Below are 72,089 nucleotides of genomic sequence, written 5' to 3'. Positions count from 1 at the left end.
GTTCAGACGGCGTTGGGCAGACGGGCAGTTCAGGCCGGCTGGCGACGCACATCGTGGACCTGGTGCGTGGAGTAGGAACAGGCCGGACCGTACGGGAACACTCCACCACTGGCCTTAACTGGGGATCAAGAACGGACCGGACCAGACTGGGAACACACTTCAGTCTCTCATGCCGTGCCACAACAACTTCCCTCCCTCTACTCGCCAATGGCTCCCGTAATCCGATAGCCTTCTCTCCTTTTCTCCCTGTGGCAGCCTCCTGCTGCCCAGGCGCCCAAGCCATGTGCCCCCCCCCAAAAAAATTTTGGGGAGTAACCACGGGCTTCCAGCCTCGACTCCGCGCTTCCTCTTCATACCACCTCCTCTCGGCTGCAGCTGCCTCCAGCTCTTCACGAGGGCGGTGATATTCCTCCTCATACCACCTCCTCTCGGCTGCAGCTGCCTCCAGCTCTTCACGAGGGCGGTGATGTTCCTCCGGTTGTGCCCAAGGACCCTTTCCAGCCCGAATCTCCTCCCATGTCCAAAAATCCTTAGGAGGCGTCCATAAATCCTGCGTAGGTAGGTCTTGTTGCCGCTTGTTACGCCGCTTGGTCCTCTTGGGGTGGGTTATTCTGTCACGATCGTCTGAAGGAGGAGACCAATGCGCAGCGTTGCGAGTGAACATGATGACTTTATTAACTAAAGCAACCACGAAGAAAACAACAAATGACGATCCGTGAAGTTCTAAACTGAATACTACTAACAGCAACAAAGAAACAATAACCCACAACACAAAGGAGAAAACACACAGAATATATATGGCTCCCAATCAGAGATAACGAGCCGACAGCTGACACTCGTTACCTCCGATTGGGAGTCATCGACCAATCACCACCTGACACAAACAAAATGAAACTCACCCATCCCCAACACCACCAAATGAAATACACCCAAACACATGAAAATGAACAACCCTGGCTCAATATAAACGTCCATAGAGCCAGAGTGTCAGCAGTTATGAGTGATTGTTCATTCATTTTGCGGAATGTTACAGAGAAAGATCAGGGAGAATATATGTGTACTTATCTAGTGCAAGCATTAAAATTTGTTCCGGTTAAGAATTATTGGTTAAAAGGCTATGTAGTTCGTAAAGTGACGCTTATAATGGAAGATTTGAAGTCTGTTGAAGCTTCCACAGTCACCGAAGGAGTTCAGGAGGAGTAGATTACAGTAGTCACTCCAACAGTAGATAATACACAGAGGATATCGGTAACTTTCCCACTAGAAATAATTAAGGTTAATACATCAACTAAGTCAACTACTTTAATGGTAACTTTGGAAAGGGATTAGTATGACACAGACACAAACAACAACTTTTCTGAAATGGTACGGATAGAGAGTGCTGTCAATGGTAGTAAGGATAGGGTTAAAATAGGAGAGCAGATAGTAATAGAGAACAATATAGATTCATCTGAAATAGTGAAGGATACTATCATGGAGGTACAGGATGAGGTCTTTGATTTTAATGACAGACAAGGAGAGGTATCTGATCAGTACCGCTCGTTAGGGAAGAGAGAAACTAAATGGATGGGTTTGATTCTTCTGTTGTGAAAATTAGAGATAGATGGGCAGGTAGGAATCTTTGGTTCCAGCAGCTCATTCTGTAAGATCAGTGAGGAATCTCGAGGGTCCATGTCTGTTGAGAATTCCAGCCAAACATTTTAGAGACGGTCGCTCGACCTCTATCAAGTATGTGTCAATCTTATGCTTTGTCATGACTGTTGTACCAGCAACAATCAGTAACAGATAAAATAATGTTGTTGTCAAAACATTTGTTTAAGCCTAGGTTTAAGTGTTCTTGGGTTAAATGAATTACCCTATGGGAATTTGTTAAATGGGAAGAAAAATCAGGTAACAGCAAACCCTAAAGCATTGGAGGTGAAACCATTGAGGGCTAAAAGTTGTTTTTGTTCTAATAAAACATATGATGTAAGGGGTATGTTTATGGGAATATCAGATTGTGATGAGTATATGATAACTTTGGGTAAGCATGACCTTAAGGGTAGTAATGAGAAATATAATGTTACTTTTTATGTTCCAGTTAGTAAGAAGAGCAGGACTTTGAGGGTTAAAAGATTAGCTTTTGCCTGACAATGTGACTATTGGGAATTTTAGAGATATTTGGAGGGTTTGTGGTGATGAAGCATATATATTCTTACCCTATGGATGGACAGGATGTTGTTACATGTCAACGTTGAAGCTTCCATATGAGGTTTCTACCATTAAAAGAGGGGTAGCACCGGACACAGATAAATCTGAATCTAGGTTTGGAAATAGGGTGAAAAGAGACATGTCATAGTCTTCAAGCCTATATTGAAGGATAAATCTAAGGGAGAAGGGGGGACTTTTTCCATGGTATGGTGTAACATTTGGGAAGATCATATTGATGGTATTAGTTATACTTTGAGTCCAGATAGTTCAGATATTATCACTAGGGTTATATATGCATTGAAGAATATAAAGGATGCATTTGGTAGATCTGAAGGAGCTGGATGGTCAGCGAAGACTTAGTTGCAAGATCAGGTAGGCCAGTAGGAGCAGTGATGGTTCAGATTTTAGTTGCAGCTCTGATAGCGTTGTGTGTGATGTTTTGCTTTTGTACTTTGTTACTGACCTTTGCGAAAGCTATGATATTAAGATGGGTTGGTGTTGTGATGCCTGGAGACAACACTCAGACGCCGTTGTTGACTGTTCCTGATCTGGATGAAGATGGACAAGGGGGTCTGGATGGAGTACTAATGGATAAATATCCTTTTTGATTATTTGATCATTTTTCAATTTTTTTCAATATTAGTGTGATTTTTAGTATGATTTTATGAATCAAAGGGGGGGAATAGGATAATGTGATTCATACATCATTTATATATCATTTTTATATTCTTAGTTGATATCATTTATATATCATTTTTATATTCTTAGTTGATATTGATGTTTAATTTGAAAGTGTTGTTTTGCAAAATATACTGTTTGGTCTTTTCTTTTCTTCCAGAAGCATTTGGGGGAATATGTGGAGATTGAAATACTCAAACAAGGACAATATGAAAGGACAATGACTGGAGGAGATGAAACAAGGAAGGGGGGGAAAGGTTCCCATTCCATCATCAACAATCCATTGGAAGTCGAGACTACGGGGAGATGAAGTGTAGTGGACTACATTCCAGTGTCTGCAATGAAATATAGACATATTTGCATGTGTAATACTTAATGTGTGTCATAGTCTTAGGTATTAATTTTTGTAGAGGGATATTTGATGTTATTGAATACATGTGAGGATCTTAGATGTTTTTGTTTATTTCGTTGATGCTTAGGGACAGGGAGTCTAGGCAGGGAGAGGTCCACTGTAGGGTCCAATGGGTTGACCAGCCTTAGAGTGGACATTTTTGGATAGTATTTTGTTTGCAGGGGCTTACATGTGTATTTAATTGCATCATAGTTTCAAATGCATTTACATGGTTTATGAGTTTATCTGGAGTATCTAGGTGGTTGCCTGGGGCAGAGGGACCGTGAGAGAATTTTACTGTATTGATGGATGGATATCTGGAAAGATGGCTGCCGGACAGGTTTTTCGCTCTCACACTCCATAAAGATTTGTTCATATTTCATAGTAATGTATTCACACTTCATAAACATTTGTTCATATTTCATAGAATGGTATTTACACTCTAGAGATTTTTTTTTTTTTGGTTTAATGTTAAAGATACTCAATAAGATAAATTGTTACTAGTCATAATCCTATTCTGTTTGTTTTCGAGACTTTTAGTTAGTCTCGAAGGGGGGATATGTCGTGTATGAAGATTATGACTAGTCTTGAGGGACAAAGAAAAACTGTTTATCTTAGTTCAAATGTAGCCGTTTGGAGGGTGACGCCCCAGGGGAGACTGGTGATTGGACGAAAGAGGGAGCAACCCATTTTTGCCATTGTTTATAAGTAGGAGCTAGACAAAGGGGGAGTCAGAAGCATTCAGATTAATTTGGGACGGTGCTTCTCCAGACACCGCGGGTCTGTAACTTATGCTGTAAACGTGTGATATTAATAAAAGCCTCTAATCACGGTGCAGCCTAAGCGGACTCTTTGTTGGCGGACTCTTTGTTGACAGCAATAACCACCAACAGCAGACGCGACACGACACTAGTACCATGGCCTTTTATCAATTGTACTTGCCCACCTCCTGTCAGTGCTGAATGTGGATGTGGTGCAGGAATCAGGCGCAGGACACTGAGGCTTCGTCCAACAGACTTTAGTATTGTCACGAAAACAAACGGGCCTCAAAAAGAGCCCGGAGGCAAGTGAAATTACGCACACACTGCATAAAACACAAAGTACCAAAAATAGCGCGCACACAAGTGCGGAAACTCTCTCCAAAACAATGGAGGAAACTAACACAGCACCTGCTGACCGGTGAACAATTACACACAACACATGACTAAAACAACGAGAACTTATAGGACACATAATAAACACTAAACAGAAACAGGTGTACCAATAAGACAAAACCAAGCAAACATCGAAAACATACAACGGTGGCAGCTAGTACTCCGGACGACGACCGCCGAAGCCTGCCCGAACAAGGAGGAGGAGCAGCCTCGGCCGAAACCGTGACAGTACCCCCCCCTTGACGCGCGGCTCCAGCCGTGCGCCGACCCCGGCCTCGGGGACGACCAGGAGGACGCGGAGCAGGGCGCGTGGGGTGACCACGGTGGAACTCAGTCAGAAGAGACAGGTCTAAGATGTCCCTCCTCGGCACCCAGCACCGTTCCTCCGGACCGTACCCCTCCCACTCCACGAGATATTGGAGACCCCCCATCCGACGTCTCGAATCCAAGATGGACCGAACTGTGTACGCCGGAGCCCCCTCGATGTCCAGTGGGGGCGGAGGAGTCTCTCCTCTCTCACAGTCCTGGAGTGGACCAGCTACCACCGGCCTGAGAAGAGACACATGGAACGAGGGGTTAACATGATAATCAATAGGCAGTTGTAACCTGTAACACACCTCATTCAACCTCCTCAGGACTTTAAAAGGCCCCACAAACCGCCGACCCAGCTTCCGGCAGGGCAGGCGGAGGGGTAGGTTTCTGGTCGAGAGCCAGACTCGATCTCCAGGTGCGTACACCGGCCCCTCACTGCGGTGGAGATCGGCGCTCGCCTTGTGTCGATGGATGGCCCGCTGAAGATGGACGTGTGCAGCGTTCCACGTCTCCTCCGAGCGCCGCACCCACTCATCCATCGCAGGGGCCTCGATCTGGCTCTGATGCCATGGTGCCAGAGCCGGCTGGTACCCTAACACACATTGGAAAGGGGTTAGGTTGGTGGAGGAGTGGCGGAGAGAGTTCTGTGCCATCTCTGCCCAGGGGACATACCTCGCCCACTCCTCCGGCCGGCCCTGGCAATACGACCTCAGAAACCTACCCACATCCTGGTTCACTCGTTCGACCTGCCCATTGCTCTCCGGGTGGTACCCCGAGGTAAGGCTCACCGAGACCCCCAAGCGCTCCATGAACGCTCTCCAGACTCGGTAGGTAAACTGGGGACCTCGATCAGACACTATATCCTCGGGTACCCGTGAATGCCGGAAGACGTGGGTGAATAGTGCCTCAGCGGTCTGTAGGGCAGTAGGGAGACCCGGCATGGGAAGGAGACGACAGGCCTTCGAGAACCGATCCACAACGACCAGGATGGTGGTATTGCCCTGTGAGGGGGGAAGGTCTGTAACAAAATCCACCGAGAGGTGAGACCAGGGTCGTTGTGGAACGGGCAGGGGTTGTAACTTCCCCCTGGGCAGGTGTCTGGGCGCCTTACTCTGGGCACACACCGAGCAGGAGGAGACATAAACCCTCACATCCCTGGCTAACGTTGGCCACCAGTACTTAGTGCTAAGGCAGTGCACTGTCCGGCCAATACCTGGATGTCCAGAGGAGGGTGAAGTGTGAGCCCAATAAATAAGTCGATCCCGAACCTCGAGCGGAACGTACGTCCGACCCACAGGACACTGTGGAGGGCTAGGATCGGTACGCAACGCCCGCTCGATTTCAGCATCGACCTCCCATACCACCGGTGCCACCAGACAAGACTTTGGTAGTATGGGAGTGGGCTCAACGGACCTCTCCTCTGTGTCATACCGCCGGGACAGGGCGTCTGCCTTACCGTTCTGGGACCCAGGGATGTACGTGATCTTAAATACGAACCGGGCTAGAAACATGTTCCACCGAGCCTGGCGAGGGTTCAGTCTCCTAACTGCCCGGATGTACTCCAGGTTACGGTGGTCAGTCAAAATGAGGAAAGGGTGTTGAGCCCCCTCAAGCCAATGCCTCCACACCTTTAGGGCCTGTACCACGGCTAACAGCTCCCTGTCCCCTACGTCATAATTTCGCTCCGCCGGGCTGAGCTTCTTAGAGTAAAAAGCACAGGGGCGGAGTTTAGGTGGCGTGCCGGACCGTTGCGATAGAACGGCCCCTATACCGGCCTCTGACGCGTCCACCTCTACCTGGAATGGTAAAGCGGGATCCGGATGCGCCAGCACCGGAGCCGAAGTAAACAGGTCCTTCAGTTTCCCAAAAGCCCTGTCCGCCTCAGCTGACCACTGCAAGCGCACCGGACCCCCCTTCAGAAGGGACGTTATGGGAGCTGCCACCTGTCCAAAACCCTGGATAAACCTCCGGTAGTAATTCGCAAAGCCCAAGAACTGCTGCACCTCTTTAACCGTGGTTGGGGTTTGCCAATTACGCACGGCTGACACACGGTCAACCTCCATCTTCACCCCTGACGCGGACAACTGATAACCCAAAAAGGAGATAGACTCCTGGAAGAACAGACATTTCTCTGCCTTGACATACAGGTCGTGCTCCAACAGCCTCCTCAACACTCGGCGCACCAGGGCTACATGCTCGGCTCGGGTAGAAGAGTACACCAGAATGTCGTCTATGTACACGACCACTCCTTGCCCCTGCATGTCCCGGAAGATCTCATCCACAAAGGATTGGAAGACTGAAGGAGCATTCATTAACCCGTATGGCATGACGAGATACTCGTAATGACCCGAGGTGGTACTAAAAGCTGTCTTCCATTCATCGCCCTCCCTAATGCGCACCAAGTTGTAGGCGCTCCTGAGGTCCAATTTTGTGAAGAACCGCGCTCCGTGTAATGACTCCGTCATAGTCGCAATCAGAGGGAGTGGATAACTGTATTTCACAGTAATCTGATTGAGACTACGGTAATCAATACACGGGCGCAAACCTCCATCCTTTTTCTTCACAAAAAAGAAGCTCGAGGACGCAGGGGAAGTGGAGGGCCGTATGTATCCCTGTCTCAGAGACTCGGCTATGTATGTCTCCATAGCCCCCTTCTCCTCTTGAGACAAAGGATACACATGGCTCCGCGGAAGCGCAGCTCCTGCCTGGAGGTCTATCGCACAATCCCCCTGTCTATGAGGTGGCAATCGCGTCGCCCTCGCCTTGCTAAACACGAGTGCTAAATCCTCATACTCGGGGGGAACGTGCATTGCGGGCCCTTGGTTTGGACTCTCCACCGAGGTCGCCCCCACGGAAACACCCAGACATCGCCCCACACACTGGGCAGACCACTCCTTAAGAGCCCTCTGTTGCCACGAAATAGAGGGATTATGGGTAATCAACCAGGGAAGCCCCAGCACCACCGGATACGCAGGAGAGTCGATCAGATATAGCTGAATAGTCTCCTCATGACCCCCCTGCGTCCTCATCCTAAGTGGCGCTGTGACCTCCCTAATCAACCCCGATCCCAACGGGCGGCTATCTAGAGCATGTACAGGGAAGGGAGCATTGACAGGAAGGAGAGGAATCCCTAACTCTACACAAAACCTCCGATCAACAAAATTCCCAGCTGCGCCTGAATCTACTAGCGCCTTATGCTGGGAACGAGGTGCAACCTGTGGAAACTGACAGGTATCGTTAGGTGCACAACAGAGAGCTCTGGGTAAGTGGGGCGCCTACTCACCTGGAAGGACTCCCCAGTGCGTGGCCTGTTGTCTCTTCCCCCTGGAGACCCTCCCCAGCACCTAGCCGCAGTGTGTCCTCCACGGCCACAGTTGGTGCAGGGGACGGCCCCCCTCGGACTCCTTCTCCTCCTTTCTCTAGCGCTAGCACCCCCGAGCTCCATAGGACTCGGCTCGGAGGTGCTGGAGGGTGGAATGGACGGCCCCCACTCGGGACGTCCGCGGGTGGCCAGCAGGGTGTCGAGACGGATGGCCATGTCCACCAACTGGTCGAACGAGAGGTTGGTGTCCCTGCAAGCCAGCTCTCGGCGGACGTCCTCCCATAGGCTGCACCGAAAGTGGTCGATGAGGGCCCGCTCATTCCACCCTGCATCTGCCGCTAGAGTCCGGAACTCCAAGGCAAACTTCTGGGCGCTCCTCTTCCCCTGCCGGAGGTAGAATAGACGCTCCCCCGCCGCTTTCCCCTCAGGTGGTTGGTCGAACACAGCCCTGAAGCGGCGGGAGAACTCCGCGTAGGTGATAGTAGCGGCGTCTATCCTCCTCCATTCGGCGTTGGCCCACTCCAACGCCTTGCCGGTGAGACAGGAGATGAGGGCGGAAACGCTCTCGTGTCCCGAGGGCGCCGGGTGTACGGTGGCTAGGTAGAGTTCTACCTGCAGGAGGAAACCCTGACACCCGGCAGCGGTGCCATCATACGCCCTCGGGAGCGAGAGCCGAATCCCACTGGGTTCCGGAGCTTGGACGGGCGGACTGACCGATGGTGGTGGTGAAGTAGGGGGAGGTGTGGGTACCCCACTGGTCTCCCATCGGTGCAGAGTATTTATCACTCCCTGCAGGGCGGTCCCGAGTTGGTTGATCCTGTCGTCCTGTCCGCGGACGCGCTCCTCGAACGACTCGGGTGCTGCTGCTGCTCCTGCTGATTCCATCGTAAAGGTGTGTAATTCTGTCAGTGCTGAATGTGGATGTGGTGCAGGAATCAGGCGCAGGACACAGAGGCTTCGTCCAACAGACTTTAGTATTGTCACGAAAACAAACGGGCCTCAAAAAGAGCCCGGAGGCAAGTGAAATTACGCACACACTGCGTAAAACACAAAGTACCAAAAATAGCGCGCACACAAGTGCGGAAACTCTCTCCAAAACAATGGAGGGCCAGTGGGTGGGCGAATCAGCTAATTGGGAAGATTTGTTGCCACTCAAGACAGTTTTGCGAGGCTGATTGGGCTGCACTGTGAGTCGATAGTAAGCCTGCGACCAGTGCTCCGGTGTTGTGCCTGCCGACTTAAAGTGCTTCCTACTGGGTATCATAGTCGTGTCGCCAGCGGTAGCTACATTGCCAATTTTTCTCACATGATTTTATTTCAAGTAGGATCGCAGCCTACACTAGAAATAACTAATATTGATAACCATCTAGATGTCACCTTGATACACACAGTACAGTCGGAAAGTATTCAGACCTCTTGACTTTTTCCACATTTTGTCACGTTACAGACTTATTTTAAAATGGATTCAAATGTTTTTTTTTACTCAATCTACACAAAATACCTAAGACAGAGCAAAAACTTTTTATTTTTTTCACATTTATTAAACATAAAAACCGGAAATATAACATTCACATAAGTATTCAGACCTTACTCAGTACTTTGTTGAATCACCTTTGGCAGCGATTACATCCTCAAGTCTTCTTGGGTATGATGCTACAAGCTTGGCACACCTGTAATTCTCCCATTCTTCTCTGCAGATCCTCTCAAGCTCTGTCAGGTTGGTTGGGGAGCGTCGCTGCACAGCTATTTTCAGGTCTCTCCAGAGATGTTCGATCGGGTTCAAGTCCGGGCTCTTGCTGGGCCACTCAAGGACATTCAGAGACTTGTCCTGAAGCCACTCCTGCGTTGTCTTGGCTGTGTGCTTAGGGTCGTTGTCCTGATCCCAGTCTGAGGTCCTGAGCGATCTGGAGCAGGTTTTCATCAAGGGTCTCTGTACTTTGCTCCGTTCAGCTTTCCCTCGATCCTGACTAGTCTCCCAGTCCCTGCCACTGAAAAACATCCCCACAGCATGATGTTGCCACCACCATGCTTCACTGTAGGGATGGTGCCAGGTTTCCTCCAGGCGTGACGCTTGGCATTCAGGCCAAATAGTTCCATTTTGGTTTCATCAGACCAGAGAATCTTGTTTCTAATGGTCTGAGGGTCCTTTAGGTGCCTTTTGGCAAACTCCAAGCAGGCTGTCATGTCCCTTTTACTGAGGACTAGCTTCCGTCTGGCCACTCTATCATAAAGGCCTGATTGGTGGAGTGCTGCAGAGATGGATGTCCTTCTGGAAGGTTCTCCCATCTCCAAAGATGAACTCTGCAGCTCTGTCAGAGTGACCATTGGGTTCTTGGTCATCTCCCTGACCAAGGCCCTTCTCCCCCGATTGCTCAATTAGGCCGGGCGGCCAGCTCTAGGAAGAGTCTTGGTGGTTCCAAACTTCCATTTAAGAATGATGGAGGCCACTGTGTTCTTGGGGACCTTCAATGCTGCAGACATTTTATGTTACTCTTCCCCAGACCTGTGACTCTAAACAATCATGTCTCGGCACTTCACGGACAATTCCTTCGACCTCATGGCTCAGTTTTTGCTCTGACATGCACAGTCAACTGTGAGACCTTATATAGACAAGTATGTGCCTTTCCAAATCATGTCCAATTAATTACATTTACCACAGGTGGGCTCTCATGAAGTTGTAGAAACATCTCAAGGATGATCAATGAAAACAGGATGCACCTTAGCTCAATTTCGAGTCTCATAGCAAAGGGTCTGATTATATAAGGTATTTCTGAAAACCTATTTTCGCTTTGTCATTGTGGGGTATTGTGTGTAGTTTCAGAATAAGGCTGTAACATAACAACATTTGGAAAAATTCATGGTAGATACACTCTACTACACAACACCCTTCGCCCTCACTTGACAAGCATACTTGAGTAGAAGTAAAGATATCTTAATAAAAAATGACTCAAGTAAAAGTGAAAGTCACCCAGTAAAATACTACTTGAGTAAAAATAAAAAAGTATTTGGTTTTAAATATACTTAAGTATCAAAAGTAAATGCAATTGCTAAAATATACATATCAAAAATATAAGTAAAAGTATGAATAATTTAAAATGTCTTATATTAAGCAAACCAGACAGCACAATTTTCTTGTTTTAAAAATGTACCGATAGCCAGGGGCACACTCTAACACTCAGACATCATTTACAAATGAAGCATTTGTGTTTAGTGAGTCCGGCAGATAAGAGGCAGTAGGGATGACCAGGGTTGTTCTCTTGATATGTATGTGAATTGGACCATTTCTGTCCTGCTAAGCATTCAAAATGTAACAAGTACTTTTGGTTCTCAGGGAAAATGTATGGAGTAAAAAGTTTTTTTCTTTAGGAATGTAGTGAAGTAAAAGTTGTCAAAAATGTAAATGGTAAAGTATAGTACAGATATGCCAAAAAACTACTTAAGTAGTACTTTAAAGTATTTTTACTTAAGTACTTTTCACCACTGCTCCTTTCCACACCACCCCATACAGACCCAATCAGTCGACATAATCGAGAACTATCATCAGAAATCACGCGATATGAATCAGATAGAAGGGCACCACCTGACCCACTAGTTGGTCAGATGGTTCAAATCAACGAAACATATCGTAATTTCAGAGTAGGCAAAAATAATCAACCAAGGCTGTTATTACATCCGGTATAAATTGGTGGCGGTAATGACCATTTGTATTGTGCTGTAACTAATGCCGCGTTCAAAACAACTAGGAGCTCGGAACTCTCCGACTTCCGACTTCAGTACATTCAAAACCACTGGGAACTCTGAAAAAATGAGCTCCGACTGGGAAAATCAATTTGAACGGTCATCCAACTCGGAATTCCAACTCGGGAATTCGTACCTCTTTCAAGAGCTCTGACTTTCCGACCTGAAGATCACTGACGTCATGATTTGACCCCATATTTTTCAGTTCCCAGTTGTTTTGAATGTGGCATATAACTTGAAGAAGATCTTCTGACGTCGTTTCCCTTTGCCAAAGGTAAGTAATCACATAATTTTTTTAACTGTGATTTACAAAGCTAATGTAATAGATTTTTAAAAGTTTTTGTACCCCGGGATAGCCCGCTAATATGACCCATAGTAGGGGAGAACATTTCTTGAGTGCAATTCGATCTGAATATATATAGTGTGGGGGTCTAGATGTGATGACTAGCTTAGAAGGAATGCATTAATGATTAAACATAATGGGTTTGTACTGTACTGATATAAATTGTTTCACATAACAAGCTGTGATTCATGTGAGGAACGTTAGGGGGTAGGATGAGATAAAACTTGTATTTCTCACAGACACGAACACTGCCTCTTTGTGATCTGTGAACCGCTCAAGGACGTGTACTGCAAAAAGGTGCTGACTCTACAGGTTGTGATGATAACATTTACATTTACATTTACGTCATTTAGCAGACGCTCTTATCCAGAGCGACTTACATTATTATTATTATCTTTTTCATACCCCCTGTGGGAATCGAACCCACAACCCTGGCGTTGCAAACGCCATGCTCTATCAACTGAGCTACATCCCTGCCGGCCATTCCCTCCTCTACCCTGGACGACGCTGGGCCAATTGCGCGCCGCCCCATGGGTCTCCCGGTCACGGCCGGCTACGACAGAGCCTGGATTCGAACCAGGATCTCTAGTGGCACAGCTAGCACTGCGATGCAGTGCCTTAGACCAACAACTTATGCCTGGCAACAGTGTGCAACAGTGGAGCGCCAAGGGCCTGGGACCAGCCTGTGCGCCAACGGATAGGCTGAGTAAGTCTAAACCACGCTCAGTCTCTACTCTGATTGGCCAGCAGGGAGCGGGAACTATCTCTTTCAGAGTATTTGAAGAAGAGCCTGTAACAATGGATCAGTTCTCTGTCTGCCCTGCGTGGTATTTCAGTGAGCCCGTATACGAACCATCATACTTATCATACATACATTTTGCATATAATGAATTTAGCTTGGATTGAATATCTCTTGATTATGTTTTCTCTTATTCCAATACCAGATTTGAATTACGCTATTTCTAACAATAGTCAATTTCAAAGGATTTGCAATTTTGCATTAGCAGTCTTTCGGCTTAAATTTCCCGGGAACCATGGCATGGTGTCATTTCCTGTTTTTGGTGCTAGCTTGCGCATCCTTTCTTTGGTTGCATCTCCTTTCTCTGGCTACGTCGTAATTCTCCACGTTTCTCCCGAAGTACACTTTCTCATATGGATTTAAACTCCCTCTAACCAATGCTTACACCATTCCTATCATTTTAAATCCATGACAGGGAGTATGCAAGTGCACACTTCTGAAAAAGGTTGGAGAATCAGGGTGCAGCCTATGTCCTTAAGCGTGAAGACGCTCTTGACCACTTGCTTTAATAAATTAAATGACTGGTATAAGCATTATGGTGGAAAATCCCCCTATCCTTTGTTTACACCAATCAAATGACATGACAATTGGGATGAAAGGAACAGATAGACAAAGCCATGAACTAATGTGGCTTATGTAGATAGACTTGGACAGTGGTTCCCAAACAGGAACCAATATCTAAAGTGGGTACTTAGAAAGACTCATTTCATATGATAATATGACACATTTAAAATACATATGAGGGGGTACTTTAGGGGCATTATTGTCAGAGCAAGACGTGATTGGGGCTACAATGACCAAAAAAGGTTGAGAACCACTGGACTAGGTAAGTATTAGATGGTACATTATAACAAATCCAACAAAAATCATCCATTAGCCAAGATGCCCAATATATTCCTGTCCCATGCTTGTTAAAGCCCAAAGATGTGTCATCACTTATCTCTGGAGCCATTTCAGACTACTTATGTCCATGCAAAGCACAACTTCCTACCCATAACCGTCTTTAGATTCTCTATACGAAAATAATTGAGTGTAAGCAAAGTAATTCCACTAGTCAGGCATTATGATAGATAATTATGTGTCCTGTGTATCAGATCATTTAAATGTAATAATATTATTTCTTCATTTAGAACAAATCAAACTTAGTTGTCATTGTCTTGTTTTTCTTTACAGATGCCATCTTCTAGAAGAAAAAGAGCCATGCTGGTTTACAGAGACCTGACTAGAGGCGTGATAGCACCTACACCCCTGCCAGCAACTTGGATCGGTAAGAAAGTTGCTCTGTTCAGTTCTGTTCAACTTCCTTTTACCAGGATAGTCCACTCAGTAACAATTGTCACTACTCTCTAGGGATTACTGGGAGAACAGAGCTGGTTCCCTCTGCAGCAGAAGTTGTGCCCAGCTGCAGTGATGCAACTCCTCCACCAGCATAAAAAAAAGGAAGGCAGCTGATGTTGAGGCCTGGAAGGGGTTGAGGGAGCTACTCCACATGCCTGCAGTGGAGCTGGAATGTCCTCCACCCAACGCCACCTGCAGTGTGTGTGGAGTTTTGGAGGAGGCTGAGCTATGGCGCTGTGGGGATTGTGGCAGATAAATATTTCTGTGCCACCTATGCTGTGAGAACACACAGCACTCCCAACATTCTCCACCAGTTGGAGTTATGGAAGGTAATGTATGTTATGCTATGTCAACAAACCTTTCAACTTCTGGCTTTAAAAAATTGCTTCCCAGTCAAAAATGTTGATCATGTACATACAGTACAGTTTCTAAAAAAGTTAGTTCCTTGCAGCGGTAAGGTAAATGTGACAAAATTTGTCATGCCAAGCACCGAGTTGATTTGGAATTTTCTAACAACTTGTGTAACTAAATATTCCCCTGATCGTGTAGAGGAGACAAGATGGCCATGACCGTCACAGCCAGTACAACCGTCTTCTGGCTCCTTTACCGTCTTGAAAACTGTATCAGAGCATCAAGTGTAGCAACACCAAACTCAGAGACAGTTTCTCCCTCCAAGACATGACTATTGATGATAACTGGACTGACTCTTTGCTGCTATGGCACCTACTGTACTTAATATACTGTAGTTATCTACAGATTTCATTGTATTGTGCACACTATGCTGTATTTGTCACGATCGTTAGAAACAGCGGACCAAGGCGCAGCGTGATAAGCGTACATTCTTTTAATGAGTACACACACGAACAAAACAATAAACGATACGTGAAGTCCTAGGGTTAAACACAAACCTTACGGATCAAGATCCCACAATACAAAAGTGCCAACAGGCTGCCTAAGTATGGTTCCCAATCAGAGACAACGAGAATCAGCTGCCTCTGATTGGGAACCACCCTGGCCAACATAGAAATACAACGATCTAGAACAGAAACCTAGAAAACTAAACAATGGAACTAACACCCTGGCTCAACATTAAAGAGTCCCCAGAGCCAGGGCGTGACAGTATTCCTGCTCAAATGACAACTTTGATTTAGATTTCATTTGATCTAGTTTACCATAACTGTGTTCACTCTGTTGTTATGATGAAAATATGGAGTCATTTTTAAAGTGCTTAAGAGACATGCATCTCACCAACATCGGATGTAAAGTTTAGCAATGCAATCTAAGAAACGTAATGTCCTCATTTCAGGAAGAGGTCATGACGTCTGGCTGCAGTTTTGCAGCTGTGAGCTGGAACCTGTCACCCTGATCCGCCACAGTCTCTGGCCTGCCACACCCAATTAGCTGCAAACAGCAATTTCAGTGGACCTCCTGTGTTTACACACATTTACCCAATTTCTAATTCTGAACATACATTGTATGGCTCTTTCTACGCCAGCAAAGTTTCTGGTCATTGACTACAATTACTCTTTTATCTTATACTCTTTTATCATGCAGAACACATTTGCTGTGCAAAGTCAGGTGCAGTGCACTGTTGTTTATCTGGAATTGAGTATTGAACTAAGCCAAGCATCATTCATAACATACAAATACACTGAGTGTAAAAAAACATTAGGAACACCTTACTAATATTGAGTTGCACCCCCTTTTGCCCTCAGAACAGCCACGATTTGTCGGGGCATGGACTCTACAAGGTCATGATGCTGGCCCATGTTGACTCAAATGCTTCCCACAGTTTTCTGAAGTTGGCTGGATGTCCTTTGGGTAGTGGACCATTCTTGATACACACAGGAAACTGTTGTGCGTGAAAAACACAGTAGCGTTGCAGTTCTTGACACAAACCGGTGTGCCTGGCACTTACTACCATACCCTGTTCAAAGGCACTTCAATAATTTGTCTTTCCCATTCACCCTCTGAATGGCACATACACAATCCATGTCTCAATTGTCTCAAGGCTTAAAAATCATTCTTTAACCTGTCTCCTCCCCCTCATCTACACTGATTGAAGTGGATTTAACAAGTGACATCAATAAGGGATCATAGCTTTCACCTGGGTTCATCTTCACAGTCAATGTCATGAGAAGAGCAGGTGTCCTTAATGTTTTGTACACTCAGTGTACATGCATATATTATTACCAACATCTGGGGAATTAGACACAGGTCCTGGTGCAGCCCAACCTCCAGCTTCAGCCTCAGCCCAATCTCCAGCTCCAGACTCAGCCCAACCGCCAGCTCCATCCCCAGCTCCAGCCTTAGCCCAACCTCCAGCTCTAGCCTAAGCCCAACTTCCAGCTCCAGCCTCAGGCCAACCTCCAGCTCTAGCCTCAGGCCAACCTCCAGCTTCAGCCTCAGCCCAATCTCCAGCTCCAGCCTCAGCCCAACCGCCAGCTCCATCCCCAGCTCCAGCCTTAGCCCAACCTCCAGCTCTAGCCTAAGCCCAACCTCCAGCTCCAGCCTCAGGCCAACCTCCAGCTCTAGCCTCAGGTCAACCTCCAGCTCCAGACTCAGCCCAACCTCCAGCTGCATCCCCAGCTCCAGCCTCAGCCCAACCTCCAGCTCCAGCCTCAGCCCAACCTCCAGCTCCATCCCCAGCTCCAGCCTCAGGCCAACCTCCAGCTCCAGCCTCAGCCCAACCTCTAGTCTCAACCCAACCTCCAGCTCCAAACTCAGTTCTAGCTCCAACCCTAGCTCCTCCCCTAATCATAGCCCCTCCCCTAACCCTAACCCTAGCTCCTCTCCTAACCCACCCTCCAGCTCCAGCCCCAGGCCCAACTCTAAGCCCAGCACCAGCTCAACCTCCAGTTAATGGCCCAGGCCCAGCACCAACTACAGGCCCCACTCCAGCTCCAGTTACAGGCCCAGATCCATACCCAGCTCCATGCCCTGCTCCAGCGCCATTCCCAGCTCACGCTCCATACCCAGCTCCACTTCCATGCCCAGCCCCCGCTCCAAGCCCATCCCGAGCTCCAGCTCTAGGCCCAGCACCACCCACAGCTGCAAAGATATATTCTAAAATAAAATAAATGCTCTATTTTCTCATAATCAGCAGACACATTGACCCAGAAAAAAACAATAACAAGTGGTGGATGGCCATATAAAACAAAGCCCACCATTGACCTTCAGTGAGAGCAGTGGCCACAATGGGTATCTGTTCAAAGGGAATGTACTGATTGTCTAAAGTAATGGGTCTATCACTGCCTTTACTGTACATGTCAATGTTGTTCATCTCAATGACCAAGACATTACAATTCTGCATTGAAACATTGTAGAGAGCATTGCATCTTACTTATTGTGAACTTGATGCCACGGCCTGCCTTTAAAATGGTAGATAGTTGGTTCATGCCATAGTGAGAGTTTTTTTTTTACTCCATCCCACCTGGCATGCCCTCTACTTCAATAACCACCTTCTTGGCAGCCACAGCCATATATGGAACTTTACCCTGTCCACATGCTTCATCTAAACAGAAACAGAAAGAAGGCTTTAGTGAAGGACGATCAAGTGTACACATTATTCCTAGCTTCTAACAGTGATCCAGAAATCAAGAAATCTGCTTACTTGAATATCAACAATGTAAACCAACAAGGCACAACTGCCACATATGTTTTTATAAATCAAATGTCAGCCCTTGCATCCAGAACTCTGCCTGTGAATTTGAGTGGTTACATGTTTTAAGCGTGCTTAAAAGCAGTGCAGGACTGTTGTTTGTTGAATCACAGTTATACTGTACAGTACATTTTAATAGTTATTTCAAATAAAATGATACATACTATACTTCTGGTTGAATAAGGCTTGTACTCCTTGCACCCTAGCCTTGTCAAACCCCTTGAACTTTGACTGTGAAGCTGCAGGTTGGCCTAGATGTCACAATAAAAAACAGCACTGTATGAGTGTGTTTAAAGGCATTATCGATGTACAGATGTTGGATCTTAATTTGAGTCAGTTTGGTACAGCAGGAAAATAATCCTAAACATTTTTCGTAAGGGAAAATCAAGTCTGAAATTTCAGAGGAAATTAAAAACTTCAGAAGCCTTTTCAAACCTCAAATACACTACAAGTAAAAAATGTCCTGCATTGAACAAAAGTTGTCCTGCAACAGGGTGATCAAATTAAGATCCTACATCTGTATTATTGAGGTCAAGTGTTACCAAAGTTACCAAAGTTATTTTATATGTGTACCAGAAAAGTGTACAGAAAACGTGGCGATCAGATCCTGGCCCTCAACAAATTCCCTTCCCCTCCCAGATGAGGCTGTGCTGACTGGTAGGGGGTCCTCGGGGTTGTGGACAAGGAATGCTGTGTTGACCCCCATACCTTCCAACTCGATAACCTAAATAGAAATATGTTGAAATAGAAAACATAAATAATAAATGAAATTAGATGTAAATAAAAGGCAATACATAAAAATGCTTATAGGAAAAAGAGTTTGTGTAAAGACTGAAATCCTTCCGTAAAAAAAATACCTGTTCTATGTATCTCAAATCTAACTCCAACTATCAATCCAAATACATTACTTTTTTTAAGTGAAAGTTTCTGAATTTCATTATTTACTATTGTGACCCTATATATTCCCACCATTGATTTCAGCCGTCTTACATAATCTTTGACTTTTAATGGCTTCAGGTTCCCTCCTGACCTCCTGCCTGTAGCTTGTCTGCCTCCTCACTGTAATGGGCTTTTGTGGTAGGTGGTAATCCCTGCCATTTGCCCTGTGTACCTGCCATAACTCCTGCCATACAACAGAAAACATGACAATGTCATTGACATTGTTTTATCTATTCTTCTATCAAGGCATTACAACAACAAAACATTTACTTGTTGAAACAAAGTAGGCCTGTCCCGACCCCAAAAAATATTGTCCAACCAAGAGTCGTCTGTTATTTTGACCAATCAACTGGTCAAAATGTTAAAACATATTTTTCCATATATAGACATATCCTATGTGTTTTAATAAAATCAAGTAGTCCTATATGTAGGCTACTGAGCTTGTCTGATGCTTTAAGCACACTGTGATTAAATAATTAAGACACACAAATGACTCAAGAGGAAGCCAGAGATCAAGATAGCCTAACCAGAAGAAAAAACCTGTTCCAGTACCACCTCCTCCCTCGCAGATTCTGCCATTATGCTCCTGAAGTTGCCGGTAATAGGCTACACCAGAGGTCGGCAACCTTTTCCTTTTGGAGTGCAAATTTATCTTACCATTTCTACCGATCGGCGTGCCAGTTATGATTTTCATATGCACATTTTCGTGGAACAGTTTAATTTATTTTATAATAAAGTATTCTTATCTAAAAAATCATTGTCATGTGAGAAATACAAATTCCATCTAAATCTAAATGAAAATTATGCTAATCTAAAAGTAACTTCTATTGACACTGCCAACTATGTAAAAATAGCCTACATAAAGCCAATAAATAAAAACATTGCAGCCTGCAGGTAGAAAACATCCTAATAAAAATTAATCACATTGGCTATGCATGGCCTGTCTGCAAGGAACTTGAAACATTATATCAACTATCAACTTGGTCCATCCTGAAGCTTGTGCTAACAAATTTGCAACATTGTATAAAATATTCTGGACCCTCAGAGTTTCTCGCCAGTGAGCTCCAGACAGACACAGGTGTATTTGCGCAAGGGATAAGAAGAAATCAGGTAGGCCTATTTTATGACATTTCCACCGGATCAGAGCATGACATTTTTTTCTCCCTTTCATGCTAAGTGGTTATCGAAAGGGAGAGAGATGGAAAGATTTTTCAAATAGGCTACATTGAGGAACTATTGTCATTCTCAATGGATGTAAAAACAGACTTTGTTTACTTGTTGTTTGAGGTGAAGAAAAAATTAATTTGAGAAGCTCCACAGCTCATTAGTGGTGGTGAGTTAAGAAAATCAGAAATACTATCAGATCCCCAAATGGGCACATTTATAAGCCTACATTTGCTCGCAGGCCAGGTTGCCTAGGCCTACTAAATAAAGCAAAACGAGTTTCTCACTAGGTTGTGCACTCTGCAAACAACGTGTCCACTACGACAATGAGAACTGTAAAATACTATAATAAAAATATATTTAATGCATTAACAGAAATTACGGTAACCAAACAAACATTGTAGATTAGAAATTATGGGAATTAACTGTAAATCTACTAATGGTGATACTGGTGGACCATCCCCGCGGCCTCTGCAATGGATTAGTCCACTGAGACATGCGTCAATCAAGACATGTGCCATAAACATTTTTTTTTTGCAACTACTCAACAAAAAAAATGTGGGTCGACCAACAGCCTATCGACCAGTCAATCAACCAGTCGACTAAATGGGGTCAGCCCTAAAACAAAGTACACATATGTGTCAGTTGGAGTCAGTATACTTTAATTTGTTGTTAGACCTATAAAGTTCTGAAGAGAAACCCCTCTGATAATTAATCTAAAAATAAGAATAATTAACCTACATCAAAGACACATACAGTCCACAATACTTGAATGCCTGCATTGCTCTTGTAATTGCAAACAGGTAATTAAGGCCAAACCTGAATAAACAGCTTGTAAGCCGACACATTACATTTGTAGAGCTTCGTTTTTCTTGTAAGGAACAGCTTGACTCTGGGCCAGCTTTCATTCCCTAACCAATACTAGGGGAAACAATAGGAAGACAACACAATAATAAAGAATACTGCATCACAGTTTCAAATCAGAGTAATTGCACATAATACTTTTAAAAGAGTAGACACAATATTTTTTGTTGTTGCTTTTTTTCTTGCAGATGATTGAAAAATTAGCCCTTAAGTACTATGAATGATCTGAATTATGTCACAACCAGAGAGGCAGTGAGTGGTTATTTGAATCTGGGTTTTACCAGGCGATATGAAACTAGAGGCAAAACATAAATAGCTACTGGAAGTCTTCCTGTAGTTAGGAACCTGATGCTGGTTGATATGAATGACTTGTGTGCCCTGTTTGTTGTACAGAGTGGGGTTTTGAACATTCGACCTGACAGCAGCAGTTGGTACTGGTCGTATAATGGGTGTGTCTTAGTAAAATTATCTGGATTTATGGATGGTTCTTGATTTGTAGAGTGATGGGATGCTTTGAGACTTGACGCTGCTGAACCATACCACCCAAGGAAGCAGAAGGTTAGGATGCTTTTAATTAATGTCATATATAAAAGGTGAATCATCACTTGGATATCAAATCAGTACATGGTTGGAGGCATTTTCCTTTTCAGAAATAATTGTCTGTTGAGAAGAGGTTCCAGCACATTATTATCAGTAAGGCCATAGGAAGTTTCCTAAGTATTCCTAAGCCAAATGTTTTGCCCAGAACCCAGGAAGATATTACAAAAAGACAAAACCCTTTCTTATGTTCACAGAGTACAAAACAGAACATTAATGACCCTCACTTCCACCACACTCTCCGACAGTCCAGTTCTGGTGGCTGTCTCAGACAGCAGAGGCGACCCTCTCCTGGTCATATCCTGGTTAAATAGGGCTTTCAAAACCTCTTTGATCAGGACAAATTGACAATCTTCTTTGTCCTAAAACAGAATGACACTTGTTAAGACACATCCTGATCCAGTGATATATATGGATCATTATACATATCACAAACTTCATATAAGAAGTGGGCCATAATCATTTTAGAAATCACTAAGGCATAATACAAGATTACACGCAATGCAAGCCCCATGGCAGAAGATACTGATTTCACATTATTCCCATCCAGTCATACATACAGTGGGGGAAAAAAGTATTTAGTCAGCCACCCACTTAAAAAGATGAGAGAGGCCTGTAATTTTCATCATTGGTACAGGTCAACTATGACAGACAAATTGAGGAAAAAAAATCCAGAAAATCACATTGTAGGATTTTTAATGAATTTATTTGCAAATTATGGTGGAAAATAAGTATTTGGTCACCTACAAACAAGCAAGATTTCTGACTCTCACAGACCTGTAACTTCTTCTTTAAGAGGCTCCTCTGTCCTCCACTCATTACCTGTATTAATGGCACCTGTTTGAACTTGTTATCAGTATAAAAGACACCTGTCCACAACCTCAAACAGTCACACTCCAAACTCCACTATGCCCAAGACCAAAGAGCTGTCAAAGGACACCAGAAACAAAATTGTAGACCTGCACCAGGCTGGGAAGACTGAATCTGCAATAGGTAAGCAGCTTGGTTTGAAGAAATAAACTGTGGGAGCAATTATTAGGAAATGGAAGACATACAAGACCACTGATAATCTCCCTCGATCTGGGGCTCCACGCAAGATCTCACCCCGTGGGGTCAAAATGATCACAAGAACGGTGAACAAAAATCCCAGAACCACACGGAGGGACCTAGTGAATGACCTGCAGAGAGCTGGGACCAAAGTAACAAAGCCTACCATCAGTAACACACCAAGCCGCCAGGGACTCAAATCCTGCAGTGCAAGACGTGTCCCCCTGCTTAAGCCAGTACATGTCCAGGCCCGTCTGAAGTTTGCTAGAGTGCATTTGGATGATCCAGAAGAGGATTGGGAGAATGTCATATGGTCAGATGAAACCAAAATATAACTTTTTGGTAAAAACTCAACTCGTCGTGTTTGGAGGACAAAGAATGCTGAGTTACATCCAAAGAACACCATACCTACTGTGAAGCATGGGGGTGGAAACATCGTGCTTTGGGGATGTTTTTCTGCAAAGGGACCAGGACGACTGATCCGTGTAAAGGAAAGAATGAATGGGGCCATGTATCGTGAGATTTTGAGTGAAAACCTCCTTCCATCAGCAAGGACATTGAAGATGAAACGTGGCTGGGTCTTTCAGCATGACAATGATCCCAAACACACCGCCCGGGCAACGAAGGAGTGGCTTCGTAAGAAGCATTTCAAGGTCCTGGAGTGGCCTAGCCAGTCTCCAGATCTCAACCCCATAGAAAATCTTTGGAGGGAGTTGAAAGTCCGTGTTGCCCAGCGACAGCCCCAAAACATCACTGCTCTAGAGGAGATCTGCATGGAGGAATGGGCCAAAATACCAGCAACAGTGTGTGAAAACCTTGTGAAGACTTACAGAAAACGTTTGACCTGTGTCATTGCCAACAAAGGGTATATAACAAAGTATTGAGAAACTTTTGTTATTGACCAAATACTTATTTTCCACCATAATTTGCAAATAAATTCATTAAAAATCCTACAATGTGATTTTCTGGATTTTTTCTCCTCAATTTGTCTGTCATAGTTGACGTGTACCTATGATGAAAATTACAGGCCTCTCTCATCTTTTTAAGTGGGAGAACTTGCACAATTGGTGGCTGACTAAATACTTTTTTTCCCCACTGTACCGTATGATGCAGTAAGGCATGTTTCAGTATAAGCTTTGTGCCCTTAGCCCTTAAAACACTAAACCATCTACTCCACTGATTATTGCTAGGACTTACTAGTGAGGTTGTTTCCATGATATGTTGGCTGATGCAGTACACTATTGATATGTTACTGTGTTGTATTGCTATTGACATGGTGAGTTTGCCTCTGTTTGTAACTAACTTCGTAACAATTGGCTGTAAAATCAGAACAAACTTTATTCACCAAGAACATTTACATCTACCAGGAATTTGAACTGGTAACATGGTGCTATATACAGTATATGGATTATAAGAATATTATAACAATATTACAAGGGCTCATGTATTAAAGTATGTTGTGCTGGAGTATGGTGATGTTCAGCTTGTTAGTTGCACCAACGGGCTAGAAAAGGAGCTTGAGCGAGTACAGTGCAGATGGCTATATTTTGACACCATGCTCCCCAGCTCTACCCTCACGTTTTTAGCGATGAATGGTGACTTTAACGGAATGTACAGTGGCTTGCGAAAGTATTCACCCCCCTTGGCATTTTTCCTATTTTGATGCCTTACAACCTGGAATTAAAATAGATTTTTTGGGGGGTTTGTATCATTTGATTTACGCAACATGCCTACCACTTTGAAGATGCAAAATATTTGTTATTGTGAAGCAGACAAGAAATAAGACAAAAAAACTGAAAACTTGAGCGTGCATAACTATTCACCCCCCCCAAAGTCTATACTTTGTAGAGACACCTTTTGCAGCAATTACAGCTGCAAGTCTCTTGGGTTATGTCTCTATAAGCTTGGCACATCTAGCCACTGGGATTTTTGCCCATTCTTCAAGGCAAAACTGCTCCAGGTCCTTCAAGTTGGATGGGTTCCGCTGGTGTACAGCAATCTTTAAGTCATACCACAGATTCTCAATTGGATTGAGGTCTGGGCTTTGACTAGACTATTCCAAGACATTTAAATGTTTCCCCTTAAACCACTCAAGTGTTGCTTTAACAGTATGCTTAGGGTCATTGTCCTGCTGGAAGGTGAACCTCCGTCCCAGTCTCAAATCTCTGGAAGACTGAAACAGGTTTCCCTCAAGAATTTCCCTATATTTAGCACCATCCATCATTCCTTCAATTCTGACTCAATTTTAATCTCATAGCAGGGGTCTCCCGAACCCAGGCGTTGCTGGGCCAATTGTGCGCCGCCCCATGGGACTCCCGGTCACGACACAGCCTGGGTTCGAACCCAGATCTGTAGTGACGCCTCAAGCACTGCGATGCAGTGCCTTATACTGCTGCGCCACTCGGGAGTCCCCTGCTATCAGACTCTATACTGGTAGAGACACATTTAACATTTACATGATTCTGTGATATATTACAGTTGAATAATGTCTGTTCTTTCATGTATTTTTGCTGTTCTGTATTGTTTTGTCTCTTGCAAATTCTCTCAATGCAATTCACACTTTGCCTTCAAATTGTCTACTAATAAATTCAAACTAAAACCTTGTGAGAGTTTTTGCCTATCATGCTATACCAAAAGCAATTACCACCAACTCTGATTGTGTGGCAATAAAGAGTCTTGCTGCGACCAGTGTAACAGACCAATCTAAAGACACTACACACAGATGAGATGGGAGACCACAACTAGTCCTTCACATCATTCCTTTTGATCTTTCCAGTGAGCGGTAGCAGTCTTTCTGCATTCATAAAGTAGAATCTGGGTCGGCCATCGGTCAACGGCCAATGCGCAAGATTGCTCTCTACACATGAAAACAAAACTGAAACTATAGAAGTTCAAATGAGCCGTCGTGGGGCAGTGTACCCACAAAAGCCTGGGACTTGGTTGGAGGCAGTACAGGGTCGTGTTCACTAGGCACCAAACAGAATGAAAACGGACTGAAACTGCAAGGGACTACCTGAATTTTTCCTATAAGAAACAGTAGTTTCAATAGTTTTCCATTGCAAAAGGGAATTTTGCTACGGTCCACACCAATTAATATGACCTATTACTTACAGGTTACAACAACGTTACTTAAACCTCTTTCTACCCTCCTGTGGGTATTCAGTCCAACCCGAACCTAACATACCTGATTCAGAGGGTCATGTTCCAGGCCCTGACCAAATTGCAGACAATGCATTGCATCAACCAATAGTTGCATAGCACGTCATTTGCATGCCACGTCATCGACCGCTAAATCATATGGGTGGCATTCCTGCCTGACTACGTTGCAGACTACATTGCCATCGCCATCTGCGACCATTCAACATAGCCTAGATTTACGTTTTTATTACTTCTAAACAAAGCAACTTTTTGGGGTTCTCATTCGCTTACAATGATGTTTTGATTCAACAGTCGCTAAGATTATATTTGGTTGTGATCTTTGCAAAATAACAATTTTGGACGCAACAGTTGTTAGCTAGAATGCTAATGCTCATTGATATAGGCTGTAGCAAAAGCTAGCCAAAGTGACATTTTACTGGTTGAAGTTTAAGTGTTTTTTAAGTATAATGCAGTTGATTTGCAATGATGACACACACATTATATTAAGCAGGACATCTATACAAGCCTTAAAATCCAATTATAATCCAAAAGTACTGTGAAATGCACTCATAAGCAACGTAAATAGAGGCTTATTTTGCTGGCGTTCTATAAGAACCCCCTTATTCTGCCACCAACTTCGACAGGAGAACTCTACCCTGAAGAGATACATCTCTTGCCAACCATGAATTACATTTATTTTTTATAGATTCAATTAAGGGATTTACAATAATTTATTTCATTTTGTTAGTATTTCGGGTAATTTTGACACCTAAGTAGGTTACAACATATTTGACAGAAATGTCACATATTCTAGGACTCACTGCATCTTTAAGTGCTAAAATTTCACATTTTGCAATATTCAATACCAAACCTGGCACTTGAGAGTATTGATCTACTGTATGTAGGGCTACTGGAACCTGATTTTCATTTCTCAAAAACAGGGTTGTATCGTCGGCTAAATAGGAAATCTAAACCTCTTTATCACATACAACAATTCCTTCAAATTTACTCTTGGTGATCATTGAACAAAGAATTTGTGATACTAACAGGAATACAAATGGTGATGCTGGACAGCCCTGACGAATCCCTCTATGAATATCAAATCTAGGTGAGGATCCATGGGAAAGTTTAACACAACTATTACCACCATAATAAAGAGTTTTAATTGCGTTGATACATTTTTTGAGCAAATTTGAAATTGTGCACTGTATCAAAAATAAACTCATGACGAACAGTATCAAACGCTTTATTGAAATCCCAAAATAGAATAACTGGATTGTCATCTAATAAATCACTATGTTCCATTAAGTCCAGTACCAGCCTGATATTGTTAAAAATATGACACCCTTTCAAAAATCCAGATTGCACTCATTAATCAAACTACAAAGACCATTTTTTAAGCGTTTTGCTAGAATGGAAGATAGTATCTGATAGTCGTTGTTTCAGAGTGTAATTGGGTGCCAATTATCAATAAATAATGTATCCTTATGTGGTTTAGGGATAAGAGTTATAACACCTTGTTTCAATGAGGCTGTTAGCTCTCCCTTTTCTATAGCCTCCTTATATGTGGCAAGCAAGAATTTTGCTATGAGATCCCCAAAAGTTTGATATAATTCAGAGGTTACCCCATCACTACCAGGGGATTTGTTCTTTTTTAACTGTGTGATACCATATTTGATCTTCTCTATGGTGAACTCTTCACAGCAAACTTGATTGAATTTCTCATCAACAGAATTGCCACCAGGAATGGAGCTGAATACTTGATTTGAGTTAATCAGGCCTGAGTCAAATGAGTACAAATTCTTATAAAAGTTTGCATTGAAGTCTGATATTGATATATTATCCTTAGTGACTGCCATCAATGTTGAGTCTCCTAACCATATTCAGTTCACCTCTTCTCTTTTCCAAACTAAAGAAATACCAGTTGTTCTTTTCACCCTTTTCTAACCACTGTTTTCTAGATCTTATAAAGGCACCTCTAGCTTTATCCTCATACATTTTATCCAATTGATTTTGCAAAGAATTAAGTTGAGCCTTATCATCAATATCATAATTATATTTTTCTGTGTTATCAGTTTATTTAGTTAATTTCACTATCTGTGCTCTTCTTGTTTTAGCATGCTCTTTCCCATAAGTAATGATAGCCGAATGTATTCGGAACTGCAACAGTTCCCAAGATTTACCAAATTCCAATTGGGTAAGAGCTAAATTCCAATGGGTATAAATTAACCCCTGAATGACATCTTTTAGAGCTTCATTAAATAATAATGAATTATTCAATTTCCAATAGCCTCTTGTAAAACACTCACCACGGTCACTAATTATCCTCAATTTTAAAATTACAACCTTGTGATCTGGCAAAACTGCTGGCAAAATATGAACTTCAGTACTATATGGCTCAAGACTGGGGGATATCATCCATATGTCAATTCTAGACTGTAAGGAAAACTCTTTGTTACTCCAAGTAAAAAGTACTTCTGATGGATTTTTCACCTTCCAGATATCAACCAAATCTAAATTCTGACCAAAACTCAGAAGTTTGTTTACACCAACATTAGCCTATCAATTTCGTTATACATTACCATGTTTAAATCCCCACCAACAACAAGTTTTGCTGTAGGATATCTTTCCAACAAACATTTTAACCCTTTCTCAATTTCTTCCAGAAGTATATCATTTGGGGCATTTGAGCAATATCCATATATATTACACAGTATAAATTGTCTATCAGCAATATCAAAAACCATCAGTAACCAATGTCCTTTAGTGTCTGCTTTATTAACAAAAACGTTGCCTTTAAAGTTGTGTGATAGAATGGCAACCCCATCTGAATGATTAGAGCCATGCGCTAACCATATGTCACCACCCCATTGACTTTTCCAAAAAGTATTGTCTTCCGAGCATGAATGTGTGTATTGTACAAAAATAAGATCCGCATCACAGTCTTTACAAAATAGTAAAAAGCTTTCCTCTTGACCAAATTGCGTATGCCTCTGCCGTTAACTGAAATCAGCTTCAAGTCCATTAAAAGTCTAATAAAATAATAGAGATAAAGTATGAACCCTCTGCAAGACCAACCTTTCCCTCTCTGGGATTAAGGAATTCAATGGTTTACAAAAACCAGAACCTCAAAACATAAGGTCTACTGCAAACTAGCTAGTTGATCAACATAGTTTTAAAAAAGTATTATCAATGAATCCTGTTTACCGCCCATATAGGCTATACATTACCTGTGAGATACCAGCTGGAAGCTGGATGATGGATGGTAGTTCAACAGGGAATGCTACCCCCTTCTTTACTAAAGAGAAGAAGAGAGAGGCCCAGCTCGGCAAAAAATGTGTCTCCCTCCAGCAGGTGGCATATTTTAGTTGTTTTGCCTACCAAGCAAGACGTTTTTGTATGGAGGTCAATGAGCGTGTCGAATTTGGTCCCCCCAAAAATGTATGGCTTATTTGCTATGTGAGGTTTATTTGATCGAATTGAAGTTTCATAATGCTTAAGTTGTTCCGATTGTACTGATATACATAGTACATGTGACATCCCGGCAACTTTGATAAAAGTTACCTTGTCCTAGAGAGATTTACACGGTTATTAAAACATCAAGCCAGGGTAAGCCTACACGAAATACAGCCATTATTTTATGTGTTTCTAAAATCCCCTATGGGAAAAATGAATGGTGGCAAAACGATTGGAACCATTTCCCTGTTTGACCGCTAGGTTTTATGGGTATTGTGACTCATACTGTGGTACTCTGTTGTTAGGGCTGAGGTACATGTATCTTGTCAGTATATCCATAATCTTTGCTACTAACGAATTGACACGCTCCTCGACCACTTATCGGTTTCCGGGTCATAGAGGAGCGAGGACGCGTTTTTGCCCAAACGAGAATCTCCCCATGATTCTCCCCTCAGAGCGATAGCAGGTGGCCATAGCAAGGTCTAAGCTCCTGTGAGTGCTGTCTCCATCGCGCTCTGAAGACGTAGAAATACAGAGCATGCGCACAGTAGCATTTGCGGTGGAGTTTCATTCATACACATAGCCTCAAAATATCAGGTTGTTGTTGTCTAATAAGGCCATCCATATTAGTTTTTTCCTATATTGATTGCCACTTATTGCGGTTTATGAGGGTCCAAGGAATATAAGCCATATAATGAAGAAACATTATGTCGACGCTAGCAGGCTACGGAAAATGAAAAAGATCAGAATTATGGAGAATATATCTGAAAGGTATGGTGAGGTGACGGTTCGACCGGATGCCGTTGCCTTTGTTGTTGCTATAGTGTAATGCGCGTCTTCGTCATTCTCACCTGCCTGGTGTCTATTTTTATCACAATAATAATAATACTCTTGGACGCTGTTAGGATATGAAAAATTGCATTGTGGTTGCTAAGTAGGCCTATAAACATTATAGTGGAGTCAATTTTAAACAGAAGGCTACTTGATGTGGATAGTTATTTGAAATATTACAGTAGCCTAGGCTAGCACAAGCGAGCTAATCGATTGTGGACTATTTTATCACCTAGGCCTACCATTGGATCCATTTTTGCAGCTTGTGCCTACATGATTTAAGCTATTTTCTCAGAATTGTAACCATTAAAATTAGGCTACAATAATGAAAATCGTGTAGGCAATTATTTTTATTTTTATATGCTCTCACTTTAATAGATAAGCCTAACGTCATTAGTGCAACCTAGCCTATTCGTGCAATATTGGATTTGCCTTCATAGACTAGTTAGGAAGCTAGCTATAGCCATTTGAAGCACTTATAGACAGCATGTCTCTAAACCAATAGATAATTCGATGTCCTCATTGTGTGACGAGACAAAGCGCTCAGGAATGTTAGAGAATTTGGCATTATTGATAACAAATACGGGTTAATAATAATAATTAGAGAATTTGGCATTATTGATAACAAATACGGGTTAATAATAATAATAATAATAATAATAATAATAATAATAATATGCCATTTAGCAGACGCTTTTATCCAAAGCGACTTACAGTCATGCGTGCAACACAAAGAGAGCACGAAGAGAATGCGACAGAATGAACAATAAATAACCACTTCTAAATAAATCATTATTATGCCTATTGATTTATTAGTGTAACAATTAATGGACGTTTAGCTTTTGGTACTCAGTATCGCGGATGAAACGTTGTCATGGTTACCAAACAAAAAGGGGTCGATCTAATATTAGCCTATGGATGTGGCGAGCGCACGAACAAAGGAGTTGTTGAAAACAAGACATACCGTAATTGTAGAGAGAATGGAGCAGGCATTATCTTATGCATTTTGAAATGTCTCTTTTCTCCAAGACGATAGCACTAGGCTATGTTCCTAAATGTAAAATAATGTCACGATTTAGTGATTAAAATATTTGCCTGATTCAGAGGAATCACTATATGAGACTTCATTGTTGCGCACATCTTTCACATAAAAGTAACTTCTTTGTCTCACAGTTGTGTGGTTTTCTGTTAGCAAGAGACACTTTAACAGTTTGACAATATTCCTGCCAAATGCATTTTAATAACGGGCTTAGGCCTAGAGTATCATGAGAAATAAGTTATATTTAGTGCTTCCTAGTATATATCGAGATTTTTTTTCACTTTCCTTCAATCACAGATCACCAGCATGACATTTTGACCATTATTTCAATACAATTATAACACACACATTTGACATATCCTCCTCTTATGCCTGTTTTGCAGCGCTTATACCTTTCTGAAGTTTATAATCGGGTGGACTCTGGTGCTCCTAGCAGATTTTATACTGGAGTTTCGATTGGAGTACCTGTGGCCCTGTTGGCTATTCTTCAGGAGCGTCTACACCACTTTCCACTGCCATGGGCTGGTGAGGACTTTATCAGTTCGACTGTGTCCAAATGTCACCCTATTCCCAATATAGTGCACTACTTTTGGTCAGAACCCTACTGTTGACCATAGGGCTCTGGTCATATGTAGTGCACTATACTATAGGGAATAAGGTGCCATTTGGGACACAAACCTACTATTTAATGGTCTTCTAGACTAGAGACAATAGCAATAAGGGATTGAGATCAAGATATTGTTGAAAATAGTTATAGGCCTTGCAACCTGTTATAAATGCTATAAACCTGTTATATACCAAAACTAATTGACTTCTTGTTCGAAACTCAAGCAATGAATCCAGACAGAATTAAATTAGCTTTCCAACATAACACCAACGTAATGCACTGTCTCTCTGTTGCAGATTATTTGTGTGCTGTTTGTGTGTGCGGCGTTCACCCTGGACATCTTTTGTTTAGTTTTTGTTCCCCTCCACTGGTTGTTCTTCGCAGCCAGCACCTATGTCTTATTCAATTACATTTGTCACACAGGTAGGTGTGTCAAACCTGTTTTACAGTAAAAAAAAAAGTAGCTATTGTATTGCCTAGCTGTGGAATTCCTTAGATAAGGATAATGTGGAATGTTATTTAATTGTTGTCTAACAACTCACATTTTCTGTAACGGGTTGAAACAAACCATTCCGTTAATGGGGTGAAACCTTCCATTACGTACATTTTCGAAATTTCGAAATCTGCCATATATAATTTACGAGAATTGACCTAATGGAAGGTTTTAACCAGTTACAGAGAAATGTAAGCATATTATCAGCTGATAGGCCTACAGGTTTTGTTTGTAAAAGCACAGTTTTGGTGGTAGCTACAGTATAATCACATGCTTTGTATTTTCTCTTGGTAATACAATGTTTTTTTGTAATAATAAATTATTTCTTCCTCTTAGAGAAAGGCATCTGTATGTCGACGGTGTCCCTGTGGGTGCTGCTGGTGTACACAGAGGTTTCGCTCAGGCTCAAAGACCTGAAGAACTCCCACGCCAACCTGTCTCATCTCTTCGCCGCTCACTGGTGGGTCGATTGAACACTAAGCACTTCTCACCGAATAGTCTCTCTCGAGCAGAATCTTCCAAACACACCTGGTTTATACACTGTAGATCCCTTCTAAATGCCTGCTCACGATGCAAGGATTTTCACACCACTTGAATTTAGTGGATTTAAGAGTGTCTTGCGTCGAATTGAATCACAAATCGTAGATCTCGTTGTATACTTTGGTTGTGCACGTGTTTGTCATGACACACTACTCACAAAGCATTTTGAAATACATGTAGGCCATTATTTATAACAATAATTGTTTATATGGGAAACTGCCAAAGAGATGCTGTATTACACATGTGTTTGATTGATTGGAGCCTAGGTGATCATGCACTTGCATTGTGAATATTTAGCCCACATTTCTCACACCTGATTATCTCTCCGCTCCCCCTCTCTCTCTCTCTCTCTCTCTCTCTCCCCCTTCCTATATCTCTCTCCTCCTCTGCCCCTCCCCTCTCTCTCTCTCTTTCTCTCTCTCTCTCCCCCTCAGTATTGGCTATCCTGTTGTCTATCTGGGGTTCGACGCCACCTGCTACTTCACCAGCATCTTCAAGCTGCGCACGCAGAAAGCTGTGCAGAGCGAGAATGACTTCCACATGCACCTCCTGCAACAGTCCCTACCTCCGGGCCTGCAGCTTTACCCCAAGAGCATCACTGACGGCAACGGCAGTAAGTACAGGGGAGGATGTGCCTGCTACTTATTCACTTCTGCACTGTTTTACACAAACTGTTATGACATGATTCCTGATCGATAGTAGTACTTTGTTGGGTTGATTGAATGGGTAAGGCAGTTGGTTTTAGGTTAGACCCTTTAGATATAGGTAAATGGCGAGCCCAGGGCCCAAATTCACAATGGTCAAAAGTAGTGCACTACATATGGAATATGGTTCCATTTGGGACGCAGATAGTGCCAAGGGAGGATATAATTAGTTAATGTGCCACTTTAATGTCCCTATGCGTGCAGGAAGCAGAGAAATGTTACATCTCACTTTGAGTCCAATAGACGGGTTGGTTGTTTAGCAACAAAACTATGGGGCAAAACAGACGGGGTTGGCTTATATTGTTGACAACATGTAAACTATATTTAGTCCGCAAATGTTTATTGAAAACATAAATGCATTTCCACAATGAGCACTTGTTGTCTCTCAAATACATCGCTACTGTTGTTGGTTAGCTAGCTAGAGAATTTGAGCCATATTAGCATAGACATGAAATCAGTCAAAACACCACAAAACAAGACATGGTATCAAGAACAAGATAAAACTAGCTTAAACGAGCCTCCTATTATTCCCCACATGGCAGCTCTCGTCATTGTTGTTAGCTATCTGACTGTTCAGAATCACAAACTAGCACGGCTTCCGGCCACATCGATGCGTGCACATCATTTTCGTGATGTTGTCAGCCAACCCGTCTGAACTCTATAGCAAGATATTGTCTTTGAAATATAGCCCTTTTTTCCCCTGCAGACTCAAAGTGGAGGCCCAAACCTGAGTCTAGCCAGTACCAGTGTCAGAACGGTGCTCTGGCGTCTGATGAGAGACTCACCTTGGACTGCCTCCAGATCCACAGCGAGGAGGAGCAGGGAGGGGCTGAGAGGGGTGTGGAGGAGACAAAGCTGGGACACTCAAACCCCCAGCCGCCTCTGTCTTCCAAACCCAGAGACCCCCCCACCGACAGGGGGGCAGGAGGAGGGTCGATGGAGTCCTCATCCTCCCCTAAAAATCAGCCTCAGGAGGAGCAAGGCGGCAAAGTCCCCCGGGCCGCCAAAGGCTCTTCCTGCTCCCCCAAAGCATGCAGGACATCCCCCGGCGCCGCCTCCAACATCCTTTCGCCTCCTCCTCCCACTGGCAGGGCTGACAGGAAGCAGAAGAACGGCTCCAAAACGGTCAGCCCCAATCGGGACGCCGCAGACAAGGGCCCCGCCGCTCCCAATCCGAATCCTCACGCTGACCAGATCACTAAGTAGAGACACTCTGCCACCGTTCACTTTGGTTTCATTAGCTTTGGAGACATACAGAGAGTATGAGTGTATTACTTAATCACCTCTCTCCCCCTCTCTCTTCTACCTCTCTAAACTACCCCTTTCTCCCTCCCCCTCTCCCTGTCCCCCAGGCTGGAGCAGGAGATGAAAAGTCTGAAGGGCGAGCTGCAGGCCAGCAGACAGAGTGAGCAGGAGTTGCACAGCCACATCTGCAACCTGACCAACAGTGAGCGCAGCCTGAGGCCTGAGGTGTCCCTGCTCAGGCAGAACAACGAGCTGCTCCACAGCAAGTGAGTGATAAGTTAGCATTTTATTGTCTGTTTTATCAGAAATGTACCTTGCATTGTAAAGTGGGCCTAGTGCCACTGCTTTTGGCTCCCCCTGCTGGTTACACATATGCACTGACACTCTTTGTTTCGATCGTTATGTCATGTGGTCATCCCCCTCCACATATTTCACAATTTTATTATGTATTTCACGCAACACAGTTTAGCACAGCACAACAAGAATATGTGGAGTAGTATGCTGATACAATAATATGATTATACAAAATTAAATAACTAAATTACTATCCATGTTAAGTGCTACAGAAACCCTTTTCACGTTTTGAAGCTTCTAACCAATTTACTGGGAATGGAAAGTATTGATTCACATACACCAAGGCTGCGCCTGAAATGCCACTTTATTGGGCCCATATGGCTCTGGTCAAAAGTAGTGCACTATGTAGGGAAAAGGGTGCCATTTGGCATGCATTCCAAGTACTCTCGATACTGGGGTCTCCATTTAGTTTAGAACATTGTGGTTGGATTCTGTGTTTCAGGATCTTGTGTCTGACCAAGACCAGGCAGAAAGACAAGCAGACCAGCGCTGTGCTGGAGAAGAAGACCAAAGCAGAGACAGAGGCCAGGCTCTTTATAGAGAAAAAGCTGGCCGAACTCCAGGCTCACAAACTAGAGGAGGTGGCCATCTTAGCGCATAGTAGTCTACCAAACAGGTATGGCACTCACTTTCTCACCTTCGGCCATTTTGTATTCAAATGTATGTATGACTTGTATGTTACGTAACAACCATTACCCTCAGAGGCTATTGAGGCTGCATCTCAAATGGCACCCTATTCCCTATGTAGTTCACTACTTTTGAGCAAGGCTCATAGGACTCTGGTCAAAAGTAGTGCACAATATATACGTGTAAATATGAGTCTATACTCCAGATCATGCCTAATTTCACCATCACTTGCTTTCTTTATTTGCTGTACTATTAACTTGCTTTTCATTGCAGCCTGTAGCAACAGTCATTTAAGTAAAAAAAAACTAAAACAATTAGTGAACTATAATATTTGGTTAAAACCCACAAAAATAGAGATGGATTTCAAGATGCCCCCTTGCTGTTGATGATGTGTCATGTTTCTTACTCTGCGAACTACCCCTCCCAACCCCCCAAATAAGTGGCACCTCTCTGACGACCTGCTCAAAACAAGCCTGTACTATTCTCTGTATCTCCCACCACACTAGGCAAGAATACTCTGAGACCCTAATGTTAAGGAAAAAAGCAAAAGATCTAGAGACAGAGTACAAACAACTGCAGCTGGAGAGTCAAGGGAAAGAAGGGCGTGTGATAGCTCTAGAGAATCAAGTGGAGGTAAAAAAAATTAAAAAATACTACTCTTTCACATGAGTGGGTTCCATACGAATGTACGTGTCGAGTTTGTATGTTTTGACTTCTTGCACTTGTGTACGGTGCTCGTTGTTGAAGTGATACTCCGTTGTCTTGTTTTGGATATGCCGTTTTGTAGACGTGTGGTTTGTTGCGTGTGACTATTATGTGTGTAATTATTTGTGTTTGTGGATTTGAATAGCAGGAAATTGTTTGGTCCAGTGATTTGAGGACTTTTGGATCATCTGTTTTTTGTGTGTTTTGGCCTGAACTCAACGTACTGTAACGTGGGCACTTTGTAATTGCATTCATCGATACTGTATGCTAATTGTATTTGTTTCACATATATTTGATATTTTGTCATCTGTGATATTGTTTTCTTGTGGTGACATACTCCATGAAGCATGCAGACATTGCAGAGGCAGAAGCCAAGTCTTTCATAAAACATTGTTGTTATGTGGTGCATTGGTTCCCTAACTGGGGAAATTGTGTTTCTAATGAGGGCATTACAATTCTTCAGCACACAAAAAGCAGTATAACTATAAAACAAAAAAAATGTGTGTTTGGGGAGTACCTTAGAATGACTGCACCACCAGGGTCATGTTCAGTAGGGCACACGTTTTAAAACAGAAAAACAACAATTTCTTATTGGAAAACTCCAGGTAGAACCACCCCGTTTCACTCAGTTCCAAACCGTTTTTCTCCTGTTTAGTGCCTACTGAACTCCACACAACTAGTCCATGCTCCTCTGTTAGCCTGGAATCCACACTGAATTCACTACGTTTCACCATCGTTTCACTTCAGAACAATGTAGCAAAATGTAGCAAAATCCATGTAGGTGCCTGGCATGCTACTACTGTGTGCCCCTGGGGCTATTTCGAGTGTCTCTCTCCCTGCTCTCATCCCAGGCCCTGGGGAAGTATCGTTGTATGGAGCAGGAGGATCAGGACATGCTGTTCTCCGCCCTGTCGACCCTGCAGCAGAAGGCTCAGCGTCTGGAGTACAACCTGAGTGCTGAGACGCGGATCAAACTGGACCTGTTCTCAGCCCTGGGAGATGCCCGCAGGCAGCTGGAGATAGCACAAGGTCCCCCTTCCCCTCCCCACACTCACTGTTTATTGGGACAATTGACACATTTGTTGTTTTTGGCTCTGTACACCTGCACTTTGGATTTGAAATGATACAATGACTATGAGGGTAAAGTGCAGACTGTCAGCTTTAATTTGAGGGTATTTCCATCCATATCGGGTCAACCGTTTAGAAATTACAGCACTTCTTGTACATAGTCCCCCAATTTTAGGGGACCAAATATTATTGGGACAAATTCACTTGTATGTGTATTAAAGTAGTCAAAAGATTAGTATTTGGGCTCATATTCCTAGTACGCAATGATTACATCAAGCTTGTGACATCAAGCTTGTTTTGGTTGTGTTTCAGATTATTTTGTGCTGTAATTTCTAAACGGTTCACCCGATATGGATGAAAATAACCTCAAAACAAAGCTGACAGTCTGCACTTTAACCTCATAGTCAATGTATAATTTCAAATCCAAAGTACTGGAGTACAGTGCCAAAACAAACAACAAAATGTCTCTATCCCAATACTTTTGGAGCTCACTGTAGCTCTATAGAAATGTGTTATAGCTCTAACATTGTGTTAAAGATCTATAAAGCATTGATTTAGCCGATTGCCAACTTGAGATCTGTGCATGTAGCTTGAACATTTGCGTAAATCGTCTATTAATATCAATGGGAGATTTGCGTGAATGTTCCAGTTATGCGCCCGGTTCTTATGTGAGGATTCGGCACTGTGTGCAGTAAGGAGAGTTTTTCTTTCATTTTACTATTTTTTACATTGTAAAATAGTGAAAACATCAAAACTATGAAATAACACATATGGAGTAACCAAAAAAAGTGTTAAACAAATCAAATAGCCACCCTTTGCCTTGATGACAGTAAAAATAAAGAAAAACCCTTGAATGAGTAGGCGTTCTAAAACTTTTGACCGGTAGTGTAAATCATTTGGGTTATTTTTTGTATCTAAGTCTCATCTGTTGCATATCGTATCTCTGCATCTACTTCTGTCCCGCAGGAAAAGTAATGAAGCAGGAGAAGGAGATCAGCGACATGAAACAGAAGATCGCAGAGTTCATGGCTGTCAGTCCTGGCATGTCCTTCATGACGCCGCGGCCCAACGCGCCGCAGTACCTCACCAAGTTCCTCAACTCGGAGCGCTACGTGCTCAACCGACGGGCGCTGATGTACCAGTGTCTTAAGAAATGAGAGCCTTTATCACGGCCTGTCGAAAAACATACAGTAGACCATCTTTGGCCTTCTCTTGAGCAGTGCTCTGTCTGTGCGCACAAGAGGCTTCCTGGATGTGGCGATGATGTCACAGTGCTCAAAGACATTCTCAGTCTCAAGGCTTTGTATACAGTAGTTCTCAATAAAACATGAACTGTCTTTGACAATTACCTTCTCAGTTAGCCTCCATAAATCATAGGCGAGATGAGAAAGAAAATGCCCTTGGATGCTTCCCAGGTGCTAAATATTCCTCAGTCTTTCCTCTCTGAAGTATTTGAGTTCAGAGGACTTGTGAGGTTACCGATGCCGCCGGTGATTTGTTGATGTAACATTGCGTTCCCTTTGCTACAGTAAATATGACAACATTTCATAGGTGCTTGTCCGTTAGGACACTATTGACCGTGTAATGTTTGGGTCGAGCATGATAATGTTGGAAGAGATTGGGCTGTCTGAGCACACTTTTCCTTATGTCGTTGTTTTCGGTTTCTCTCCTATTAATTTGCCTTATGTTGACAGGCAACGATTATTCAATGCATGTATTGCCAGTGGACAAACCCCTGGCTCCTTTGGGCAGTGTCCCTTCTTCTAAACAAAAGATCAGTCCACACCAGACCTGGATTCAAATACTATTTGAAATCATTTCAAATACTTTATCTGGGCTTGATTGAGCTTGCCTGGTACAATGGAACCAACAGACTAGTCACAAGAGTTAAAACCCGGATCATCTAGCATTCCAGACAGACTAAAGCAAACGCTAAAGTATTTCAAAGATTTCAAATATTGGTTGAAACCACTGTACCATTTACCAGTCATGTTGAGTAATCTATAAGTGTTTTTCATAGTGAAAATGTATATTGTCTATAAATGACTGTAGCTGGTAAGTTGGGCAGCGTTGTGAATAACATGGGCATAACATGGAATTTTGTGGACCAAAAATTGTGGGGCAGATGTGCAAAATTACCAGCAAATTGTATTTGTGCATTTACACAAACACACAATGTAAAGAATTGAAAACACAACCCAAAGTGTTTTTGTAAAATGATGAACACTAATGAAGTAGATGTTACCGTTTTTGGTCTCTTTTTGTTAGATTTAGTGTTTTCTATCAAAACAATATTTTTAAGCTTGATGTACTTTTCACATGAAAGTTGACTGCTTTAATTTGGTAAGTCAATGTATTTGTCAGCATGACATTTTGTATGTGAGTAATACAGTACTATTTATTTGGGCACAATGTCATTTGTGACTAAAGATTGTGCAGTACATTACATAAATACTAGTTCAAGGGCTCCAGTTTTTACAATTCTGATGAAACAGTTGATAATAAAAATGTTTTTACCAGTTACCACTGAACTTGCTTTTACTTAAGTTTTTCTTAAGAATGAATTGAGCTTTGCAGAAAAACCTGAATGAAGGTCTATTGAGACAAACGGTTATAAGATCCATTCCATCATGATCACCAGTTTGCTGGAGTTTATTTTCCTTTGAACGTCATTTCTCCATGCACTTTAATAGGGTAGTTGTGAGAGCAGGGTTGGGGTCAATTCCATTTCAATTCAGGATGTAAACGTACAATTCCAATACCACATTTTATAAGAACAATTTGGAATTGGAATTTCAGTTTACTTCCTGAACTGACTGAATTTAGTTGGAATTGACCCTAAGCCTGTTCGCAAGTCATACTTCTATATATTCTTTTTAGCAGAGAAATTCAAAGGAAACACTACAGAAATACACAGAATCTAAGTAAACAGAAACCAGAAGGGAGACAAGCAAGCAGAGGTATTGAAGTGCTAGGTGTCATGTTTATTTCAGGAAGGGGAATTAAAAAAGAGGAGAAAGGTTTTGCAGAAGTGGATACAGCATTATGTCCAGCATGACGTACACTATACAAGATGGATACCAACCCATGTATCAGACAACCTTATTCCTGTAAAGGAATACAGACACATTGATGATAGACTGATTCCTGCAACCCACCACTTACTGGAACATTCTACGACCGCTTACCAGACCCACACCCCTCCCCTAACACACGCAAATCTGTCCGTTGCTGGTCTAAATCATACAGAAGCCGTAGTAGCTACAGCATTGAAAAGTTTAGTTAAAACAACAAAAACAATACAGTAGTGTAAACTAGCAGCAAGTTAGCTTTCTGGACAGATACGCGTTTGGTGACTTCTAAGCCTATTCTGTGGCAGCTATGATTTCAAGCAGAATGTGTGCTTTCAGCAGAGTAGAGCATCAATGAGACAAAGTCCCGTAACTCCGACACTGATATATGTTATGACAATAAGATAACATACTAGCCTTCCGCCACACCATCTTTGTCGTTTTAGTTTCTGTATAATGGGGTGATGTGATAGGAATGCAATTAGGGAGTGATATAATTTCACTTTTGCAGCCAGTTTAGTTGAAGGTATACAGAGTGCATGCATGTATTCACTACACGTTATGAGTCAATACATTTGTTAAGGAATGTAGACTATTGAGGTTTTTGTTTGATAAGCCAATAGTCTTAAAGTGTAAACCAGAGGTCCTTACACGGATACTGTTTCATTGTGTGTGAAATGGCAACAAAACATGATGAAAATGTACCACTACTTCCCACCATTTGCTAAATAAAACATTACAGCAAGAAACAGACGACAGTCGAGTGACAAAGTTCACTTTCTTAGAATGATTGGAAGTGATAAAGCAACAAAATGTGTATGTGGACCCAAGGAATACTAGCTGCTGGGTATGCAACAGCTTATGAAGATTCGAATCAACTAAACATTCACTAAAAAGAACCAAACCGCTTCGTGCTGAAAGTGAAATACACACTCATGATAGACCGTACTGATAAATAAAACTCGTATTATAGTCACAACATTCAGACTGCAATCGTCTCTCCCTCTCACCACCTGAGCACAGGTCGATTGGGTAAATGTGTCATAACTACAGCCACAGTTACATATTCTGATAATACAAAAGAAAGCGTAAGGGGAAAAAAACGCTTGACACTCGCATCTTCTGATGCATTAAAGAGCCATGTCCAATCAATACCGGAGGAAGAGGCCACATTCGTCCTACATACAGCACCATGTACAGTATATGTAGACCGGAGTAAGCGAGACAGAAGATATTTTTGATGGCATACCGACTGAAAACGTACAGTTTTGCGTTAACTTTCAAAATACAGCTCGTAATACTTAAGTGACAACCAAGTTGTTTTTTTCTTCTTTTAAAACAGAGAAGCAGATAAGTATAAGTACAAAAAGACAAAACCACCTAGTGGCAGCTATTTCCACCATAAGGTGTGAAGAGAGGCTGCGGGAAGTTGTTTTTTGGGGGGGAGCAGGCAAAGCTTTCCCACAATCCTTTGGGGTGAGCGTCAGTGAAGTCCTGTCGGATAGGACGAGGGAGGGATGAGGGAGGCGAAGGGAGAGGAGAGGGGGATGAGGCTCCTCTGTTATGAGGAGACGGTTACCGGATTCAGGAAGCCGTTCCGGTTGTAGAACGTGGAGAAGGCCTCTTCCAGAACCGAAGCGAGTCGTGGCTGGTCACCCTGGACGAGAGAAAAGAGAATTCAGGACCCCATTTGAAAAGGCAAGCAATTAGCAAATCGTCAGAATGCCTCATCCTCGACTGCTATCCACTACAAAGCACATCCCAACTAGTCATTGTGCATGTGAACTGGTCAAACGTATGGTAGCAGTCAACAAAAAATAACTTTGCCCTCTTCAGCCTGGGGCTGCAGGTGTGCTGTGAGGTCACAGGGGTCGTGACCCCTTGCCTTACCTCGCTGACGAATCCCAGCTGAACGAGCTCCACGGCCAGCTCCTGCACGTTCTCATCTGTACACACCACAGGTCAGTCAAAAGCATACAGAAAGTCGAACATCCCTGTGACCTGGCTGGTCTAGTGGTAATGCCTCAGGTACACATATCTAGTGTCGGCATAGGTTTGAATCCAGCCTACTTTCTAAACAACCTCTATCTTTCCCCATTGTCATTCTCCTTCTACCCATTTAATAAAATGAGAAAAGACCTTTAGAAAAGTACAACATCCCTCTCTACGTTTATATTTTTTTATATAAATACAGCATGCAAAATATAGCTCTGTATACCACTAAATCAACTTTAGCATGGACTAAGCGCATGTGTGGATACTCACTTGGTAACAAATCGCAACTTAAGTGCCTATTCAACTTATCCTCAAGTTTCAGCAATAGTGTAAGCTGGAAAAATAAGCAAAAGAATATGAATTTTTAAAAGAGGTTTGGGATGTTTGTCAGAAAATAGAGCTCTTAACCGAACAAAGACAGGCCTCATGTCTTACCCCTGGTCGTATTCACAAAGTGTCTCAAGAGTAGGAGGGCTGGTCTGGGATCAGTTTAGCCTAATAATTAATAAGATCACACTCCTACTCAGAGACGCTTTGTGAATAAGGGCCATTGAGAGCAGAGTCATTTTTCCAAACAATCAGTGTAAAACAATCCGATTTTATGGTTGGCTATAATATAAGGTAGTAGCCCACACTGCGAAAATGAGACATAAGACTTACGTGATGTTTGGCCCCCTCGTCAACAGGCTCAATGTTGCACTGCATCTGTAGGACCTGGGCAGAAATTAGAGATGTGTTGTCCAAAGCTAGCAAACTCAAACAGTAGACAACATCTGAGTATACAAAACATTTCCACGCTCTTTCCATGACATAGACTGACCAGGTGAAAGCTATGATCCCTTATTGATGTCACTTGTTAAATCCACTTCAATTCATTAGTGTTGATGAAGGGGAGGAGACCGGTTAAAGAAGGATATTTAAGCCTTGAGACATGGATTGTGTATGTGTGCCATTCAGAGGGTGAATGGGCAAGAAAATATTTAAGTGCCTTTGAACACGTTATAGTAGCACCTGTTTGTGTCAAGAACTGCAACGCTGCTGGGTTTTTCACACTCAACAGTTTCCCGTGTGTATCAAAAATGGTCCACCGCCCAGAGGACGTCCAGCATTGGAGTCAATATGGGCCAGCAAGTGACGAGCTTTCGGACAGGTAAAATAAGTGTCCTACAAGTGGCTAAAAAATGTCAAGCCATGTCCTCAATTCCTCCATCCATCCCTATTTTCCCTGTCTAGTGTGCCTTAAAATCCATCCCTGTACTCCTCCCTCCCATCCTCCTTTAGGTCTTACCTTCCTGGTCTCCAGCTCTGCAGGCTCAGGGGTGGGGGTTTTGACTGAGGGGGGTACTATGGGGGACTTCACTGCTTCCTGCTCCGGCTGCTTGGGGCCGGGCACCCCAAACGCTGTCAGAGGGTAGATACCATTCCTGACACATCAGAGAGGGGGGCTGAGTTAGACTTCTCACACATACACACACACACACACACACACACACACACACACACACACACACACACACACACACAACCTCTACAGATACACCCACACAAATGAGCACTGACTGGCATGCATGCTTACGTGCGCACCAGGGTTTCCTTTAGGAAAATGTGGCACCGGACATTTGACCGGTAGCATTTTAAAATTTACAGGATGTATAAGACATATGGTTGCGTAACCTGATTAGGGCGTCCACCCACGGTTCTCAGAATGACAGAAATCACATTTAGTTTATGGTCATACATCTTAACAGAACATGCAACTCGGATGCAATGGTGTGCGTCATTCTGACCCAAATTTGAAATAGCAATTTGAAGATGTTAGACTACATAGGCGGCGCATCCATATGGTTAGGGGAAACTAAGCTTTCCCTAAAGTAAATTTAATTAAATAGCCTAATTAGCTTAGTCCTATCTACACAGAAATGAAATTATAAAAAAAATTGGCTACTACTCCAGAAAGCATGATTTGGCCACAGAGGATCATTAGCTTAAAAAAGAAATAAAGCTGTGGATTGTTTTAAATCACATAGCCTATAGTCAGACGGGCCCGCAATTTGGGCAGAGCGCGCAGCAAATTCCAAATAGATGATTGTTGAGTTGTGACTGTCAGTAAAAACCAGAGAGACCCAGCTATGGCTATTGCTGTAAAGAGAAGACAATGAAGAGACTCCAATCTGTCTTTTAGTTATCAAAATTCTCAACTTAAGAGCGAAAACTAGCCTATCTTATTGGCACCAGTGGAGAACGTCGGTCATATCCCCGGTGAGTGTGCATATTCACTGTCTTTATCATTGGGTCAGTGCCACTTTTGTTTTGTTTTGGACAGGTTAGATGGACATCGTAGGCCTAATATATGGACCAGATGTCGTCATTTTTATTGATCTGTTCGTCAGTGTCGGCAGAGTAGGCTAGCTACCCTGTAATTTTTGTAGCATTAAAAATATTCTGCTAATATCTCCAGTCATATAAAGTGCAGTAGAATTGCATGACATGTGTTTATAAAAGGCCAACATTTTCCTGTGCAAAGACTAATCGAGTAAGCGCTGCACTGAACGGTCTTTTTTGCAAACAGTGATTCAGTTATATTATTAGCCTAAATTATGACTATCCAATCTAATCATCATTTTAGGAATAGATGCCTTTCTTACGTAAGTCTGCAAATGCGAGGATGCATGGACTGCTTTATTATAAAGGTGCATTTCTATGGTGAGGATTAGCTTCCCCAAACTAGAAAAACCCACTTTCCACCTATGTTAGAATAACTGCCCACATTTACTTTTCCTCAGCCAACAATACGAGTACTGAACAGCAAAATCACAACATATAAAGTGTTGGTCCCATGTTTCATGAGCTGAAATAAAAGATCCCAGACATTTTCCATACGCACAAAAAACATTTTTTGCTCAAATTCTGTGCACACATTTGTTTACATCCCTGTTAGTGAGCATTTCTCCTTTGCCAAGATAATCCATCCACCTGACAGGAAGCTGATTAAACAGAATGATCATTACACAGGTGCACCTTGTGCTGGGGACAATAAAAGGCCACTAAAATGTGCAGTTTTGTCACCCAACAATGCCACAGATGTCTCAAGTTGAGGGAGCGTGCTATTGGCATGATGACTGCAGGAATGTCCACCAGAGCTGTTGCCAGAGAATTTAATGTTCATTTCGCTACCATAAGCTGCCTCCAACGTCATTTTAGAGAATTTGGCAACCAAGTAGGCCTAGGCTACATCCAAAAAGCTTTAAAAGCAATGAAGCTCATGCAACAGATCATAATGTTTAGCATAATATGTTGTTTAACTATTATTTCTACACATTATCAGCACAGCAACGCACACAAGGCAGTAGGGTACGTGCGAATGTTCGTTCCATAAGGCAATTAGCGGGAAAACACCATTACGAACAGTTTCATGTGAGAGATCTAAATATGCAACAACTAGCATGGGTTGCTAATATGACTAGGACTGTGCCTTTGGCTACTGGACAATGAAAGAAAGTTGATTTGAAAACCAATAGAACATGAGAGAAAAGGCTACTGGTTTCAATGGCATATGGAAGGAAGTCTTTATAAAATAACGGCCTGCATGTTTGGTTGGATTTTGGCTACGCTACTTTGAAGCAAGTAAGATATGTCTCAATATGTAGTCAAATGTTCAGGTTTCAAACAATTAAGTATATATCTATTTTCAAAATGCATATTGCCTCCAACTCATTGCAAAGTGGTGTGTGACGTGCTGAAGTCTGCCTAGTTGCCTACGCACTTGAATGGCGAATGGGATGCGCGCTTCAATTACCAATTGAGAAATAAAAATAGTAGCTCTATTAAAATCGTGGCCATTGTTCTTTATTTTTTTATTTACACACGATTGCCTTTAGAATTGTTGTGCAATGATTGGGCTTATTAAAGCACGTTTCACTACAGCAGCAACACACAGCTGTTTGAGCTGTATCAGCAGCTCTCGTGCTGTTTCCACTGGTATTTCAATCAACGAATAGGCAAAAATGCATTATTCCACAATGTGATTTTTTTCTCTTCTCCTGGCAATTTTATTTATCAGTGGGGGTTTTTTGCGCCAAAAGCCAGCTGACACCCCCTAATGCAGGGGTGTCAAACTCATTCCATGGAGGGCCTACTGTCTGCTGCTTTCAATTAAGACAGGGTTTTCCAAACGCAGTCCTCGGGACCCCAAGGGGTGCACCTTTTGGTTTTTGCCCTTGTACTACACAGCTGATTCAAATAATTAACTAATCATCAAGGTTTGATCATTTGATTCAGCTGTGTAGTGTTAGGACAAAAACCAAAACGAGCACCCCTTGGGGTCCCGAGGACAGAGTTTGGGAAACCAGGTGAAGGGAGTTCCTTAGTCCAAGGGAGGAGCAAAAACCTGCAGAAACTCGGCCCTCCATGGAATGAGTTTGACACGTGGGCTAACGGAAACCCTGGTGTGCACTCACGCTTACACACACCCACATACACATACCCTTACCTCACATCTTCCAGGAACTTGTCCAGCTCAAGGGCAGGGAACTGGGAAAGCCTGTGGACATCAACAGATTGTTCACACACTTCAACATTAAGTGTCTCAACAAGAGGCTAAACAGCAGTTGGGGAGCATGAGTTGCTAGTGGAGATGGCTATAAAATCAGAACGTCATCGAGGATTTTAACAGGATCATTTCAATACTTTTTTGATTCCAAGAGATCGAATAGAGAGTTGGATCTACGACTCACTTCATCTGAACGCCGTCCTTGCACTCCACAATCACCAGGTTGGGGTCCATGTTCTTCGTCATCTCCTCGAGAGCATTTTCTGGAATCATGTCTACATGACAGACGGGGAGAATCTCAATTGCATACTCCTCACGTCCTCTCTCCTTCTCAAAACCCATTGGAGGAGAAGGTCAGAGGGGAGAGACCTCTGGCTTTGTCATCCAATGGATTTTGAGAAGGAGACGAGAAGACACGAGGAGTATGCAATTGAGACCTTCCCAGGGATAGCCCAATGAGAGAACACACACATTAGTTTTTTGCGTCAGTGTCAATTTGTGTGTGTGTGTGTGTCTTGTTACTCACACTGGTGGCTTACGATGCAGTGTGCTGACAGCAGCTTCAGCAAGGGCACCTCGAACAGGGCCTGGTGGAACAGCAGCTCTTTGGCCGTGGGGCGCTTATTGGGGTCCTGCTCCAGACACTTCTGGATGAACTCCTGCCACAGGCAAACATCACCGGTATTAAAGAGACGGTTCACTCCTGGACAACACGTATTAAAGACATGCTCCGGAACTTTGGCGACTACTAAGTATTTTTTAAACCTCCCGCTTTGGGCTGGATGTGTCAATGTGTACAGTCGTGGTCAAAAGTTTTGAGAAAGGCACAAGTATTGGTCTTCACAAAGTTTGCTGCTTCAGTGTTATGAGATACATTAAGTTTATGCAAAGAGTCAATATTTGCAGTGTTGACCCTTCTTTTTCAAGACCTCTGCAATCCGCCGGCATGCTGTCAATTAACTTCTGGGCCACATCCTGACTGATGGCAGCCCATTCTTGCATAATCAATGCTTGGAGTTTGTCAGAATTTGTGGGTTTTTGTTTGTCCACCCGCCTCTTGAGGATCGACCACAAGTTCTCAATGGGATTAAGGTCTGGGGAGTTTCCTGGCCATGGACCCAAAATGTCGATGTTTTGTTCCCCGAGCCACTTAGTTATCACTTTTGCCTTATGGCAAGATGCTCCATCATGCTGGATAACGCATTGTTCGTCACCAAACTGTTCTTGGATGGTTGGGAGAAGTTGCTCTCGGAGGATGTGTTGGTACCATTCTTTATTCATGGCTGTGTTCTTAGGCAAAATTGTGAGTGAGCCCACTCCCTTGGATGAGAAGCAACCCCACACATGAATGGTCTCAGGATGCTTTACTGTTGGCATGACACAGGACTGATGGTAGTGCTCACCTTGTCTTCTCCGGACAAGGTGTTTTCCGGACGACCCAAACAATCGGAAAGGGGATTCATCAGAGAAAATGACTTTACCCCAGTCCTCAGCAGTCCAATCCCTGTACCTTTTGCAGAATATCAGAATATCAGTCTTCATGACATTCTGGAGTATATGCAAATTGCCATCATCAAAACTGAGGCAGCAGACTGTGAAAAATTAATATTTGTGTTATTCTCAAAACTTTTGACCATGACTGTAGTTCATACATTCATAATCTATGAGGAGAATTACTGTCTTACCTCAATTAGCCACCAAATCCCTAGTTTGAAAGCAACAGTTTTTCTGGAAGCTGTGCTGCACCAATTTCCCTACATTTTCCCCCACGTGGGCCAGCCCCCTAGGAATTCGACTTCTAGCCAATGAGCTGCAGCCTCTTGTCATTTGAGTGACAGCTAGCAAGATGTACACACAGAGCGCGAGAGAGAGAGAGAGCAATGACATGGTGCACATATCTGCACGTGACGTAGTACGAGAGAATCTCTTTAAAGAGACTGTTCACTCCTGGATTAACTCATGCCACAAGCAAAAAGAAAGACATACAGGTGTTAGAGAAGCAGTTCACACCAAAAACTGAATTGGTGGTTTGTTCTGAACGGTATAACCCAATCCCAGTCCATAGGCTAGTCCAGCCATAAACTATGGACTATAGTTATCTTAAAGGGATAGTTCTCTCCTAAGTCCAACTTTGTCAAAATGTTTTCAGAGCTCAGATTTTCAAGTGACATTTGAGGGAGTTGAATTTAGGAGTGAACTATCCCTTTAAGATACACTATGGACTATACAGAACAGGGGTACTGTTATGATGACTTTTCACAGTGTTGTGGGAACAAGGTTACATTTATGAGATAAGTCATTATTGGTGCCACACAATCTGGAGGCCAATGATTCCAGTATGTCGAGGGAGTTTACTGAGGTTTGTCTTAGAACGATTGATGGACATGATATACTGACTTGGGGTACAAGGTAATAACATCAAAGAAGGGAGTGCCCACTGATGGTTACCAGATATTGTTGAAGAAACGTGTAACATGACGTATATAAACTGAGAGTTTTTCTTTGTCTGGTAGTTTGAATGGCAAGAAGCGAAGCATGTGCCTTTTGTTAGACGAACCCGGTACCGAATATATTAAATATTTGTATGAACTCTAAGTGTCAAATATCTTCTTGCATCATGAATTACTTGATACCCGAGAAACTCATAACAGGTACTCAACTCTTACCCCACGAGGTCCAGAGCCTGCTGGTTTTCTGTTGTACCTGATAATTAATTGCACACACCTGGTGTCCCAGATCTAAAATCAGTCCCTGATTAGAGGGGAACAATGATAAAATGCAGGGGAACTGGCTTCGAGGTCCAGAGTTGAGTTTGAGGGATATAGACTATAGTTATGTTACGGCTGGACTGGGATTGGCTAATACCCTTCAGGACAACCCCCCAATTCTGTATTTCAATGCAACTCATCCCTTGGTTGCAGTGTGTATAATGTAGTGTCTAAGGAATCACCAACACAAACAAAACAGTTGGGTGTGTGCTGCTAGGCCAGGACCTTGACTCACCCTCTGCAGCGGGTCCTCCAGGGACTGAATGGCACTGTTGATGGCTTCTTGGGACACGTACGATGACTCGCCGTTACTCTGGATCTCCAGGACAGCCATCTAAGGATATGAGGAGGTGTGGGGAATAGAAGATTAGAAACAGGACCAGAAGAAAGACTGTTGGACTCCAAACTTCATCAAGTTGCCATGGAGCAAGGCTACAGTCATCCACTTCCACTACAGTCACACTTCAGAACTTGATCATTTAGTCAACCTCAAACACTCTTCACTCACCTCTAAGGCGCACATTCCAAAGGAATAAATATCCACGGCAGTGGTGACGTCTACAACAGCTGTGAGAAGAAAAATACCCATGTCAATCAACGCTAGTGACATTTCTACAGACAAAAAAAAAACCCACCTCCATTACATGGTTTCTCAAAAGAGACAAAAAGGTCAAAAGGTTACATACCTCCATACTCGGGAGCAAAGAAGTGCAGGCTCTTCTGCTCCTCCCGACAGGTCTTCACGTGGTTGTTGATGGTGTCTGGGGCCACTGTAACAGACATAGGGTTACAAAAGGGAGGGTATATTACTGGAAACTTTTCTAGTGGCTTTTTTTTAGGTACTTCAAATTATCACAGGTGTCTAATTATCCCTGGCTCTCTGTGTGGCATTATCACATGTAAAATATATAAAATAATCAAATAAGAGGATTACATTTTATTTTAATCGAGTGACAAAGCTGTAAAACATTATCCTAAATATAAACCATCAACTTACTGAATACCCTTGGTGTTTATTATGAGGGTTTCAGCATGAAAAGAAACAACCTTATATTGTTTTTACACATGTATTTATTTATTTTACTATGTAGGGCCGTGACAGTAAAATAATTTTGGATGACATTAATTGGCCAGCAAAATGATGGCGGTCTCTGTAATAACCATTCGAATAGACAAAAAATGTTCCTCTCCTCTGCTTCGGACTACATGTGCCGCCAAAGATTCTAATTTCGGTGTGCTGCTGCACTTTGCTTGCGCCTTTATATGTGTGTTCGTTCGCTACAACAGTTTGCTTGTTTCAGCAAGGAGCAACACAATTTCATCACGTTGTTAAGAGTTCATGTTACCGCAGAAACGGACTCAACCACACTCAACCTGGCGGTCCAGTCTTTTTGTAAAAATGTTTAAACAGTTATGACGGTAATTGTATTTTCATGATGGTCTTCACCTATAACCGTCAGTTCCACAGTTATACGTCATTGTGCCAGCCCTATTACTATGTCAATATATCTTCGTTGTAAATGTTTTGGCGCCAAACTGGTGGCAGTTGTGAAAAAAGTCAATAGTTGGAAGAGTTGCAGAGCCATTGTTGATTAGATGCTTTTTTTCATAAAATTTTGTTATTTTCTCTTGATCCATATGGTCTATCCACTAGAAACTCATGGACACCAATATAAAAAAATTATACATATATATATATATATATATATATATATATATATATATATATATATATATATATATATATATATATATATATATATATATATATATATATATATATATATATATGAATATATACTACCAGTCAAAAGTTTGGACCCATCTACTCATTCAAGGGTTTTTTCTTTAGTTTCACTATTTTCGACATTGTAGAATAATAGTGAAGACATCAAAACTACGAAATAACACATACAGTGAGGGAAAAAAGGTATTTGATCCCCTGCTGATTTTGTACGTTTGTCCACTGACAAAGAAATGATCAGTCTATAATTTGAATGGTAGGTTTATTTGAACAGTGAGAGACAGAATAACAACAAAAAAATCCAGAAAAACACATGTAAAAAATGTTATAAATTGATTTGCATTTTAATTAGGGAAATAAGTAATTGACCCCCTCTCAATCAGAAAGATTTCTGGCTCCCAGGTGTCTTTTATACAGGTAACGAGCTGAGATTAGGAGCACACTCTTAAAGGGAGTGCTCCGAATCTCAGCTTGTTACCTGTATAAAAGACACCTGTCCACAGAAGTAAGCAATCAATCAGATTCCAAACTCTCCACCATGGCCAAGACCAAAGAGCTCTCCAATGATGTCAGGGACAAGATTGTAGACCTACACAAGGCTGGAATGGGCTACAAGACCATCGCCAAGCAGCTTGGTGAGAAGGTGACAACAGTTGGTGCGATTATTCGCAAATGGAAGAAACACAAAATAACTGTCAATCTCCCTTGGCCTGGGGCTCCATGCAAGATCTCACCTCGTGGATTTGCAATGATCATGAGAACTGTGAGGAATCAGCCCAGAACTACACGGGAGGATCTTGTCAATGATCTCAAGGCAGCTGGGACCATAGTCACCAAGAAAACAATTGGTAACACACTACACCGTGAAGGACTGAAATCCTGGAGCGCCCGCAAGGTCCCCTGCTCAAGAAAGCACATATACAGGGCAGTCTGAACTATACCAATGGACATCTGAATGATTCAGAGGAGAACTGGGTGAAAGTGTTGTGGTCAGATGAGACCAAAATTGAGCTCTTTGGCACCAACTCAACCCGCCGTGTTTGGAGGAGGAGGAATGCTGCCTATGACCCCAAGAACACCATCCCCACCGTCAAACATGGAGGTGGAAACATTATGCTTTGGGGGTGTTTTTCTGCTAAGGGGACAGGACAACTTCACCGCATCAAAGGGACGATGGACGGGGCCATGTACCGTCAAATCTTGGGTGAGAACCTCCTTCCCTCAGCCAGGGCATTGAAAACGGGTTGTGGATGGGTATTCCAGCATGACAATGACCCAAAACACACAGCCAAAGCAACAAAGGAGGGGCTCAAGAAGAAGCACATTAAGGTCCTGGAGTGGCCTAGCCAGTCTCCAGACCTTAATCCCATAGAAAATCTGTGGAGGGAGCAGAAGGTTAGAGTTGCCAAACGTCAGCCTCGAAACCTTAATGACTTGGAAAAGATCTGCAAAGAGGAGTGGGACAAAATTCCTCCTGAGATGTGTGCAAACCTGGTGGCCAACTACAAGAAACGTCTGACCTCTGTGATTGCCAACAAGGGTTTTGCCACCAAGTACTAAGTCATGTTTTGCAGAGGGGTCAAATACTTATTTCCCTAATTAAAATGCAAATCAATTCATAACATTTCTGACATGCGTTTTTCTGGATTTTTTTGTTGTCATATTGTCTCTCACTGTTCAAATAAACATACCATAAAGATTATAGACTGATGATTTCTTTGTCAGTGGGCAAACGTACAAAATCAGCAGGGGATCAAATACTTTTTTCCCCTCACTGTATATATTAATTGTTTTAGTTAAAATTGCCATAGATTACCTGTTAATTACCAAAATTATGGTAATTTACTGGTAGCTTTGCAACCATAAATAGACAAGTGACAAATTATCCCAAAGGGAATGGGGAACTTTCAGCTTGGGACAGGCCTGGCGTCTGTTCAGTAGGGCCCATCGTCACAAAACATTTTGTAATAGATAATGAAAAATCTGTGTTCAGCCAATACTTCCCCATTTTACTCGGTTTCAAAATGTTTTCTCCCTACTGACCATGGTCTTGAAGAGACAAGAAAGTCCCTTCAGGTGCCATTTTCTGCGAAGGTTGACATTTAGTGTGATTGATGGATCGGAGGCCCACCTGAGCCAATCTTGATGAGGCCATTGTGCTGGATGAAGATGGTATCACAGGTCAGGTTGCCGTGGATGATGGGAGGGTCACAGGAGTGCAGGTAACTGGGGAGAGGAGAGAAAGGTTACAGGGCACTTCAAGAGAAGTGTGAGTGTATAGAAGTGTGAGTGTTTAGAGAACAGAACTGGCTCCAGGTGCCTCAGTCTGGAAAAATAAATCCAATAAAAGTCATCTGCCGGATATGTGCAATGTGTGACTGACCTGAGAGCAGACAGTATCTGTGTACACCAGCGCTTCCAGGCCTGATAGAAACGTGAAGGACAACAGACAGCACAGAGATTAATAAAGCTTTGGACTACAATTTCTGACATTCAAATCTACTTGAAATGTGATTAACATATGCATGCAGTTCTTGAAGTGTTAATACTCGAAATCAGCGTTTCCCAAACCCGGTCCTGGGTTCACATTTTGTTTTTTTGCCCTAGCACTACACAGCTGATTCAAATAACCAACTCATCATCAAGCTGATTATTTGACTCAGCTGTGTAGTGCTAGGGTAAAAAACAAAACGTGCACCTAGGGGGTGGGGCAGGACCGTGTTTGGTGAAAACCTGCTCTAAATGACCAGATTAGGCTGCAATTAATCCCCTCCTCCCACTGCAGCCAACAGAAAATGGGTATTTTTAGCTGAACCATAGGAAACTAAGGCAGTACATACAGATGACATACCTTCTGTTTATAGCTTCATTTGGGTGGGTTTGGTTTCAGCCTGTCCTGGTTATATTGTAATTATTATTATTAATATTTTTTAATCAGTTCTTGAAAGGGGCAATCTGTAGTTCAAACAAAGCCAACACACCGCCACTGTTTCGGTAAACAGCTGAGGGACGGGGCTGTTGTAAAACAAGCTTATATTTGGGATTCTGATGGGGTACGACAGTTGAACTAAGATCATTAGGCATTTTTAAGTTATATTCTTAAAGAATCAATGAGTATTTATCATTCATTCCATTAAGTCCAAAAATGTATGTAGTAATCGCTGATTGCTCCTTTAATATCAATACCAAAACAGACTAACAATCCATCCCGTACTTTTTCATTCATCGTCTTGTGGTTTTTCTTGGTCTTTTTCAGAAACTGCTTCAGGCTTCCCGAAGACATGTATTCTGTGATGAAAATGACCTGAGGGTAAAAATAATAATTTCCTGTATAATACATTCAGTTTATTTCTTATTATTAAAAAGGTAGTCTCTGCATTGAGAAGATCTCTTACCCTGGCCCTATTTTCCTTCACGTCGGCCCAGTACTTGTGAAACTTGACAATGTTCAAGTGCTCCAACTGGATCAAGTTGTCAAACACCGCTTTGACTTTCTCCTGATGGACAAACATGAGTAAGAATGTAAAAATAAAATAGAAATATACAGTATTTGCTGTCAATCATACCTCAATCATCAACTAATAATGTGTGTAAATGAGTTCAACACTTCTCTCCAAATGTACATTATCCCTCTTGTAATCGAGAGGCATTACCAGATGCAGTTTAACAACTAAGCTCATTATTACAAACTAAACCCCTTAGCCTGGGTTAATGTCTGATGTGTATCTGCTTACGTGTTTCTTTTCATTGGGATTTTAGTTCAGTGTTTTTGGCCAACCAGCTCTACATTTATTTGATTGTGGCCACATTTGTGATCACCTGGTGCTCAGGAGATTTTTAATAACTAGGGCCTAGATGTCTGACAACTGATGAAAATCCTGACTTTCAAAAGAATGCCAAGAATGTTCTTTCACATATTATGTTGGACAGCATTACAACACAAAGCTCCAACTGCAGACCTGCCAACCTTGACCAATTTTTATGAGCTCTTCAGTAGCGAACTATAAATAAATGTACAATCAGGGCTCTCCCTAGGAATTTATGTCAAGGTGGTGCTGATGTAGGCCTAAGGTTGGGTAGTGGGAAGATTAAAAAATAAAATATAACCTGTGACAGCCATTTCCTGAAACCTAGAGGGCTCTATTTTAACAAACCTAACGCAATGGTAAATCTAAGCGCATGCGGTAGAGCTGTAGGTTCAGGGGTGTGTCAGAAATATTTTGATGAATAAACAAGTTGTGGATGTGTCGAGGCTTGGCCACTCACTGGCCAATCAGAACATGCTCCATGGCAAAATATGTGGTTGCTTCAAGTTGTGTATTTACTGTCTTTTATGTATTGCCTTGGAATCAACTCCAATTCCAATGTTAATTCCGTTATAGTTTGTTAAATCGCTTACAGAAACTAAATAAAATGCAGAACTATTTTTGCTAAATACGTTAATTTGAACCCATTTGCAGTACACATTGTTCTAAGTAATTGCATGGCTTCAATAGCATTCACACTGATATAGGGGCTAGGCCTACTGTAAATTGCATTATGCCTGAGCATGGACATGCCAAACATTGTCAATAAGCAAGATTGAATTAATTATTGATAAGGCCTAAATACAAAAAAAAAATGTTTGAATCAAACTTGTTTTAAATAGCCTATGTCACACTTACAGGCACCATAATTTCTCCCCGTGGACATATATTAAAACAACGCAGACTGGAGGGTTTTATGCACATCCAAACTTTTCAGAGTAGCTGGACAAAGATCCAATATAAAGAGAAAGGGAGAATGTCCACCATTATACAGCTCCCAAATAGGCCTGTTTTATGAACATAGTCAAAACCATTTCACACATCTCCAGAAGTTGCATTGCAAGCGCGCCACGGACATTGTCATCATAAAACCAGGAAGGTGAATCATTAATTATATTACAACCAAACTTGTTAGAAACAAAAAATAAGCAATCCGTTGTTTTTTTTATACAACAATAAATAAATGTAAAATGTTATAAAAAAAATTGGCAGGCTAAAAAAAAGACACGTATTGCTGTTGAACCAGCCTTCGTATAGTAGGCCTAAGGGAGGGCTTGGATTTTGAACATTTAAAACGGAAAACAAGCCATTTTTACAGGTTACTACTAACTACAAGGTTTACCGGTATTCACCGAGGTTCTCATCTCTCCTTTCATGATGGGCATGGACATGTAGCCTACATCATGGAGAGGGTTTTACGCACGTCCAAAACGGGACCTGCATGGCTAAAACAATGTGGGCCTGCCTACAATGCATAGACAAAAAGGGAACGTGAGCTCACTGTTTTACTCCTCTCAAACTTGAAATGCAATAACACTTTGGTGATAAAAAGTTATTTCCAAGCAGTCTCCGGAGCCAAACCCTTTATCGACAGTCTTTGACTACTTTGCGATTGCATTGGGCAGACAAAAAAAATGCCTTACTTGAGGAGGGGAGGCTATGCTTGGTTTTTAATCAAATAAAACACAACTTTTTTTTATGTTTCTAAATACAACATATACATGCACCAAAAGCACATTAGGCTACTATTGTTCCATGCGCATATGGGCAGTGTGTGTCACGGCTGGATAGGCTGCGTTTCTGCTGTCAAAATTCATAACCAACACTAGATGACAGAGACTGTTATAGGTTACATTCCAATGTCAAATAGTTTGAAGTTGAAGTTGACTGACTGCAAGGGAACTGACTGACTGCTGTTGCTAGCTAATTTGTCCTGGGATATAAACATTGGGTTGTTATTTTACCTGAAACGCACAAGGTCCTCTACTCTGACAATTAATCCACAGATAAAAGGGTAAACTTAGTTAGTTTCTAGTAATCTCTCCTCCTTCTGACTTTATATGGTGGTTGGCAACCAACTTTAAGGTGCATTACCACCAGCAATTGGACTGGAGTGTGGACCTCAGTTAATCTTTCAATCACCCACGTGGGTATATGCTCCTAAAAACCAATGAGATGGGAGAAGCGGAACTTGCAGCGCGTCAAGCATCAAAAATAGAAGCAAGTTCTATTTTAGCGCCTGGCTACGCAGACGCTCGTTGACGCGAGCAGTTTGGATGAAATGATTGAATAACATGTATGTGTGAATTTATTTTGCAAACGCTCGCACACGTAACGCGAGCGGTGTGGTCAGCATGTTACTGCACGTTTCCTTGCGCGTCAATGCACTCGCGTCTACTACCGTTGTGGAGATGAAAGCATGTGTGGGCAAGAAAGTGTTCTCGATTAGGAGCTAACAACAAAATAATATAGTGGTAATGTGCTGGACAAACACATACAATTTCGGAAAATGTATTTGGTAAACATTTTCCCTCCCCTTTTTCCTTAAACATCAGTGGTATCAACGGACGAAGTAGAGAGCTGCCATCCAGCTCGAGGGAAGAAAATAGTGCCATAGACGGAAGAGGATGCGAGACACCCCACTTAGTTTTTTTCTGGTTCTTTCTGGTTCAATTTAAGTCAATTAACTAAGTAGACCAGACCCAGCTGCTTTCGCATTGGTATCTATGGGAGAGCCACCCGCTTAAGTAGACAGGAACTTACTATTTTTTTTCCCAATGGTAAAGGGCCTGAGTGAACGGTCTTAATGTATCCATCATCTTTGATAGTACTATGTGGGCCGGAGCGGAAAGCTAAAGATTGGATCGGCTCCAACTTCAGAAAGTGGAGTCAAAAAGCACAATGTGCCAACTAGAAGCCTGTTACAGTCGTTTTTCATACCAGCATACTTTGACCTCAAGTTGCGTGCATGATACGCAAAATGTGTGCAGGTTGGCAGGTCTGCAACTACTCAGAATATGATCAGGCCCTTGCCAAGCAAAAGGTAAAGCAAAGGTTAGTACAGAATCTCTGCAAGTCATGCTTTGTCTCTCTGCTTTTTGTAAGGATCATATTCAAAATATTATCCAGCTTTGTCCTTGACCATTCCTAAGCACATGTTAGCTCAGCATTTCTGCAAGTCATGCTTTCTCTCGCTTTTTAAAAGGAGAAGAAAAAACTAAAAAAACTAAAAGGGAGCTCATCCTACTCAAAGCTCAGCCTGTGTTCAACAGACGACGGCACAGCATGTTAACATGAAGAACAGAAGGCAGACTACACTGTCTGAGCCAGCACACTGACACAAGCGCCAACCAGACTGCTCAGAGCTTAGAGACAGTCACAGGGTGGAACACTGCCAAGAACAAGGTTGTTTTCATTCGGCACCAAACAGAGAAAGAGCGAAACAAGGAGGGACCACCACCTGTTGTCCAATAAGAAACGCAACATTTTGTTTCCTGTCTGGTAGTTATTTTCTGTTGTGCGCCCTTATGAACGACCAGGCCACAGAAAAGGGTTTCCAACACCTAGGGCTCTATTTTAACAAACCTAACGCAACGGTAAATCTAAGAGCTTGCAGGAGTGCTATAGGTCCAGGTGTGTGTCAGAAATATTTTGGGTATTTCCATAGTCGGAATTATGAGCGCAATAGCTGGCCCTGGCACAAAAGGGCTGTTTTTTATGAATAAACAATTTGTAGGTGTGACGAGGGCGTTCCCTCTTACTGGCCAATCAACACGTTCCATGGCTTAATACCGCATGTCTCAACTTCTGTAGGTTATTGACGGTCTTTGCATTGTCATCAACTCCAATTCGGCTTGGGGCACAGAATATTCTCGTCCTGGTCCATTGTGTATTGATACTACAGTTTAGTAAATAGCATAGGCTACAGTAACGAGTAATAGCAACAGTAAAAAATATAGATATAGTGTTTGCTCAATAGCCTATGTTTGGAGTGTTGGCAGTCAATATTGTTGTAATTTGCTTCAACAAGCCTAGCCTACACGTCTTTGAGTCAGCAGCATACCATCCTGCATCCCACTGCTGGCTTTCCTCTGAAGCTAAGCAAGGTTGGTCCTGGTCAGTCCCTGGATGGGAGACCAGATGCTGCTGGAAGTGGTGTTGGAGGGCCAGTAGGAAACAATCTTTCATCTGGTCTCCAGGGCAGTGGTTGGGAACATTGCCCTGGGTTGGGTGCCGTCTTTTGGATGGGACGTTAAACGGATGTCCTGACTCTCTGTGGTCATTAAAGAGCCCATCGCACTTATCGTAAGATTAGGGGTGTTAACCCGGTGTCCTGGCTTAATTCCCAATCTGGCCCTCTTCCAATTGGCTCATTCATCCCCCCTCCTCTCCCCTGTAACTATTCCCCAGGTCATTGCTGTAAATGTGAATGTGTTCTTAGTCAACTTACCTGGTAAAATAAAGGGTAAAATAAACATAAAAATGAATCAATTTACTCATTGCACTTCTCCTAAAATACTAAACTGCCGCACTTGTCTAAAAGGTAGAGATTGTTTTAAGACACTTTGTAGAACTTTTGAGGAGCCATCCAAATCCTGTGTGACTCTGTATTAACTTCTACCTGCAATTGCATAACTAAATATATTTTATATATACACACTCAGAAGTCGTTGTCTGTGTTATTTTCTAAAGCTTAAAGTTTGTTTAAGAATAAGAGAATATCAGCACTGTGCAAAGAATCCTCTACACGTTGATACTGCATTATAGGACTGAATAATTTCAATACATTTGGAGGAGCATGTCTTTGGTAACTGGATGAGGCACTCTTTGGAGATGGGGATGGATACTTGAACAAGCAAAATGAAGTATGCAGGTAGGCATGTATGTTTTAGGATGTGCAGTATTTTTCAGTTCAAGGCACTCTGACGAATAGACCATTTAAACACATTTTATGGATAGGCTACTTTGCAGGGCCAGGATAAAAAATACAATGTATTGCTGTTGAACCAGCCTATGTTTTAGCAGCCTAGGGTAGCCTATGGAGGGTTTGGTTTTTAATCATATGAAACGTAAAACAAGCAATATTTATATTTTATTTTTTAATATTTCTAAATAGGATGGGGTCAGAAGTAGGGCTGTGGTGGTCACAATATTTTGTCAGCCGGTGATTGTCAAGCAAATAACTGCCGGTCTCACGGTAATTGACCGTTAATTAACATAAACACATTTAGCATCTCCAGGCTTTCACGCATAGAGCCACTGATGCAGACCTTTGGAACATCTACATTTTTAATAAGTATAATAAATCAATTAAATATAGCCTACACCATCACAATAAATCCATTATTTATTTTAGACATGTCTAGAAATTTTAGAAATGTAGTCTATTTCAGAAGAACAGAACAGCATACTCTGAGTTGTCCTTATGTTAGGCCCTGATCTGGCTATGCCACATGGCTGTGGGCTCCACTAGTTCATTTAGCAGACAATATTTGCTTAGAATTCCTTGGCATCATTTTATAGTATGAAGAATACAATTGAACATAGCTGAATGAAATAGAAAGGATATTTTCTCCAAACGATTTGAAGGAGTGCGCACATGCGGCTATTCTGTGTTGAGCGGTTAACAGAGAAACAGGTACTCCTATATGCTTAATTTACAGTTATTTATGCAACTTTAGTTGTGATACAAATGTTGGGCTATATGTTTAGATTTTTAATACATTCTAAGGCTGCATGATGCGACTAAAGATTATTTGAAAAAAGTTGCATGAAAGGCATGAGCTTTGTTTTTTGCGCAGGCGGTACACACTTCATCAGTCTCCCATTCACAATTTGTCAAGCACTTGATAATGCCTCGAATTTACATTTTACATTTACATTTTTGTCATTTAGCAGACGCTCTTATCCAGAGCGACTTACAGGAGCAATTAGGGTTAAGTGCCTTGCTCAAGGGCACATCGACAGATCTTTCACCTAGTCGGCTTGGGGATTAGAACCAGCGACCTTTCGGTTACTGGCACAACGCTCTTACCCACTAAGCCACCTGCCGCCCAATTTCCCGGCGGGATCAACTTTGTGTGGTTGTAATGCCCCCTAAAGAATCCATGCCTTTTGCGGCCAGTGGCTGTTGTGCCCTTGGGCTGAATATAATAATTATAATTCCCTTTCCCCGACTGCGTGATCCGAAGCACCTCTCACTCACATGGCTCTCTCAGATATCTCAATTCTTATTAGCTAATCCCAGTCACGTGATCGGGTCCTTCTCATAGGCTACAAGTGAAGACAGACACGTCGGGGACGCAACTGCACGCGTCCTTATCGAATTCCGAGGCGCATATCGAAGATGTTGGAAGAACTGTCCACATTTACTTTTCGTCAGCCAACAAGATGAGTAGGCCTAACGAACAGCAAAAGCACTAGCCTATGTCAATCTACTATCCCGCATAGTATAAAAGTTGACCTATTCTATTCTGTGAGAGAAATAAATATTCCAAGCATAGTCTGGGACAATTATGGGATGCGATGGATCCAAAATTAATACAACCACTAGCAAAAGATCAGAAGACTTATTAGCCTATTAGTTTATCAACATTTTAAGCTAAGTCTTCATATTATAAAGCACAGCAATGTGCAGACGGCAGTAGGCTATAAGCGTGAATGTTCCAAAATGCAATCAATTAGTGGAAAACACTATTCTCAAAAGTGACCGCAAATGCTATTATGCATTTAATGCTTTTATTATAAAAGGTGTATTTTTTTGGTGAAGATTATCTTCCCCAAATTTGAAACTCACGCGCAGCGTATGTATGCCAGTGAGGCTCTACACCCATTGTAAAGCGGATTAATGTGCTTAATTTTAAGAAGTTATTTGGCCACTTTAGTTGTGATACAAACCTTATCAAAACATATAGGCCTATGGGCTAGGCTACATGAGGTGTGCCACTGATTTCAAAAAGTCGCAAAAACAAGGCATGCACTGTTTCTTGCCTTACTGCACAGAAGCTGGGCATCATTCACAAGTGATAATATATCATTCACAAGTGATACGCTAATAGTCACCCATCAGACAATTCTTGATGTAATATTTTCTTAATGTGTGAAATTTGTTTTGATTTACAATGGACCATTATCATGCACCTGTATCGAAACAGGGGCAAGGGGGGAAAAATGCATGTCATCTATTCACTTAAATAGCGAATGGAGGATGCTATTCCCATGGGGCATTTTCATGCCAGCCAGGTAGCTTATACTCCTGTTGTAAAGAGAAGCAACGTGCTTAATATTAGGAAAGTTGAGAAATAAATATAGTACGCCTAGCCTATAGAAATCTGATGGGATCCTCCTCCTTTTAATAGAGCCCATCAAAACTCTGTTTTCGCACAATTGCATAGCCTATAGAAATGTTGCGCAACATGAGCTCATGGGCTCTCATTAAGTATTTGATTAGATTTTCGAACATTTGCATAGATGTCAAAGTGATCAGAGGGACAATGGAGTGCTGAGTACCAGGCAGTTAGCAAGTTTGGTAGGCTACTAATGACCATCAGCAGCATCAGAGCTTGGAGAAGCCTAATTACCCTGACTAAACAGTCACATGGAATTTGACTGCCGTCATGACTCGTGACCGCCGGTGTGGCGGTAATACGATCACCGTAACAGCCCTAGTCAGAAGCATGATATTATAAATCGATTATCTCGTTCCATGGCACTGTGTGCATACGTAGGCTTAAATGTCTTTACACATAACATCCGCACGTCTATACAAAATACCAGGCTCCTGTCAAATGTGTCATTGCCTATGTGCGAGGCAGATTCTCAAAAAAATCTGCTTTTGATATGGCATTATAGGAGGATTGAATAGTTTGGAGGAACGTGTCTCTGGTAATCGGAAGAGGGGCGCTGTTTGAAAATGTGGATGATAGTCTACTTGAAGAAGCGAAATGAAGTATGCAGGTATGTGAATACTGAATAATGAAAAAGCATGAGGGCAAAAACCTCAAATATTTCAAAGTTACTTGGCTAACGGCCAGGATAACAAGACGCACCTGTGCGATGCTGCTAAACCAGCTTTGATTAAGGGGAGGGTTGGCTATGCTTGGTTTTTAATCAAATTAAACAAAATGGGGGGAAACCAATCTTTTTTTAATGTTTCTAAATACAAGATCCACCAGCACAAAAGTCACATCTCTCGTTCCATGGGAACTATTCGTCATGGCTGGACAGGCTGCATTTCCGCTCTCAAAATCCATGCCATTATCAACTGCGTTACCGGTAAGACCTGCTTTTTGTGGGTCTTAAAACGTCCCATTAGCGCTGCATGAAAGTCACTTTTGCGCTTGTTTTTAAGGACACGCCTCAAATATTGCCACCCCTTTCACCTTAGTGCAAGCAAGCTAATGATAGAAAGGTAAATTGCCAAACCTGGCGTTATGGCTGGAAAATGCCAGTGTGCCAGTTTTTACATTGCAAACTAACGTGCAATTGACACTTGTGCCTCCTTAGCACCAGCTGAAAATAGGGCCCCTAATGAGGTGCAAGAGGAATATGCAACAACCTTTGTGTCAGTTTCTATGAACGGTTTTATTAACACTTTGTACAGAGAGTGTACTTTGCATTTGTGAGATATGGGTCGGAACACTTTGCCTAAGGAGCTTAGGGCAAGAAGAAAACTAATATTGATTTACCTCTGCATGGTGCTGATGAGCTTCAAGCCAGGAATGCAGTGCAAAGAAGAAAAACTAACAGAACGCGATCTCCTACTTTTAGGATCTGGGGCTGTACGTATCAAGTGTCTCAGAGTAGGAGTGCTGGTTTAGGATCAGTTTTGACTTTTAGATCACAATAAATACAATTACACAAACACCAGGGACTTGATCTTAGATCAGCACTACTCCATTGAGACACTTGCTAAATACGGCTCTGCCTACATAGACCAACAAATTCTGCAAGTCAATGTGAACATCAAAATGAACTTCCAACAGGTAGCTAGTTTTGAGAGGATGCCAGCAGTCCAGGGGTAGTAGCCTTAACCCTGTCATTGTGATATCATAATGGCCTGTAACTATACATCACATAATGCCCTACCATTGTGAGCTGTCAAACTGTGAGCTGTGATGACCAATCTTTGACATCACAAAGAGCATTGTTTCCACTGTGAGCTGTCAAGCTGTGATGATGGATCATTATGTAATCACAAACAGCAAAGTTTCCATTGTGAGCTGTCAATGTGTCAAATGTGTTTCTAACTGATCATTATGACATCACAAGGTTCTGTTGCAGCTTAGCCCTGGCTGAGAACCCAACCCACCTCCTGCAGTTTGAAGTTCTTCCTCTCGGAGAACATGACTTCATTCCACACCACCTCCACACCCTCCTCTGTGTCCATGGCCAAGTAGGCGTTGTCAATTCCAGGGACATTGCGCTGGTTCACCTAAAACGAGAAAGAAAGTGTTGAATTCAACTAATAATCTCCATCGGATTCAAAACAGTTAGATGTGTAAAACAACAAGTAAAATATTTTTGGGGCCAAGACACTAAAAACACAAACAGTAAGCAATGTTCCTGTCTCCAGCTCACGTTCATTGCATACCTCCTCTCTCCGTTTCTGCCAGCGTCCGCATGGGCTCTCCTCCAGAATCTCAGACTCGTCTTCGCTCTCCTCATCCTCTGTCGCCGTTGTGGCAGGGGGGTGTGTCACAGTTGATACTGGAGGGGACACACTCTGCTCGGTGGAGGCAGAGACCACAGACTCTGCTTTCCCCTCCTGGACAGGGTCCGACGCCTGCTTCCCTTCTCCCTCTGACATCTTGTCAGACTTGGCTGCCTGCTGCAAAAACAGACAAATTGTAGACTCAAAGGCTTCATGCATCATTGCCAGATGACTAAAATGTATTGTACACACACACAACACAATATTTCATTGCCACGCTGGATATTTATACATTTCAATGGCTGAGGTTCTCTCTCAAATTGAGTTGAATTTAACTAGCTACGTTGTTTTGCTTCAACAGGGCTGAACCTGATATGGCTCACGCACCTGATAGGACTTGCTAGCTGACCGCTTATTTTAGACATTCATTCATTCAAATAAACTAGCTAGTTAGTGCTCCTTTCCAGGCAGAGCTAGCGTAGCAAGGCCCAGTCATTGGTTTATAATTTAGCCAAAGACAGAAGAGGAAGCCCCACTCGCTGTTTTTTTCTGGTTCAATTAAAGTCAATGAACTAAGTAGACCAGCTCCAGCTGCTGGTGCATTGGTGTCTATCGGAGACACTCCCAGTTAAGTAGACCGGAACTGACAATTTTTTTCAATGGTAAAAGACCTGAGTGAATCATCTTCATTTATCCACCATCTTTAGTTTAGTTTGCCATCTAAAATGGCTATCATAGTTAGCTACCTAGCTAACTTGAGTGATGTTGCCAGCTCCGTATTAGTAGACTCCAACTCCAAACTTCTGTTGAATCCTTGTGGAAATACGATTTGCTAGCAAGCTCTTCAACAGACGCACTTCCCTGGCTCCCAGCTAACGCATCTAGCTAGCTAACTTGGCTAGTTTAGTTAACGTTATATCCGCTAGCTATGTAGCCACCGGTTATTGTCAGGATCTGCCGGATTTAGTCCTACATTGAACAAAAGCATAATCCACATGAAATCGTTTTTTACATCCCAATTATAAAGCAATAGGTTACTATGAACCGACGTTTACACGGCTGATAAAATAATGGCAACATACATGCACTGATTTACAGCCACTACAAAAAATAATCAAAAACGAGACGGCAGTGGGCGTGGATAGCCCACCACGTTGTTTTCTTATTCGGTGAGAGTCTAGAATGACATTTTATAGGACGAATCATGGTACCAATCATTAATATATGCTACTTGCTTGGACAGAGATACCGTTGTCGTTCTAGTAAACCACTCCTACATTAGGAGACGAAACAAAATATTTGTCATACATGCATTATGTTTAATCGCCACGAGAGGTCCGTATAGGGCTCATTGTGGGTGAGGCCGGAAACTGATAAGTGGTTCAGTGGTCGAAGTATGTGACATTTGGTTAGTAGGCAAACGGAAGTGTCCTCCCTCCTCGATAGGCGCCTGTCATCGAGGACACTCATGTGTATCCTACCACGGAAGAGTTTTTAAATCAAAACTGTAGGAGCAGTCAAAACCGAGCTTATAGACCGGAACCCTGGCCCCTTGGTTCAGTCTCCTCGCCGACTCTCCTCGATTACATTTGACCTTTTTCAAAAGGAGGTGAGCGAGGAATGCAGGAGAGAGGACGCAGGAGATGAGCAAATCTAATTGATAAAAGGCCAATGGTGTGCAGGAATGTAGTGCTGCAGTAGCACAGGGGAGCATTGCTCCCTCATACAAAAAAAAGGAGAACACATGGAGCTGGTATTCTCAAATGTATACATTCTAAATACATCATATTTAATTACCACTAAAATTCCATGAAAACAATAGAATGACAAACTAAGTAAATATGTAGGCTATAGCAGCTTATAGGTAGTTAAATTGTGGTTTCTTCCACCCCTTCCCTCTTGTCTTTCTCTGGTGGTAGCAACTAACTGTAAGTGTGTGCAGAAGCCCAAGGGTCAGAGGCTTGACCACTTTGAGCGGGCCAAATCCGTCATAATAAGAACTGCCACTGTTCTCAAACCAGTTTCTTATGGACTTGGGGCTCAGGTATGACACACTTGAACTCGCCCTGCTGTCCGAGTGCTTAGCTTACAGAAAAGGCCTACCACCTCTATTGCATATGCAGACAAACTGATCCACCGCATGAACCTTATCATCACACCAACGAGATCTAGGATCCAAATTCACTGAGTATATATATATATATATATGACCACTGGTTTACAGTGCTGCCCCCCCCAGTTTTATCATTGGAATGTGATACAAAACAGGGCAACAGTGTGCTTTAGGACCATGCGGACGCCTCCGAGTGGTCGGGTAGCCTTTTTGGAATGTTTATCCGACTGGATAAAAAAATAAAAAATAAAAAATAATATGTCCCCCCCACTAATAAAACCAAAGTTGCGCCCCTGAGTCCTACTCATCAGTTAATATTATTATTATTACAAATACAAGAATATCACTTCTCACAATGGTGCTCATTTAGTAAAGTTAGATCAAAGCAGAATCAATGTCTTGCAAGATCACATAATGATTAATTTGTATTTTACATAACAGAACCGAATACAGTGTATACTGTAGCATAAAAGGACTATAATATGTTACACCAAAAACACCTCCTCAGTCATTTCTTATCTGAAGCTGAATACTGGTAGTCCATTTTTTCTCCCCATGCGGCCAAAACTCAACAGCGCGCACCACTAGGCAGGATATATTATTTGATTGAAACAAAATAGGCCTACAAGAAAGGCTTATAGTTTGTTAACACCATCTGCTTAATTAGTGCACAGTAATTCAAGAAGATCTAAATACATATTCCCATGAAACTGATTAAGATCAGATGATTGGCATGCAGTTTGGACATTTCACCAGTAAAATGTGAATAATTATAATTCACGATTGACAGACACGGCCTATTTTGAAATTAGGCATGCCTAACTTAGTGTTTAGGACTATTGAAAATATAACATTTTCTTGAGACTATGTTTGGGCATAAGCAGAAGTTGCAATTGGAGGATGCATTTTATGCATAGGCATATTCTACAATGATATTCAATAGCCTACATCTGTCGGTACAAACTTTGATTGAGAAATTAAGACATAATTCACCCCCAAAAAAATTGCAGGGTGGGTTTGGCGGATGCCAGAAGAACGCTACCTGCCTGAATGCATAGTGCCAACTGTAAAGTTTGGTGGAGGAGGAATAATGGTCTGGGGCTGTTTTTCATGGTTCGGACTAGGCCCCTTAGTTCCAGTGAAGGGAAATCTTAACGCTACAGCATACAATGACATCCTAGACAATTCAGTGTTTCCAACTTTGTGGCAACAGTTTGGGGAAGGCCCTTTCCTGTTTCAGCATGACAATGCCCCCATGCACAGAGCGATGTCTATACAGAAATGGTTTGTCGAGATCAGTGTGGAAGAACTTGACTGACCTGCACAGAGCCCTGACCTCAACCCCATCGAACACCTTTGGGATGAATTGGAACACCAACTGCGAGCCAGGCCTAATAGCCTAACATCAGTGCCTGACCTCACTAATGCTCTTGTGGCTGAATGGACGCAAGTCCCCGCAGCAATGTTCCAACATCTAGTGTAAAGCCTTCCCAGAAGGCAAAGGGGAGGGCAAAGGGGGGGGGCAATTCCATATTAATACCCATGATTTTGGAATGAGATGTTCGACGTATTTTAACAATTTAGCAGTCTTATGGCTTGGGGGTATAAGCTGTTCAGGAGCCTTTTGGTCCCAGACTTAGCGCTCTGGTACCATTTGCTGTGCGGTAGCAGAGAGAACAGTCTATGACTTGGGTAGCTTGAGTCTTTGACCATTTTTAGGGCCTTCCTCTGACACCGCCTTGTATAGAGGTCCTGGATGGCAGGGAGTTCGACCCCTGTGATTTACTGGGCTGTACGCACTACCCTCTGTAGCGCCTTGCAGTCGGATACTGAGCAGTTGCCATACCAGGCGGTGATGCAGCCAGTCAAGATGCTCTCAATGGTGCAGCTGTAGCACCTTTTGAGGATCTGAGGGCCCCATGCCAAATCTTTTCAGCCTCCTGAGGGGAAACAGGCGTTGTCGTGCCCTCTTCAAGACTGAGTTAGTGTGTTTGGACCATGATAGGTCCTTAGCAATGTGGACGCTGAGGAACTTGAAACTCTCAACATGCTCCACTACAGCCCTGTCGATGTAAATGGCGGCGTGTTTGGCCCTATGTTTCCTGTAGTGTATGAGTGTGGTTTGGAAGGAATGTTTGGTATTGCGAGTGACTCCAGCATATAAAGGAACTGAGATTGAGAGGAAAGCACGGGGAAGGAAGAAGGGACGTTTCTCAGGGCTGTTTTGCAAGTTCATGTTTTTGCATTGACATCTCAAAGGAATCCTCACTTTCAGTAATTTGCACTTTTGACTAAAGGTTGAAACAGTTCTAGAATCACATGCAGCTGAGACTCTACAACAGGCAGGCCCCACCACAGTAACGATGGACACGCCATGGGGCTGACAGCGAGAGATTAGAGAGAGAACTGGGATGTCATAGTCCCATATGGAGGGGGCCTTGGATGGAGGGGAGGTGCCAACCATTGAGGAGGAGAAGGTGAGACGGGTCTTCAAGAGAGTGAAATCCAACAAAGCACCCGGACCAGACAAAATCAAGGGACAGCTACTGAAGGAATGCTCCGATGAGCAGACATCTTCTGCACTCTCTTTAACAGCTCCCTCTCAGAACATATGGTTCCTTCACTCTGGAAGACCTCTGAGATCCGACCCGAAGAACCATCCAGCGGAGCTGAATGACTATCGTCCTGTGGTGGTTAACGTCAGTCGTTGTGAAGCGCCTTGAGCGCTTGATACACACACATCTCAGGTCTCATGTGGATGGATATCAGTGGAGGATGCAGTCCTGATGGTGTTGCACAGTGCCGTGACACACCTGGAGAGGCCTCACTCTTATGTGTGCATCCTTTTCCTGGACTTCTCCTCTGCTTTTAACTGTATGCAGCCTCACCTTCTCTATGACAAACTCTCCCACCTACAGGTGGACTCCAGCATTACCATATGGGTGCTGGACTTCCTGCTGAACAGGGGTCAGTATGTCAAGATCAAAAACCCAACATCCCTTCCTCTGTGTACGTCTACCGGTTCCTCTCAAGGAACTGTCATCTCCCCAGTGCTATTCTCCATATACACCAATGACCTGAGAGGCTCCGACGGGGACTGCTTGGCAGTGAAATATGCAGATGACTCTTCCCTTGTCGACCTCTCAGATGACACACTGCATTTCCAAACAGAAGTAAACAGAGTTCATGACTGGTGCAATAACCACTACCTCACACTCAACATCAACAAAACAAAATAATTGCTAATTGACTTCCGGAGGGAGGCAGACCCAGTGAGCCATCTAGTCCTGGGTGGTGAAGAGGTAGAGAGAGTTGGGAGTTTTAAGTATCTGGGAACCATTATAGACAGCACACTTTCTTTTAATGCCAACACTCAGAAGATCAATAAAATATGCCAACAACGACTACCTCCTGCGCAGACTGAGACAACTGAATGTCAACACCCGGATACTCTCCAACTACTACACCTGCCATATAGAGAGTGTGCTGACTTTCCGTTTCCTGGCCTGGTACTGTGGGCTGTCAGTGGCTAAATAAGGGTATCCTCAGGTGGACTGTGAACCTTGGGTCCAAGCTCTGCAGGCTGTAGTGCAGGGGGCTACAGGGCCTCTGATAAACAGGCAAGGGACAAGGCCAAGCGCTTCATAGAGGACCCCACACACAATATTGTGCAATGTTTTGAGCTGCTGCCCTCCGGAAGGAGATTAAGGGTCCCACTGTTCAGCAAGAATAGGAGCAAGGCAAGTTTCCTTCCATCAGCCATCAGGTTGCTGAACAGTGGGACTTAGGAAAGATGCAGGTCCAATACACGGTCAGACAGTAGGCCGCAGAGACTTTAAATATGTGAAAATGTAAATGTGTGACTTGTGTACCAACTTTCCAGTTTTCCGTACTGCATATAATATATTGTGTTGTGTTTGTGTATTTGTAGGCTGACGTCACAAAATGAATTGTCCATGTAAAATGGACAATAAAGTATATCGTATCGTAGTCAATCAATAATCAGCCTTGTCAGGCAATGTGCTGTTACAAAACATGTGTATTCTAGACTTTGCAGTCTTGGTATTCATGTAAGCCAACTGTATGTGAATCTTATGTTGCTGTTGTCAGCCGGTTCTCATTCCAAGATGAAAAGAATGATAGGGTAACACTTAAAGCCTGGAGGTAAAATGCATTATAAGGCAGTTATAATGCATAAGACTTGTCATATAAGCCCTTATTATAAACTCATAATAATCCTGACTAAATACAATAGCAGCTATTTTGAGTCAGTTGAAAATGTCCTACATAGAGAGACATAACATATTATAAGCCTTATAATAAGCTTTATAATAAGACATTGTGAAGGCCCATGCATGGGTGTGTTTGCATTTCTATGGAACACATTAGTCATTTAGCAAAAACTCTTATCTGGAGAGATTCCCACATAAAATAGCTTAAGCCCAGTTTGTGTTACTCAATGTTTTCCAGTCATGGACTATCACAGTACTAACATAGGCTTTTGACTTGCAGTCATGTTAGGTTAACATCGATGTGACCAAGTTCCAGCCAAAGCCAAATGGTCAACATTTGTCCAAGGTCTAAATCAGAGGTATGAGGTTAGCCTTCCTGTGAACCCAAGGGGCACCTCATGTGATGAAGAAGGAGCCAAGGAGGGTTCACTGCCGAAGTAAACAGGCTGACCCGACATACAATCCACCATAACTCAGATCTTTACTACAGTACAAGCATATTGAAAACTTAGTCAAAGGCCCATACTTGCTAAGCCTTTGTGCCAGATGAAAACTTTGCACTTGCCTTTTCGAGGATTTAACACCTAAAACAATGCTAAAACTATTAAACTATTTTTATTAACCCATTCTCTTCTTCTTACTCCTAATCTTTACTTTACGTTTTTGTTCTGTCCTCAATGTTTGATTCCCTTTTGGAAAAAACAGATGCAAAAACACTGGGCACTTACCCCAGGACACTTCAACAGATGAATCCTGTGAATACACAAAAATTGATGTAGACACTGAGTGCTCCTTTTTACTCAACATTTTTTTCT

At 42.7% G+C, this 72,089-nt stretch overlaps 2 protein-coding genes across 7 annotated transcripts; one reads left to right on the top strand and one right to left on the bottom strand.

Annotated features, from left to right (window-relative positions):
• The first annotated feature begins 29,694 nt into the window (after positions 1 to 29,694).
• On the top strand, positions 29,695 to 39,867 carry LOC121549105 (macoilin). 3 transcript variants are annotated; one of them, XM_041860941.2, is made up of 11 exons: positions 29,695 to 29,902; positions 31,385 to 31,526; positions 31,905 to 32,031; positions 32,438 to 32,561; positions 33,076 to 33,254; positions 34,052 to 34,547; positions 34,698 to 34,856; positions 35,387 to 35,560; positions 36,078 to 36,204; positions 37,128 to 37,305; positions 38,311 to 39,867. In XM_041860941.2, the coding sequence occupies exons 1-11, from the start codon at positions 29,826 to 29,828 to the stop codon at positions 38,499 to 38,501; spliced, it is 1,974 nt and encodes a 657-aa protein (XP_041716875.2). In that variant the 5' UTR covers positions 29,695 to 29,825; the 3' UTR covers positions 38,502 to 39,867. The 3 variants fall into 3 exon arrangements, 2 of the variants coding, with proteins under 2 accessions (XP_041716875.2, XP_041716876.2); XR_005996741.2 differs by lacking the exon at positions 36,078 to 36,204 and having other exon boundaries at positions 38,311 to 38,397; XM_041860942.2 differs by lacking the exons at positions 36,078 to 36,204; positions 38,311 to 39,867 and having other exon boundaries at positions 37,128 to 37,306.
• A 440-nt stretch (positions 39,868 to 40,307) lies between these two features.
• LOC121549106 (nuclear receptor-binding protein-like) lies at positions 40,308 to 66,172 on the bottom strand. 4 transcript variants are annotated; one of them, XM_045210274.1, is made up of 18 exons: positions 65,676 to 66,172; positions 64,870 to 65,106; positions 64,588 to 64,710; positions 54,867 to 54,968; positions 54,686 to 54,775; positions 53,855 to 53,895; positions 53,603 to 53,697; positions 50,414 to 50,497; positions 50,236 to 50,294; positions 49,963 to 50,061; positions 47,486 to 47,618; positions 47,144 to 47,234; positions 46,900 to 46,950; positions 43,699 to 43,834; positions 43,071 to 43,124; positions 42,681 to 42,744; positions 42,306 to 42,361; positions 40,308 to 42,072 (listed from the first exon to the last, which is right to left on the bottom strand). In XM_045210274.1, exons 2-18 carry the CDS (start codon positions 65,083 to 65,085, stop codon positions 41,977 to 41,979), a joined length of 1,590 nt encoding a protein of 529 aa, XP_045066209.1. In that variant the 5' UTR covers positions 65,086 to 65,106; positions 65,676 to 66,172; the 3' UTR covers positions 40,308 to 41,976. The 4 variants fall into 4 exon arrangements, with proteins under 4 accessions (XP_045066209.1, XP_045066210.1, XP_045066212.1 ...); XM_045210275.1 differs by having other exon boundaries at positions 64,870 to 65,103; XM_045210277.1 differs by lacking the exon at positions 65,676 to 66,172 and adding an exon at positions 65,317 to 65,384 and having other exon boundaries at positions 64,870 to 65,103.
• Between the last annotated feature and the right edge of the window lie 5,917 nt (positions 66,173 to 72,089).

Source organism: Coregonus clupeaformis, chromosome 33 (assembly GCF_020615455.1).
Source record: "Coregonus clupeaformis isolate EN_2021a chromosome 33, ASM2061545v1, whole genome shotgun sequence".
Lineage (NCBI taxonomy): Eukaryota > Metazoa > Chordata > Actinopteri > Salmoniformes > Salmonidae > Coregonus > Coregonus clupeaformis.
Note: the sequence above shows the minus strand (reverse complement) of the source record. Positions and strands in the feature narration are given on the sequence as shown.

Bases quoted from the DNA above. Each gene is read 5' to 3' on its own strand.
- LOC121549106 (XM_045210274.1), bottom strand. From the start codon at position 65,085: ATGTCAGAGGGAGAAGGGAAGCAGGCGTCGGACCCTGTCCAGGAGGGG. The intron at 64,711-64,869 runs GTATGCAATGAA...TTCTCGTTTTAG, and splicing joins GGCAGAAACGGAGAGAGGAG to GTGAACCAGCGCAATGTCCC. The intron at 50,062-50,235 runs GTGAGTGAAGAG...TCATATCCTTAG, and splicing joins TTGGAATGTGCGCCTTAGAG to ATGGCTGTCCTGGAGATCCA.
- LOC121549105 (XM_041860941.2), top strand. From the start codon at position 29,826: ATGAAGAAACATTATGTCGACGCTAGCAGGCTACGGAAAATGAAAAAG. The intron at 32,032-32,437 runs GTAGGTGTGTCA...TCTTCCTCTTAG, and splicing joins CAATTACATTTGTCACACAG to AGAAAGGCATCTGTATGTCG. The intron at 35,561-36,077 runs GTATGGCACTCA...CCACCACACTAG, and splicing joins CATAGTAGTCTACCAAACAG to GCAAGAATACTCTGAGACCC.